Source organism: Columba livia, chromosome 5 (assembly GCF_036013475.1).
Source record: "Columba livia isolate bColLiv1 breed racing homer chromosome 5, bColLiv1.pat.W.v2, whole genome shotgun sequence".
Taxonomy (NCBI): domain Eukaryota; kingdom Metazoa; phylum Chordata; class Aves; order Columbiformes; family Columbidae; genus Columba; species Columba livia.
Window position 1 is genome coordinate 44684634 of NC_088606.1, and position 66124 is coordinate 44750757.

General features: G+C 50.3%; 1 protein-coding gene across 5 annotated transcripts; it reads left to right on the forward strand.

Annotated features, from left to right (window-relative positions):
• Positions 1–12713: 12713 nt before the first annotated feature.
• On the forward strand, positions 12714–60132 carry ALX4 (ALX homeobox 4). Of its 5 annotated transcripts, none has more exons than XM_065064768.1 (5): positions 12714–12979; positions 14287–14622; positions 44311–44621; positions 52338–52466; positions 54588–60132. In XM_065064768.1, exons 2-5 carry the CDS (start codon positions 14529–14531, stop codon positions 54909–54911), a joined length of 858 nt encoding a protein of 285 aa, XP_064920840.1. In that variant the 5' UTR covers positions 12714–12979; positions 14287–14528; the 3' UTR covers positions 54912–60132. The 5 variants fall into 5 exon arrangements, with proteins under 5 accessions (XP_064920840.1, XP_064920838.1, XP_064920839.1 ...); XM_065064766.1 differs by having other exon boundaries at positions 12772–12979; positions 14221–14622; XM_065064770.1 differs by lacking the exon at positions 12714–12979 and adding an exon at positions 19525–19684 and having other exon boundaries at positions 14445–14622.
• The last annotated feature ends 5992 nt before the right edge of the window (positions 60133–66124 follow it).

The window sequence follows — 66124 nt, forward strand, 5'->3', positions numbered from 1 at the left end:
GATTTTTTTATAAGAGCATCTGTCTGTCAAAGGTTTGGGGAGCTGGGCTGCACTGAGGCTCCAGCCCAGTACCAGCCATGAGGATTTCCTGCTTGAGAGGGAGGGAGGACTGGGAGCCAGGGGTGACCCACAGGCACTTGGTGTTCCTTTCTCTGCTGTGCAGGGCAAGGGGTAACTCAGATGTCCCCGCCATGGCACGAGGCCCTCACAGTGACTGCTGGAGCAGAAACCCCACTCCCACGATTGCCATTCCCAATCTGCTTTTCCAGCTGCTGCCTCCCAGCGTGGCACAGAAAGGATGTTCATGTACCAGCTGGGCAGCAGCACCGAGAGGACAGTGTCACTGTCTGTTTGCAAATGCTCCCTGCACCAAGGATACACTCCCAGTCAAAAATAGACTCTGGGTTCACATGTGTTGGCTAAACAAATCATAAAGCTTTTAACCCCACTTGAAACCTGAATCTCCTGAGGATTTCCAGTCAGAGAGAGAAAGGTACCCTTATGTGTTTGGGAAAGACATTATTTGTTTCTTAGCTGTGTAACTAAGCTTTTTGTTTTCACTTCATTTTCTTTTTCATCAATTACGGTTAAACGAGCTCAAATTTTAATATCTGCGTGTTTATGCTACTAGCCACTGCTCCTGCTGCTTCTGGAGAATAGAAGATATAGGTTTATGGCCTATATGAGGCACAGAGAGAGAGGAAAGAAAGTTAACTTTAACCTTAGAATTTCTGTACCCAGTTTTTGAAGAACAGCTCATGGGCCTATTCTTGCTCTTGGCTATTAAATTATTTGTATAGTACTCAAAGGACTCGAGTTGTAAAAGTATCTTTAAGAGCTATTGTGAAAAGCTGAAGTACAGACTAACTTTGCAGAGTTATTCTAGTCTGGAAGAGTATGCATTTGTGTATAGAATGGGAAATTTTGTACATAACTGGTAAGATGCCTAAATGCTCAATATATAGTATTTCAAGTAAAAAAAATTGTCTCTCCCTCTCTTCTCACCTTCCCTATCATGTGTTAACATCAGTGGTTAAAGGCCTTGGCAGAAAAACTAAATCACAGACAAAAAAGTAATACAAACAGAAAGCCAAATCCTGCTGCCAAGAAGCTGAACAGCAAAACTTTTATTGACTTTAGAGTAGGCCAGATTGGACCCAGGCACACGGAAACTGGGACAAGTCACTATCTAGATTGTATAGCCAAAATAAAGCAGTCTCAGGAGGCTAGGGAGAAGATTTCCCTTTGGAAACATGTCCTTCTGAATGCTGGAGTTTCAGTACGACTAAGGGAAGGATACAGTTCCCAAAACTCAACTTCCCTCCCAGACCTGGATGTATGCTTCTTGGTCAGCTCTAAAAACACATATATTTCTCTTTTTAGCAGGTATAAAAGCAAATTTCAAAGACCACGTGCCTGTACTGGTGTGTACTATGTGCATGTGTACTTTTGTTGGAAAGATGGAATGGAGAAACGAGTTTTTTGAACACTGTCAGAACTGTTGCATGTTCTTACACCCTTCAGCTCAGATACCTCTTTACAGGTCACTGGTTTAATACCATGAGCACCCACTGCTGTAAGGAGGTCACGCTGCTGTATGTGGTCCTTCATACTCTTACCAGAGAAATCTCGCAAGAGTTTTAAAAAACAGTCCAAAGGCCTCTAGCTCTATAAGGAGACAACGCAAGAGGCATATCCTCAGCAGACTTAAATAGCAACATCATTGCATTTAGCTTTAGTAGAGTTTTTTTTTTTCTCCAGTGGATTAATTTAATTTCCACATAAATTCAGTTCTTCATGAGCATATTTACAATGCAAAGAACAGGGATGTGGTCTTGTAGCCCCAGCCAAAACCACACCATTTTCCTTTTGCTGCCATAGCTATTCAGGGATTTCAAAGAAGGACGGGGCCTGAAAGAGTCAGCTTAGCAACCTCAGGCTAGCTTCTGATAACAAACCAAGACAGCGCCTCACAGCCTGTTATGTGCAACTATGAAACAGAGGTCATGGCCAAGCATCCAAGAAGACACCACCAAATCATCCTTGCTGCCTCTTGCAGCAGGTTTGCTGGGCAGTGGCCAAAGCCAGAGCAGCATCTCAGCCTGCCAGGCTTGCACCCAGGGTAACACAGAAATGGTGTCCCTGGGGAAGGGGAGCTGGACACAAGGCTACGGATAGAGTTTCATTTCGTCCTCGACCATGGAAATAACCAGAGTCTTGTTTCCACGGCATCTGTGAGGTCTCTGATCATCAGCGCAGTTCAGTGATCTCATCCTTGCTGCTTGTCCCAAGGTAAAATAAATTTATGGATTTAAGCCGACTGAAGGTTTTTAAAACAAATCTCTTCTTGTCCCTCAAGAAATCTAAAAAAGTCATATTTCAACTTTCTTGGTTTTTTAAATGGTATCACACCACTCCATTGCCCTCAAGAATTGCCTCAAATATGAGTTGGAAGAGTGCTGATGCATTTGAAGTAAATCACAGTGGTCATCCAGGGTGAACTGTTATTCCCATTGTCCTTATAAAAAGAATATTAACCTAGTAAAAAAAATAATAATAATACAGAATAAAATGTTGAGTTTCTCGGAACTAGCTATCAGTCCACTGGGTCAATTTAAGGTTTTTAGTGAATATATTTCCTTTGTGCTGACTGAGGCCTTGAAGAGGAACTACTATACCTCTTCCAACATTTTGCAGTGTCATGTTGTATAAAAAAAAAAAAAAAATCAGATGGACACCTCCCCAAACCCTTTGCTTTTGTCCGGCCTGACTGGGACCCTTGCTGATTCTGATGGTTAGAATGGAATCAAGCCAGACCTAGGCAGCCCTCCTTCTGAACAGCATTATCCATTTTAAGCATCATTATTCTCCTTTTCTGAATTGAGACAAATACCTAGGAGTCAAATGCCTTGTGTAAATCACAATGATGTCATCAGAACCACACCAATTTCTATGAGGTAAAAAAAAAACAGACTGGGTATTCAGTGTAGTAAGCCTGCTGTAGAAAATTCTGCTGGGAAGGAAGGTGGGAAAATACAGAACAGGTAAAAAGATCTATCTTAACTCCTCTTATAACAGCAAGTTCATATTTCAGACCCACAGGTCACAGACTGATGCATTTCTTAAGATGAGTCAAAAGTCCCGAATACTATTCACCAAACAGATATTCTCCAGTTAATAGCAAAGACATGTTTGATTAATACTGTTATGCTGGCATATTTAACAGCCTCACCCTACAGAGTTGTGGGTCACTTAACTAAATTTCTGTTGGAGAGAAGAGTGAAAAAAAAATAAAATCAAAAGACCAGCTTGTAAGTGTAAAACTAGCGTTAACACTATTGAAACCACTCATTAGCACTGAAGTCAATAGAGCAAACGATTTGAAGTAAGGAAAATTCCAAAGTTTTCTAGCCCTCTTTCGGTTGCAAATACAGTTTTGATAATCATTGGCAAGCAGCTAAGAGCTGTTTCCATTCCTGCAAGCAGAGAGCTTGCTGGTGGGCGGCTCACCATCACCGTGAGTCTATTGCTTCCAGCAAAGTAAGCATGAGTTCACATGCACCTTACGCATATCTTGTATGATGTGTGACTAGGATTAATTCAAATGGAAATAATCGCATCACCTTCAAAAAGACATATGAGAAATCATCATTGGCCCTTATGGGCAGGGACACTTTCACTCTTGTCAGCGTGTTCAGGACCAAGTCTTGATGTTTGTTTCATGAGATACCACGGACATGAGTAATGTATTTTTGGCCATCTGCAATTTGGGGGTTTTTGCCTATGATTGTTTGATATTACAAGATTCAATGCACAAGTCCACTTAGATGGCATGGAAATTTTGGAGTCATGGACAGAACAAAGTCCCTTTTAGTAAAAGCAAGCCTTATTCCTAGCAAGGTGCTGTGAATACTTATTCAAAAATGATAATTTATGTCAAAATATAAGAATTAATATGAGATGATAGATCCCTCCACTTCTGGAAGTCATGACCATAATACCTAATTTATTAGATAACACTCAATGGACCTAATTTCATAAGCCAAGCATCACAGCAGAAGATAATTTTGCCTATGGAGACAGTGTTGGGCATGAACTCAAGGGCAAGGCTGGCCTAGCCACAAGAAGGGATTGAAATCACCCCTGTGCCACTGTAGCAGAACTGATTGGTGACGATTCAGTGGCCTTGACCCAGGGCAGTGAATCTTTCTGGTTTGCCTCCTGAAAAGTGGGGAGAAGTGAATACCATACACACATATTCAGAGGCCAGAGAAACCAGGTAGAAAGGAGAGCACTGGTTGAGCTGGTGAGCTTTAAGTGACCAGTGGAGTCTGGCCTAAGTGAGGATGTGCAGGCATTGATGGTTCAGGAAAACACCACAGGAGCAATATGGTCAGTCTCTGAATCTACTTGGAGACTAGACTGATCTGGGAAGAAGAGGAAACCTGGAAAATCCAGATCTAGCCCCAACTGGATTAATACACACAAAGGCAGAGACACAATCATACCAGTATGTTCCCAGGCTACTGGACGGGAACACAACGCGAAGCGTGCCTTGCAGAAAGGGCAACCCAAAAGTTTCTACAACATTTAAATCTCATTACTCCTTAAGCCCATTGGCTTCTTCTGGTCTGATGCACAAGGATGAGTTTCACACATTCTCTAGGCTTAGCTCACTGCAAGCCTGGGACACATCTCTCATTAGTTCGCAACCTGGTTACGTGGTGCTGCTGCTCTCAGCACATTTTTGTTAACCACATCTGAATCAAGTCAAATTCAAGGATTGCTACTTCTGGGTAAGCAATCAGAAGTTTAAATCGCATCTGGGCAAATATTCACCATTGCATGAGGGTTTAAGCTATTCTTACTGGAGCTGAAAGTCATCTCTTGGCACATGGACACAGGTTAGGAAATGTCTGTGGCTTTTCTGGGTGTACCAACATTTGTTCACATGGTTTTGGCTTTTTTGGGTGGCAAGTGTGGGCTTAGTGCAAGTGTAAGTGAAGGACTGGTGGCTTTGCAGAGAAGCAGGTGCTCTGAAAGCTTTAAGTAGCTCTGCCACATACTTCAGACCTGATTGGCAGCACCCCTAGTATTCTGCCCTACATTATATGACCAACAAGCCTCAGTCTTTAACTTCCAAACTTGGCTATTTCAGTCTCAAGCCTCCATGTGTCTCAGTCCTTCAGAGCATCCCAGCACTAACCATTGTTTAACACAGGTACAGCTCCCTGGAGTGCTGTTCAAATATGCCAAGGGAGGAAGACATAATGAGAACTCATGGCAGGACATCTGTAATTTAAGCCAGGATTTGAACCCAGGCCTTGGCAGATGTCTAGATTTTGCCCAAGTGTGCTTGTTTTCTTCCTTTCTTTTTCCAAGTGTTTGTTTCCCAATTTGCTCTAAATTTTATTGAAAACATCAGGCTAATAGCAATGGGGAGAGTAGTTGAGTAGATTTTGCCTCTTTTTCCCTTTTCTTTCTGGAATGCAGCCATCAAAATAAACATTAAATACAAAATGCTGGGGTTTGAGTTATTACTTGTGAGGGTGCTGGGAGGGAAATTTATAGCAACATTACTGTGTTTTGCTAGAAATCTCTTAATGCACCAAAGTGGAGAGGTGTGTGTGTTTTTTATTAAAATGTTACACTCTATAAATCTGAGCAGCAGGGAGGACACAGGTGGCTCTGGGGCTCAGCTGAGTGGACTGTCATTTCTAACTTGGGGAAGGTCTGTCTGTCTGTCCCCTCACCCTGTCCCAGCATCAGCACAGGCACTGGCTGTTGACATCGCAGACTGCAATGGCTGTGGAGGCTCTGCATTTGTTTCGCTGCTGTTATTGTTGTTGCTGTTGGTTTTACCCTCTTTTTTGTCCTTCTGAACTTTAAGCCATCAATGATAACAATGAACCATTGCTCCTGCCTTTATAGTGGGTTTCCTAACTACATCGTTCGGACTCCTCTCCTCCTTGGGCTTTCTTGGGACTTTCTCTCACATCCTGGCTGCAGTAGTGTCCTGATGGGAACGCTTCATGGGTGGATGACCCCTAAAAGCTGAGAATGGCTGCTGGGCAGAGGTCTCTTCCTGTGGCCGAGCAAGATTGTTGGCCATGCAATTTGGAGACTGAGTACCCACCACCATGGTTTCTGACTCAGTAGTCTAACTCACAGCGGCCTGGTTTCTGTCTCAGTTGCTGCAGCCTTTGCTGGCTCCAGGGCAAGCTGAAGATGATCAGAACCTGGGAAAATCCCAGATGCTTGTGTCCCTGTGTCTTTCAGTAGACATGGTACTTCTGCCTGAAACTCGGGGGCTGGCTGAGCTGCTTACCTGGGAGGATGGCTGGTGCTGCTGAGCTGCTCATTGATGAGAGTGACAGAGACCTGCAGAGTTCCTGGGCTCTTTCCCAGTTCCCAGTAGACAGCAGATTTTGTGGATTCGTGTGAGTTCAGGCAATCACTTGTTTGAGACTCAGTTTCTCTGCCTTGAAACAAAGAGGCTTCTCTCAGAGTGAGGCTTTACAATAATTAAGTGGCATCCTCAACCCTTCAGCCTCCACCACAGCTTGCAAAACTTCTTGGAGCAACCCTGGACCATCCTGTAGAGGGAATCTTTGAGCCCTATGAACCGATTCCCCCTTAATGCCTTAATGAGGCATGGCACTGACACAATCGGCCTTGATCAAATTTTTTGTGGGAGCTCACAAGAAAAAAAAAAAAAAGAAAAAAAAAGGAAAAGCAGTGTTCCTGGAAGGCTTTAAAAAATAAACAAGCAAACGAGTAACAGAAAACAAAAGGTCACAGCTATGGTCTCGGAGACTCAAAGAGCGGCATATTAAGCCCCTACTAAGAATCTCATCTGCTCGGAGATCCCGCCGCAGTGGCTGCGAGACCCGACAATGCTGGAAAGCCCGTCGGAGCTCCGGGCAGCCCAAAAGCCGGGAGGAGTGTCCCGAGAGGAAAAGCCGTACGAAAAAGCCAATCACACTGTCTGCAAATCGTCCTTGTCACGCTGCGCTCCCTTTTCAGGTCATTTCTGGAAAGGGCTTTTCCATGGCTTGCCTGAGCAAAAAAAGGAAATGAAAGAAAAAAAGAAAAAAAAAAAAAAAAACACAAAAACCAACCACGTTCCCCTTCCTGTACCCCTCCCCGAATGCCGAATGAACCTGCTGAAGAAAGCGGGGGTTTTGTCCCGCGTCACTACCCTGGAAAGCCGTGCTCTGAGCGGCGGGACGGGGGCAAAGCCACTGCCGCCGCACCGGGATGCGCACGGGAGCCAGGAGCTCCGAGCAACGCTGTAACCTTGGCCCCGAGCGCCTTATCCATGGTGGGTCAGTAGCTTTCGGCACAAACCACACTTAAAATAAATTTGTGCGTGGTGCACTGACCGCCTAATATGCTGCTGTGAATTCTGTAATTGGGAAGTGATTATAATCAGGAAAAAAAAAATCATAACGGTTATTATTCTTAGTAGCGGGTCAGGGGTTGCTCTGTTTGGGGAGATCTGTTCTTGTTTGGTTTAGGGATGATTTTGGAGCTGATCGGAGATTACAACGAGAAAGGTGGACTTTTCACAAACAACCCTGGGTGAAAAAATCTCTCAGAATATAAGGCAAGGAGAGGAACAAACTAAATTCAGCGGCCGGGCTGTAATGGGGATGGGGCTGAGACGGCCTCTCCATGCCGGCGCCCGAGGGCTCGCCTTGCCCGGAGTGCCTCGTATTTGCAATTAAAATACCCACGCTTCCCCGAGAGCGTTTTTCATGCGCGCTCGGCAGCAGGCGCCAGCTGCTCTTCACTGAGGGATGCTGGAGGTGGGTCGCCGGGCTGGGGCACAGGCGTCCCCGGGGCCCGGGCGGCGGGGCCGGCTCTCAGCATCAGGCACGGGCGCTGGGGCGAGCTCCCTTACAGCCCCCATTCTCTCGGCCTCCCCGCCTACCCCAGCGCGTCCCCCCGCCGCCACCGCCGCGGGCTGTCCAGGCTCTGCCCTGCTCGAAAAGGTCAGGGGGAGCCGCTCTCGCCGCGCTGACAGGTGCACCAAATGCCACTGGATGCCTTCGGCTCGGAGCTTCCTCCTCCCCGGCCTCTTTGTTTCGAGCACAGGGCAAAGAGGACATTCCCAGGACGGAGCACCCCACGGGGAACTGCCTCCCCCGTGGCGCATCGCGTCCTCAGCCCCAAAAGGTCACCAGCGCCGAGGGCTGCCTTTGTCCTTTCCCCGGGAGCAGAGCCCGGAGCTCGGCCCTTGGGGCGGTGGGTTCCCCCCCGGTCCAGTAGCACATCCTCCGGAACAGCCGGGAGAGTACCCAGAGCGCTGCCCCGCTGCCGTCGAGACGCCCGGTCAGCCGCCTCCTTCGGCTCCCCCAGGCTCCGCCGTGCACCCCCCGGGGAGGAAGCCCCCGGTAGGAGCGGCGGGGCAAACCCGGCCGCTAGCCCGCCATGCTTTTCCGGAAAGCCTGTGGGCCGCTCCGCGTTCCCTGTGCCGGGGGCTTCTGATTAAAGCAAAAAATAGCCCCTGACTTCAGAGCGAGGTCTGGCAAGGTCACACGCAAACGGAAAGTATCGAGAGAATTAATAGCAAGTGGATTTTTCCGCGCAAGAAGGAATTTACAGATAACCACTGAAAATTTCAGTCCTGGCATGGCATATTAAGTATAGGCAGCTCCTCTAGATCCCGTTCGGGAGTACTTGGAAGCGGGACGAAGTCTAAGTGGATTTTTCCCCCGCAAGAAGGAATTTACAGATAACCACTAAAAATTTCAGTCCTGGCATGACATATTAAATATAGGCAGCTCCCCTAGATCACGTTCGGGGGTACTTGGAAGCGGGACAAAGTGTGCGGCAGGGCTTCACCCAGCCCAGAGCGACCGCCTGACCCCAGGCCAGGGTCCGCAGGAAGCTGCCGGCCCGAGTTCCCCCCGCCTGGGCCAGCCCGTGCCGAGCCGCCCGGCACGGCTGGGTGCGCTCCGCCGAGACTGGGCGCGGAGCGGGGCGCGGGGGGCGCCTCAGCTGCCCCTTCTCCGCCTTCCCATTGGCTCTCACGTAGTGGCGTCATCGGGGGGCCCCGCGAGCGCTGTGCTAAAAGCAGTGATTTTTGGTTCCGTGTTTTTCTGGGGACTGTTGGGGAAGGGCGGGATCGAGAGGTTCGGGCTGCCCCAGGGATCTCGGGCTCCCCCAGGGATCTCGGGCTCCGCTGCCTCCCCGAGCAGCAGCGGCCTCGGAGTCTGAGTGCAGAAGCGGGTGAATAAATGGCCTCCTCCGCCTGCAGCTCAAAGCGAGGGCGAGCGCGCCGCTTCCTGGGAAAGGAAACAAAAACTAAAATCAAAATTAATTAAAAAAAATGAAACAAAATACCTTGTCTATAAAGCCCGAGCGGAGCCCATGCGGGCCTGGAGCGGTCCACTGAGCCGACCAGCGTCGGGAGACTGGAGCCGGCCCGGGCCCGTGCGAGGGAAGCAGGCCGTGGCAGATCCGTTCCCCTCCGGCCGCCACCGCCGGTGCCCCACAGGACACCCAGGGACCCTCACCTCGCCCGCTCCTTCTCGAGAGGGGAGGAGCATCTCGGAGCCGGCTAGTCCCGCAACCGGCGCCCGAGGGACCAAGCAGGTGCCGGGTTTTGGTGAAAACATATAGATACACAGACACACATAGCTCTGCCACCTGTGAATCCACAAGGAGCAAACCGTCCCCAAAGCGGCAGGTCTGGCCGGGTCGCACAACGGGGCAGAGAGAAGCCGTGGGCAGGTATATATACACGTTCATCCCCTAGGCAAGGCGCCAAGAGCAGGAGACTAGAGCCCCCGCCTCGGCTCAGCTCATGCCCCAGCCCGGTGCCCGGAGGGAACCAGAGCTCAAGGCGACACGTACCAGCGGGACTGTCACTAGGCAAGCACCCGTCCCGCTGGCGGAAAAAAAAAAAAAAAAAAAAAAAAGAAAAAAGAGAGAAAAAATGTGGGGAGATTAGCACGAATACCTTTTTGCCCTCTCTCCCCATAAGCAGTGATGTTATACATAGGTCACCTTCAGATCCTGGTCCGGTACGAAAGGAGCCCGCAGCTCTGAAGTGACCACATAAACCAACCCAATGAGGAAACAAACTCGAGGCAGTTCCCAAGAAAAGAGCTCTGCCAAAGAGACGGTAGGGAACGGTGTGAAAGTCTCCCGTCTCTCTCCAGCCCACTCCCCAGCAAAATGAGCCCACACTGCCAACCGCGGCATTTATCCTCCCACCGCCCGGAGGGAGGAGGACCTGGGGTCCTGGGCCCGGCACCTCGGAGCCCCGCCGTAACTCGGTCCATCCACCCCGCCGCCGCGCCTCTTGCAGCCTCGGGCTCCAACTCCGGGCCGGCCCCGAGCGACCGAAGTCCCGGGAGGACTTGATGGCGACACGGCGGGTTTCTCTCGGCGGTGGCAGGGAAAGCAGAGAAAGCGCATTTCTGCCTCCTCCCCCCGGCCCACTGCGAGAGCGGGGCTTGTCCCCGCCGCCTCCCCACCGCCCGCTCCCCGCAGCCCCGCGCTGCCGCGCCCGGGGCGCAGGGACCAGCGGGCTGCTTGCATTTTCCCTGGACATGGCACAAGTCTCAGTGTTCAAATCGCACGGGAATACTTCTTTTCTCTTGTAGAGATGGACATGTATAATCCTTCCGCTATCGCTTGCCTGTCGCACCGGGTCCTCACCCGGGAGCGATGCCCGCTCCTCTCGCAGTGGAAAGGAAGCGGCTTCTCGAAAACAAGCCAGGCAGGGCTGCCCTGGGCTGCTCCTTTCTCCCGCGGGCGTCGCCGGGAAGGGACACCTGAATCACCCGATGGAGACCCAGAGAATTCCCCCAGCAGTGACTTGCTCGGTGGGTGCTGCCGCCCCCAAACGCGGGACCAGTTAGCTCTCACCTGGGCTCGCCAGCCCCACAGCCTGCTGTGGGAAGGGAGCCTCGGGAGGTACTTCTTCCAAAACCAGCAGTGACTGTACCTGAATATAAAGCACATAGACATATGGAATTTGCAACCGGTTGCTGCGGAGCGCAAACCTTTCGGCCGCTCTTTCGCCCTTCCCTTTCGGACTCATTTGGGGCAGAGACGGGGCAGTTTTGGGGTCACTCGGAGGAAAAACAGGGGGTGACATCGGGTTTCAAGTGGTGCGTGTCCCTTTTCTGCCCCTGCTGTGCCGCTCCTCACTCCCTCAGGCGCGGAAGCTCCCGTCACCCCGACAGCCGTCCCGGGGAGGTGCGGCGGGAGCGGGAGACCAGAGCCGCATCGCCGGACCAACCGGACGGACACGGCCGCCCGGGCAGCGCCACGACATGCAGCCCCAGCACCTTGTTTAAGCGGGAAAGCTTCTGCAGTCTCCCTGTTTGCTTTTATGTTCATAAGGTTCCGCTCCCAGCTAACGGGAGCTGGGGGAATCCCCCGTCAAACTGGCTGAGAGGACTCCACACAAAAACCAACCCAGTCAAACGAAAACTGTCCAGAAAAGCGATTACTGGTTATTCCCCCTCTCTCCCGCCAGATCGCCAGGTATTTGCAAGCATCCTTTCCCCCGGTAACGATTCCCGAATTAACCTCCCGCTTCCAGGGACACAAATTGGCCATTAGAGAGAGGGGTTTATTGCGGTCCTTTCCGCGGGGCTGCAGATCAGTCCTGATTGGGAACTAATGGACTTTTCGTTACAGTTTAGTGTAAGGAGGGGCTGGCGGAGCGCTCCGACCGAGGCAGACCACGGGCAGCGCTGCTTCGGCTCGGCCAAGCCGGAGTGCAACGTTTCTCTAAACAAAACAAAACCAAACAGATTTAAAAAAAAAAAAAATCATCTCCTGACCGATCCAAGAATGTCTTCCGTTAGTTTTTGTTGTGGTTGCTGTATTTAACCTTGCCGAACAGAAATCCCCAGGCCGAGTAGAGCGCCGCAGCAGAATCGAGGACTGCCTTCACATCATTTCGTTCAGGCTGCTTCTTCGTTCGCCAAAATAATTTATCGGGACGCAACTGGCTAGAGAACCCGTATTTAACACTCTCGCACACCCACATATTCTCCTTCATGAGCACATCTGTTAATCTGCTGCGGCGAAGCCGGGGATGTGGGATCCCGGGTACTGGCAACGCCCCGACTCCCCTGGTACCCCCGAAGTGGTTTTTGGAAATACTCTAATGTATTGAGTTGGCTTGCTTTTTATTCAATAGTGGAGAACGGAGAGAAAGGGGCCTGTGGTGGGGTGGGGGAGTTTGGGAGGGGAGAGAAAAACGACGAGGAAAGAATTAAGCAAGGTAATAAAGAGAATAAGGAAAGAAAATCCGCTGAAAGCTTTCTTGGACCAGAAAGCTGAGCGAGCCCAGCGCTGCTCTGAGGCAGATTCGCAAAATGGTTTAAAAATCTAGTAAGTGAATCCATCTCTACTGTTTTTAACGACGACCTCGCTAGAAATCCCCTCTGCATCGGGGGGTCGAGGGGTTGGGGGGTTGCTCTTGTCAGATCGAAGCTAATGAAAACGGCGGTGCTGGTTTTGTGCCTGGAGCAAGAAAGGTCCTGGGGGCGGCGGCAGCCACGGCCCCCCCGAACAGTCGACCAGGGGGCCGCACAGTCCTGCCGCCCCCCCAAGCCGCATCCCGCTCTCCCCTCGCACCCAGATACACATACACAGATGAAAGCCACGAGTCTCCCCCCTCTTTGCACGAAGGGAAGAAGCAGGGAAGAGAAGGGAGGACACATGGGCCGGGACGTGGGGGGAGCCCACTAGGAGCCCAGAGCGGCCGCCGGTGCCCCCGCTCCCCGTCTGCAGCCCGCTCCGCAGAGACCCGCGCTCCCGAAGGGGTTAAGGGCCTTATTTTCTTCCTCCTCCTTTCCTTTCCTTTCCTTTCCTTTCCTTTCCTTTCCTTTCCTTTCCTTTCCTTTCCTTTCCTTTCCTTTCCTTTCCTTTCCTTTTCTCTTCTTTTTGACTGAAGGACTGTGGATGTAGCTTGCGTAATATCTTTATTACTGAAAACTTCAAGGTAAGCAAGCAATAGAAACCAGATGTGGGGATGGGAGGAAGGCAGGGTAAGAGTAAGTGTAAGGGGTAGCAGGAGTTAACCGGGGGAGGAGGGGAATCAGCTTGAACGGCTGGAGGGGGGTACGACGGAAGGTGAGTATTGATTTATTTTTAAGCCCTTTTGGGGTTTCAATTGACCCTTCAAACCAAAAAGGGCTCCTGCCAGCTTCTGTCCCTTTGCAAGTTCACCTCTGGCAGTCCCAGAAGCCGGGGCCAATTTTGTGTGCTTGGCGACCCTGTTAAAATCCCCCCCCTGCTACCTTTCCGCTTTTGATCCAGTCGTTTTACACCTGGAGAGAGAACGTTTTTAGAGGTAAATAAGTAATGACGATCATAAACGTGCGGCTAGACGCCACGGAGAGCTCGCCTGGCGATGTGCGGGGCGGGCGCTGCACCGCCGTGCCCGGAGAGGCCAGCGGCTCACAGCAGCGCTGGGGAGCTGCCGGCCCTGAAGGGGTTAACGGGGGGGGAAGCTTAAAGGCATATAGCTGCGGGGGAAATCTGTATTGCCTTTAATACAGAGGAGGGGGCCGCGGAGGCAGCGGTCCCCGCAGCTGGGGGCAGTGAGGAGCGGAGAGGGCCGGGACCAACAGAGCGTGTCATGTCACGACCATTGAATCGTCCCTGGTGCTTCCGCCTGCGCGGATACCACATCCATCCCTTCGTGGCGTTCATGTCATGTATTTGATTTTCTATTTTTTAATCATAAAAACTTTTGGACTTTTTTTTTTTCTTTTTAACGCAAAAGATATGACCTCCACCCCCCTCCGCTTCCACACATCCCCTGCACGTACACACACCCCCCTTCCCGGGCCCCCTCCCCTCCACTGTCATCATCTACATATTAATTGGGGGAGAGGTCTCTCTCTCTTTTTTTTTTTTTTTTTTCCCTCCTATGTGTGGGGGGGAAAGCGCAGAGAAGAGCCTCTTTAGTGTCTAGATAGTTTGGAGGGAGAGACGGAGGGCAAGTGTCTGTGAGTGTGTGTGTGTGTGTGAGAAAGAGAGAGAGGGAGGGAAAGAAAAAGACCCCTTTTACTGTGCGAGATCTTAAGGGGGCTTGGAGATCTGGTCAGCTTTCAAGAACATCTGAATCCTCTTAGAGCTCCCCGGCCCAGCTGTGTGTGTGTATGAGAGGGAGAGAGAAAAAGAGGTTCCTGGTGCCCCTCCAAGAGCATTAAGGACACTCGGGCCTTTTAATTTTAGGAATGAATGCTGATACTTGTGTTTCTTATTGTGATCCGGCTGCCATGGATTCCTACTACAACGCAGCCTCCCAGGGCACAGAAGGCTCCTCGCCTTTTAGGGCATTTCAAGCAAGTGACAAGTTCAGCCCTACTTTCCTGGCCAGCAAAGGACAAGGCTTTGGTGACAGCAGCACTAAGTGCCGGAGCCGCTACAGCCAGCAGGAATGTCAGTCCCTGGATGGCAGCGTGCAGGCTCCCGGCTCCGCCGGGGCTCCGGCCGCCTTTAACAAATACCCTCCGCAGCAGCAGCAGCCGCCGCACCTCTACATGCAGCGAGGTCGGTGCAAAACCCCCCCGGAGAGCAACCTCAAGCTGCAGGAGAGCAGCGGCCACAACGGAGCTCTGCAGGTCTCCTGTTACGGTGAGTCCTTGACGTGCGGCGGGGGAAGCACCGGGGCCGAAACCGGAGAGAGACGTCCGGGGCTGGAAAGGGCGCCCCGGGGGCGGGAGGGGGTGACGGCTGCCCGACAGGACAAGTCCTCCCGGGGTCAAGGAGACCTTACCCGGCTTCGGCGCGCCGAGCGGCGCGTTGGCCGTGGCGGCGGAGCGCAGCTCGCCCGCGGGCAGCCCCATCCCGCTGCGGTGGGCACAGCCGCCCGCCCCGAGCAGCTCTATTCCTAGCTGGGTCTGGAGCCCGCAATGTTCGAGGGAAGCCGCTTTTCCCCCTTGTCCTCCTTTGCCGTGATTTTAATCGTCATTTCTGAGCGGACCCCATGCGCTCCCGGAGAGCACTAGCTCTTTGGCAGTGTAGGGAAATCCGCCGTAAACTGGGACAGAAACAGAAAGAAAAGAGCAGACCGCAGGGCTGCGCAAAACACTCTCTGCGGGGACCGTCTTCCAAAGGGAGAATTTCTGGAAAATTTCACCGAAATCTTCTGTAACGGTCTCCCCCACTTTCCTGTCTCTCACTTTCTCCTCTAATTGCCACTCCCCTAATTGATTTCTGCTGGGCTGCAGATAACCCGCTCACATTCTCTCCGCCGATCATTAGCGTCAATTAAGATACTCCCTTGCTCTGGCGCTAGTCAAGACAGCCTTGAATAGGGTCGTTTCTCATCTCTCGTCAGACCGTGGGTTTAAAAGGTTTCTTCGAGAGGTTTGCGCTGTATCGAGGTGATTAGGAAACAAACTAACTAACTAAAAAAGACAGAAAAAAACCCCAAAAATATAAATAATAAAAAACCAATCAAACAAACAAAAAACAACAACACATCAACAAGAAGCCCTTTTTTTGTTTCCCACGGAGAAGTTAAGTGGGAATGAAATCTCTTCCTTTCCTACCCGGTGTTCTCTATGAGGGCACAAAAATGTTGCCCCGATCTGGATTCAGCGCCTCGCTGCTGAAGGGTGGTGGCCGTGTCCCCATCTTCGGTGCACCGATCCACCATGACCCCGCCGGGCAGGGACAAGGACAAGGCGGGGTCGGGGTCTCCGAGGTGTCCCTAAGACGGGAAATGACTGCGGGGAGCAGGGAGAAGGCCAGGTCGGGCCGGTGATCCCAGTTCCCGCAACGCAGGCTCCCGCTGTAGTTTTGGGTACTCTTTGCCCTCTTCGCTTTCTCTTTCTCCCCACACACCTTCCTTTTCCCCGTTTCTAGACTTAAAAGGAGGCAGAGGCGCCTTCTCCCTGCCCGTCTCCCAAACCTCGGCGTGCCAGGCCGCGCTCAGGCGCCGTCCATCACCTGCTGCGTACAGCCAAGGGGACCTCGCACCCCTTCCCGGATCCAGGTCCGTGGGCTATGCTCCCCCCAGCACCCGTGAAGTCCTCGCCTGGCAGCCGTGCCCGGGAGCGCAGGCAAAGCCCGTCCGCCTTGCGCCCGTCCACGCTGCTCCCTGTCTGCCGGGCCGGGCAGGGATCGGGCCCGTACCCGCACCTTGGGCCGCGCTCTGCTGCTGCCGCGGCCGCACGGCTCCTACCCGCACCCGAGAGGCGCGGCCACTCTCCCGCCTCTGGCCCCGCGGGGCTGAGGAGCTTTCGCATTTGTTCTGGCCGCGGCCTACGCTGGGGTTTTCTCCTCTTGCGCGCTCTCTCTCTTCCCCAGCCCCGTGGGTGGACAACCCCACGCCGGCGCCAAGGCTCCATCCACATCCGCGGAGGCCTTCGGGGTCAAACCGGGGCCTACGGGGAAAAAGGGCACGGTGAGGCCGGGGAGCTCCGCGACGACGCGCGGCCCCGGCCGGGAGGGATCCGCTCCCGTCGGCCGTGGGACGAAGTGGCAGCACGGGGCAGCCCCTGGTGCCCGCCGCCCTGCCACCTCCTCCGTGCTAACCGGATCTCTTGCTTTTGTAAGTGGCAGAGGCCAGGGCACCGGCTTAGCCTGAGATGACACATTACAACCCCCGGTAGAGCCACACAAATTTGTAACCCTGCTTAAAGCCGCTGGGGTCCCCCCGGATTTACTTTTAAGCAGAGCTCTGGGCTTGACTTCAGTGGGAACCCCGCGGCGGGTGGCCCGACCCAGCCCAGACCCGCGCTCGTTCCGAGACCCGTGTGATGTGGCTTGGGACGATGGGCCGTAATAAGAGACACATGGGTCTGCGAGGATAATTAACAGTAATAGTAATAATAATAATAATGGTTAATGATTGAAGAGACTCCTTGATGATAGCTAGATCGGGGTTTCACAGAGCGACTGCAGCACCCGTAGGCGCCTCTCTGCCTTCTCCCGGCCGGCTAAAACCTTGGGCAGAGGCCTTATGCCCCAGGAATGCCCGCGCCCGCCAAAAGGTACCGGAATCGGGAAATCACCGTGCCTGGGTAAATACCCTCGGCGATGGTGAGAGTGAGGGAAGAGAGAGCCGTCCTCCTTCGCTGCGGGCACAAGCGCGGCAGCTAACGCGCAGGCTTCTGCCCGAGGAGCCAGGGTGCAGGCAGCTGCCCCGCTGCTTTGCGCCGCCCGCCGAGCCCCCGCGGCCGCTTCGGTGCTGGTGCTGCCGTGCGCGTTGTGCGGACGGGGAAGAAGCGCGGCGGCGGCGGCGGACACTTGTGGCTCCCCAGGCTCCTGATTGCCGGGGCTGAGGGGTATGCTGGAGCTCAATTTAAAAAACAACACAACCCCACACACACCCCCCCTCCCCAGAAAAAAAAAAGAAAAGAAAGAGAGAGAAAAAAAAGAGAGCGAGACGGAAAAGAAAACCCGAGGCGGACAAAACGGGCAGTGCCCAGGCAGCCGGCTTCCCATCGCGCCCGAAGGTGAGCCCGGAGATGCTGTGGGCCTATCCCCCGGGCCGGTCTCCGCACTACCCAGGAGACCCCCTCCGCGCACCCGGCTCTCGCCTCCACTTTTCTCCTCCTCGCTTGTAGAGCACCCAGAGGAGGACAGCACGGAGTGGCCGGGCAGCGTGGGGGGCCGGGCCGGGAGGAGGCACGGCGTGCACAGCAGGCACCCCGCGAGGCGGCGGGAGCCGGTGTCTCCCCCTGTTTGTTTAATTTTATTATAATTCTTTAATAAACAAGTCGTTGCGAGTTATAAAAAGCCCGTGCCTGCCATCTATTGCTCTCGGCTTCTATTTCTAGATCTAAGCCCTTCCATTGCATTGTACGGATAAATATAGGCCAGGGAGAGCTGCGGCTGTAAATACACGGAGGACATGGGCGGCAGTCGCTGAAGAGCTTCCAGAGCGGCTGCTGGCAGGGCCGACGGCACTGTGCGGCCCTGGCTCCCGGCCGGGCTCACCGCGGTCCTCTCGGAGCGGCGGCTGCCTGCATGGCCCTGGGACTGTGTCCGGCGGGGCTCCCCTCTGCCCCGCCGCTCACATCCCTGCCTGGGCTCCCGACGGGCCGGCGGCTTCGCACGGCTTCCCTCGCTTTCCCTGCCCTCAAAAGGGGGGTACGAATTATCCCGCAGACCGGCACCGGCAATTATAGACGAAATCTTAAATAAAAGCCCTCAGAACAGGTTATATATCTTGGCTTAGGAGGGTAAAAAGCTTTCGAGTGATTTATGTGCTGTAGTAATCTGACTTGCTATTTCTACTGCGTGAAGCTGAAGTAAGTTATATGTCTTGAAACATATGTGTACGTATATCTACATACACGCACAAATATATATGTATATTGCTGTCTAGAAATACGGACTGGAAAAAAGCATCGTTTAGGGAGTGAAGGCGAATGTGATAGGGATGTTTGCCCAAAGGAGACGGGAGAAAGGAAACGGGCTTTCTCTAACAGAGGAAATTCTTGAAGTGCCGAGTTATGCAAATAACGGTCATTTCTTTTATTTAGTGAGCAAATAAAAAGTACCGCCTAAAGTGTGTTATTAATAGAAGTGCAGAAAGCAACTGCCGTAGGAATCAGAGACTCGCTGCGTGGTTTTTTAAATTGACACTTTTAATGCACTTCTCCTCCTCCTCCTCCCCCTAATGAAATGTAAACTGCAGGCATGGCAGGAACGAGCTCGCTGGCGGTCCCCCCTCCACCTCCCGTAAGAGACCGCTCGCTGCCAAGCGCTCGGGGCTCCCCGCCGCTCCGCTCCGAGTCCCCGCCGATGCGGAGCTCGCTGTGCGCCGGGGAGGACCGGCGACATCCCCCCAACTCCCCCTGGCTCCAGACGCAGCGGGAGGGGGCACCTGAGGCCGTGTGTTCTCCCTGATACTCTTGCAGGGCTCTTCCACATCGGGCGATGCCGTGCCTCCCCACCTGGGTCTGGGAATGTCATGCCCCCCCCAAACCTCCGCCCGCCCCTCTGCGAATCTCCGCGGGAGACGCTCCGCCACCGGCCCGGGGAGGAGACCGCTGCCCCTCGCTCGGCCGCCGGGTGCAGAGTGCTTTGGGGGGGGATCCCGGGCTGCGGCGGACGCTCAGGCCCTGCCCTACGCTTTCTTCCCCCCTCAGCTTTGATCCGGGCTCTCGGCTTCTGCCGGGGCTCCTTCCCCGCGGATGAAAGCGCCGGTGGGGAGGCAGGCGGGGTGTGCGTGGGTTCATCCCGCACCCCGGTGGGGCGAGGTGCAGGGGGGCAGGGAGTGGGGAGATGCTGCTGCCCTGATCCCCGCGGGGGACAACAAGGAACGTATAAAGGGGAGAAGGATGCGGGAGGGAGGCGCGAGGGAGAAACGGGGGACGGGTCCCGGTCCCTGCCCGGCATCAGGGCGAAGCGGCAGCGAGCGGAGCCAGTGAGGGCGGGGAGGCGAGCTGGAGGGGAGCGGGCGGCGGGGCCGGCCCCTTCCCGGGTGCTGCAGGGCCGGTTGCCCTGCGAGGCTCGGCCGGCGGCTCCCGGCGTGCTGCTGACGCCGCCCTGGCAATCGCCCTCTCTTTTTCACAATAGGGCCACCAGATCTGCCATTCAAGGGCTCCGGCACCCTCCCAGGGAGGGGAGGGAGCTCTCACCAGGAGTTTGGTTAAGCCTCTGTTTGAACAGACTCTCGGAGGTGCGGGATCTCCTCCGCGGAAACCTGCGGGATTTCCTCAGGGAGCAGGACGAGAAGGTAGGGCTCACGTTCCTTACCCCGGCTGCTCAGGAAGATTTATTCACGGCTTTTTCCAAAGATGTTTTGCGCTTCTCTTGACTTGGACGGTAGATCTGGCTGGAGACTTTTACAGGATTCCTGACCCGAGCTGTTTATAACGCTCATGTGTCAAAGGACTGGGAGCCTCCCTCTCTCTTCCTGCCTCTCCCTTCTTGCAGGCAAATTTCTTTTCTCACTAGAGCTGTCTATTTTCGATTTGTCCGCTGCTGACTGAGATTAACTCCGCTTTAGCCCTACACTTCTGCAGCGCAAGCTTGTAACCTCGACAGGACGTTACTAGGGTGCGGAAAGAGAGAGTCTTAAAACTTTTACTAGTCTTAATTGTTTTGAAAGCAACGCAGTGCGAAGCAGACGAGAAAAATACTGATGGGGCGAGAGATTTGGAGATGCTTATTGAGTGCATCTTTTCCTAAGGGTTTGGTGTAGGAGTCCTATTAACAATATATGCTGATGCCAGATAGCGCAAATGAGCTGTGTGTGTGTTATCTGGAGCTGCAGGCTGTTTATTTTGTGCTGCCTTTTGAGTGTACATTCAGTGTGGTTGCATGACTAACTGGCTGGAGTGATTCACTGGCTGCTTTATGGGTGACTGCTCAAAACAAGTTGTGAATCAAAAGAGATTTCTTTGGCTGTGGTTTCTAACCTCCCAAGTTAAATGCTCTCAGGGTTTAAGGGGGGCTAATGTGCAGACTTCAATCCCTCAGATCTTGAAGATATATTTCTTTTCCAAGCCCTGCGTTCAAAGCCATGATGAGTTTCCCTTGTAAGAGGGAGGTGGTGTCTGGGAGGCTCGGAGCCAGGGTCTGCTGCTAAAGGACATCTCCAGCCACAACACTATCCATTCGATCGCGCTAGTTCCCAGCTCTTTAGACACTGCCGCTCCTTGGTGTCCTTAAGCCACTTTATTATCCTGTTCCGGGCATTTGGGTAGCTGCAGTAATGCTCAGGTTAAAAGTGTGATGCATCCTGTGGTAGTAGGAGACTTTTCTTCCCATTTTGCAGTCGGAAAAACAGACTCAATACCTGCTAGCGGTTTGTGAAAGGTGGAGCTGTCGCCACTCAGTGGCATCAGTGTGACCTTCCCAGGGCCGTGGCTCCTGCAGAAGGAGGGTCTCGCGGGGCTGGAGAAAGCAGCCCACGGCCAGAGATGGGTAGCTCACAGCTATTGTCTTTGATTTTGGAGGGGACTGAACACAGGTTTCCTGACGGCCAGGTCCTTATTGGGTGCAAGAAGCTGTAGCAACTGGTGTGTTATCATATGCTCAGGTCCCTCAGTGCATTAAATAGGCTTAACCTGCCAATCCACATTAATGGTCTGATCTTTAAAAAGCAACTCATTAGCGTGGGCAACCTATATTGTCCAAAACAAGATATGGGTTGGTCATTGCTTTTCAGAAAATGCTGAGAAATCTCTGTCTCAAAATTCATGTGTGTCTGAGGTATTCCTCCCAGACATTTGGGGGAAAAAAAATCCCATCTCAATTGTTAATCAGCTTGTAAAGCAAATATCTTAATATCTTCATGTAGATATATTTTCAAGAGAAAAAGATAAATAATTCTGGATTAGAAGCCTGAGCAGTAATGCAGCTAATATAGGACTCTTGTGACTTGAGAATAATTTACTAAAGAGATGGATGAGAACATTTCATATTAATAAAGCATTACAGTAATTTACTATAGTTACATGTCTCTCAGCTGCCTCAACTTGTAAATGAAAGTTCATAAGTAAAGGAGGAAAGCTACCTACATATATTACACAAATGCACTTTATTTTCTGCGTAAGTTTAGATCAATCAATGCTATTATATACATTGGTGATTCTGTCTGGCTGTGTTTTCATTCATACTTGCACATCATCTTCATATTTTGACTATTACATAAGTAGACATGATGTGAAAGAGCAATTGTGATCACCATGATATTTCTAGGGCCATTTCTTTATCAAAGAGAGACAGGTCAGCGAGGAATCGTGGAGAGGGATGGGGGGAGAAAGGAAGAGAGATGTATAAGATGAGTCGCGGGGCGGGAAGGAGATATCTTAGAAGGGTGATGAGCAGTGGCAGACCCAGCACTATTATGGAGGATGGTCTGCAACTGATTTTATGGCCTACATCAAATTCTTTATCTCCCCGTTGAGAATAGCTGTGATTCAACATTTAGTAGCTGCTGTCTTCAGGTCTCAGCAGGATTTAGCCATGACAAGCTGTTATGTCATGAGCTATGGTCTCTCCTTATCTGCACTGGTCAAAGACCATTGTATCGCCTAACTCAGCAGCCTGTTTACATCTGGGGTTTTTTTTCTTTTTTTTTTTTTTTGGTAAAGATGCAGTTTAAGGGTTTATCCTGTTGCAGTTAACCTGCTTGCTGGAAACAGGTGGTTGAATCAGTATTGTTTCTAAATATATTCTTTATTAGCAACAACTGTGTTCATTAGTTGTAAGGTACATGAGTTTTTAGCTGGTGATGGAGCCTGAAGGTAAACTGGTTTAGTCATTGGTAGACATGCTGTGTATTAAGGCTGGGTGAAAATGCTGTGAAGCTGATGAAGGCGGCAACTGCCTTTATTCAGTAACAGTCTGAAAATGCTATGAAACTAAAGGAGGGGAGTTAACAGAAAGTCGAGACCCATCAGAGAACTACCTTCTATGGGAAATGAGGAACCCGAAGAAGAGACAGAACAAAAATTTCAGGTGGGCTTCTGTCTGAAGGAAATAAAATAATCTTGTCTTGAAATAACTCCTATCTGATTGCTGTTTTGTTTAGGGAGATAGGACTTCGTGAGCAAATGCTGCTGCATAAAAGAAATACCTCAGGTCTCATCAGTTCCTCCCTGTAGTGGAAGCTGCTTCCTCAGGACTTGGGATTTTGGCTGACTGCTTCAGTCAGGAGCAGTGATGCTGGTGTCCCTGGGTAGGATGCAGTTTCCAAAGGGGGAAATGGGAAACCATGTTCATTCATTTGATGCAAGAGGGATCAGATAACAAGGGTGCTTGAAGACATCTAACCTATTCAGGAGCAGTGGAAAGTGAAAGGAATTCACACTAGAATGAAATCAAACCAAAACAAGCCGAAGTTGTAAACTGTGCACAGGGAGTGAGGGCTATATCGGGAATTTTCCAGTAAAGCGTCAAAAACAATCAGAGAATGACTCTGTGCTGGGACAGTGTCCAGAGAGATCTAAAAGGTCAGCTGCAAGACCCTGACTCAGTGAGGTGCTGGGGAGCACACATGCCACAAGCCAGAAGACATTTCACAAAACAGGTGAAATGAGAAAATTGTATTAAGCCTGAAACTTAACGGTAGCCTGAGCCACAGCAAGGTTTCTGAAAGAACAGAAAACCATTTAAAAAAGGGAGCCAAAGGCTCACCAGGGTACCAGCCTGCTGGGCATGGAGTTGGTATCAGGCTGTTGGGTCTGCCAGGCAGGGCTTGGGTCACCCGTGGGACTGGCCATTTCCAGTGTGTGTGCTCTGGAAGCACAGAGAGCCCCACAGCATCAGGTTTTCCAGCCCCAGTGATGCCACATGAGAAAGGACTCGATGGGAGGCTAACGCATAGCCATTCCCACCACACGGTCAGCTGGAAAGATGAGCTGGATGGAGCCTGACTCTGCAGTGCTTGTTCACAGAAAAGAGCCTGAGGCCAAATGCTGAGGCAAGGGTACACTCTGTAGCCTGGACCACAGTGCTGGTCTCTGGTTCAGGACGCTGTGAGACCCTCTGGAGCACTGTATGGTTCTTTTCCAGCTTTTTCCAGGATGGAGCATGCCCAGACCTCATCCTGGAGTGGAGTCGGGAGCACAGCTGTGGCAAAGACCCATACCTGAGAGCTGAGAAGTACTGTGTTATAGACATAACCTGGCTTATCAAGATTTGGTCTGAACCTTTGTAAGCAGATTGGAGCCAGATATCCATCTGAGCTAGATAGGACACAGCCAAATGCTAGAAGGCAAGAGGAAGAAGAGACTCACCTAAATTGGCAGAGAACCTGCAGACATTTTGTGTTCCGCATGCCTCCAGACGGCAGTGAGGATTTCCAAGATAAATAGCTGATGGACCAATTGCTAGACACTTAGGCAGACTGTGCAGGAGGCCAGAAATGCTCCATGAAGGTGTGGGATTTATGGTAGAGCTTAAATATTGCATTTCAGCCCTTGAACTGAAGTTGGAAAGCCGCTACTGGAAGAAAGGGAAGCTGGTTGCTTTATAGAGGTATAAGGTCCTGTGCTAGAGAGAAGATATTTCCATCCAGTTCATACCACTTCAAACTATTTGAAAAAGGGACTTAGGCAGCATAGAAAGCAATGAGGGATTTGCTACAACACCAAACACAAGTACAGCAGCTCAGTTAAATGCAGCTCTGATGGGGAGGGGAAACATCCACTGAGAGGCTTTTAATGACTATATGGCTAGTCAGGACAGAGAGTCATAAAAATGTACTGAAAGGCCCAGTCTCGACTCAGGGGGACCTGAAGCTGCATATTCTAAGCTGAGTGATGCTGGTTTTAAGTTAGAATTGAGGTTGTAGCAAGGCTTTGTGGTACTCAGGGCTGGATATTATAATAAGTTGGTGTTCAGAGAACCCTGCTCTTCCCTTGTAGCCTTTAATTAGTTTGCCTTTGGGAAGGATACTTTTGTGGCTGTAGTAGAAATCCCCTTTTCCTTGGCCTTAGTGGCAAAAATTGGAGTTCTTGTTTGAACAACCTATTTGCCTACATTTGGCAGTGGTCCACTTCAGAGGAAGGGCTATGGGGGAGGCCAAGCAGCAAGAGAGTGGTTATCACTTGTGTAATTTATAGGCATTGCAGATACTCATTCAGGTACTGTAGCTGCTAACTGAAACTAGACAGAGAGGGAGATGATGGAACAATCCAGTATAGAGACACCCCACTGGTACGAGGGAAGGCAGGGATGGGGGGAAGCATCCTTCCTGGGGAGAAATGCCTGTGGAAGACTGGACCACTGGAATCCAAGAAAATGCTCAGCATAGCCAAGGTGGGAGATGAACTAACTCTCAGCATGTACCTCACTGTGTTTGGGACCTGGCCAGTAAGCACCAGGGCTTTCAACCTGTTGTGTTTTCCTTTAAAGACACAGCTCATATGAAATAAAGAGGTTTGGGCAATCTGTCCATGGCGCCTACCTCCACGGGCAGGCCTCTGAGCTGTCTCTTTGAGCTTATAGCCACTTCTTAGATCTCATCTTTTGTTCTGGTTAGAAAAAAAATGGCCAGCAAGAGCTTTGCTGTGCAATATGTTAATCAAATGATGCTTACACCTTACCATTAATGAATAATATCTGTCATGTGCCTTACATGTTCGTTTTGGTTTCCACAGTGGATATCTGGAGGTGAAAATGGCTTTTGTGTTAACAGAAGTCCATAGCGGAGTGGAGCGTGAGTCTCCCATCACCTGTGTAAGGCAGCCCTAACCTGAGAGACCAATAAAGCAGGAATTGCATGGCCAGACACCCAGTCCCTGCACTGTAGCTGGGGCTATCTGGTGTATGGTAAACCCTTTAACAAGAACAGGAAACCCTTTAACTCTTTACAAACAGGCTGCCAAAAGCTCAAGGCTGCTGATCTGAAATTGAACCCAGAGCAAGCTGAACTGTTGAAAAGAGGTGTACCATGCACCCTGGGCAAACACTCAGTCAGGGGCCATGGGGCAGCACTTCTCCCATGCAAGGGAAGGGAGCACAGCACTGACAGCCTGCCTGGCCTGTGGGACACTGGTTCTGCTGCTGGAGGCTCAGCTGCAGACTTGCCAGGATAACAAAAGCTCCACATGCTCCTTGTGAGAAGAGAAACCTACCTTGATGGTTGGAGCAGAACAGCTGGGTATTTTCAGAGTTGAAACAGTTTCTGTTGAACACAGCTGGGGGTGTCTGTGGAGTGGGGACAGCACTGGCATGAGACCATAGTCACCAAAGACTAGTTTTGCCAATCCCTTGTTCAAATGCCTTTTTTTTTTTTTTTTTTAGGGGGGGGGGAAGACACCTCCCTCAGCAGGACATCAAGAAAAGACTGAGACTGCATCCTTTTTTTTCCTCCTTTCTTTCATAGTCTGCAGGAATGAAAACACTCCTGCTCCATTCAGTAGATGCAGGTTTGCAAAAGCAGACTTCAGGGAGCTAAAAGTGCCCCTCAAAAAGCCCCCTGGTATCAGAACAAGGTGTGATTGAAAAAAAACAACTCCTTTAGCAACGCTGTCTTCTTTAGAGTGTAGACAGTCTACAGAGTAGCAAGGCAAAAGGTCTCTGGTCATAGTGGGAAAGCTTGGGATTTGAAGAAGAAATGTTGTATAGGAGGAGATGGAGAAATAAAACATCGGGTGATGAGCATTCATGAGAGCTCATCCTACTCGAAACACTCAGAAAGGATGTTCTGAGGTTTCATTACGAAGTCAAAACCATTGGATATCTAGAGGTTGCAAAATCCTTAGTCAAGCCAAGACAGAACTGGTTTTGAGGAAAATGCAGACAGATGATGGAAAATTACTACAGGGAATGCAATGCATTTCCTGCATGAGTTGTAGTTCAAAAGTAGGTCCCCAAAGATGGGGAGAAACCCTAGTGAGCAGTGTCTCCTGGGGACCTTACTGCGATTCATTGCTCTTGATGTTGTTGGGCCTTTGCCTGAGATAGAATCTGCCAGACAATATTTGTTGGTAGCTATGGATTTCTTTAGAAAATGACCTGAAGTTTACCCAAAAAGGAACCAAGAGGCTGTAATTGCAACCAAGCTTCTAAGGGATAAATTTTTCACCATATTTGGGGACCTAGACACAAAGAGCATACAAAAAGGCAGAGAGGCTTTGATGCCAAAGTATTTTGGTAGGTTTGTCAAATGCTAGTAAATGTAATAGGAGGTACCTGGCATCCTACAGGCAGTTGAGCGGGGAAGCTTGGCTGGTGGTGGAAGGAGGCATTGAGCCAGCTGCATGACACCTGGCCTAGATGCCCCCATTTTCACTGCCTGGTCTCCCAGTGATGCCCCTCAGTGCCTTGGTACCTGCTTGCCCCATGTCAGCATCTAAGAGACCTTAGTGTGTCTTGCACAGCACCAGAAACTTGAATGGACAACTGAATCACCAGTCAGACAATTTACAAGAGAGCAACAAAAGAACCAGGACTAATCCAGCCCTTTGTCTGTTCTGTTGATTTTAATGACTTTCAGAGAAGTAGAAAGGGAAAGTGCAGCATGACCTCAGGTCTCTTCTTCAGATGTTATCCAGGAAACATAACACACTCACAAGAAGTTCCTAAATTTGAGCCATTTGGTGGCACCAGCCTGGCCTATCTGGACTCTGCAAAAATCTTAAAGTGGAATGGCTCAGGTTTTTCTAGAGACAAATGTGAGTATTGCTTCAGGTAACATACACGTTCTCTGATGAAGTCTCACGTATGGAAACCTGGCTGATTCCACATCTCGTGGAGATGGACAGATTAGGAGCCCCAAGCAGATAAACCATGGTGCGTATCAGTGACCACATACACATGTTAACATGTAAGAGGCCAGTGGATCCTCTCCCTGGAGGAGTTATGAGGGGAACTGAGTGGGCCGCAAAAGCCAAGAATGTAAATGTGGATGTTCAGTCTGACAGAAACTATTCCCCTAGCAGGCAAAAACAGGGAACGGCATGGTTTAGCCCACAGGTTTCATTAAAACAAAAGCTATGGTGGGAAGTCCTTCTCAGGGCGGCAGCAGCTGAAAACCTGCAGTGGCATCCCAGTGGAAGTAGTCAGTCTGAGCTGGCCCTATGAAAATGCAATATAAATATGTAAATAGTTAAATTTGTTGCTCTGACACTTCTCCACACTCTGAGATGAAGTGGGTCCATGGGTCTGGGCTGTGTTGGCAGGAGGCCGAGCGGGGGCTAGTTTTGCAGGGGTGATTGGCTGTGGCGAATGGAGTGGTTCCCTGTCACTCAGCCCTGTGCCAGAAGTACTGACGTGGTGGTGTGAGCATGGGAAAGCCACTGGAATCACCAGATGAAGGCACCAAAACACTGAGGATGGCTGGAAGCACACTCAGAGCAGGCTTGGTACGCCTAGAATGGGGGGACAGGGTAAGCAGGGGACCCTCTGGTGCAGCAGCAAGAGCAGCGTAGCACCATGGGTTAGCCCAGCAGGGCTGTCTCTGCCCGCTCCTCGCCCTGTCCTGCACGAAGAGAGACATCAGGACAGACCACCCCTTCCTCAGGCAGTCAGCTCTGTTCTACAGCCCCCCCAATGGCAGAGCTTTCTCCTGGGGACAAGACCCATTAAATAAAGAGACAACACGTTGGTTTCCTAACCACCCCCAGCTGGTTGTCATCTGTAGACCCTCTTACTGTCGCATCTGAACATCACAGCCCATCTACTGACAGAAGATGGAGCACTTAGGTTTTCTCTTCCATTTACATCAAATAATGTTCTTGATAAAGTTACACAAACACATCCCTCATCTCTCTTAGCTTATTTTACAAAGGATTTAGCTACTGGGGAGGATTATTTAGTCCAGTAGGTACTGCAGTTTGAAGGAAATTGGACTGTATAGCAGTCGTGCTATGCCTGCTTATAAGCCTCAGCTTCATCAGCTGTAGGAGGTGTCAATGGGGAAGGACAGTGTGATTTAAGCTGATTTGGGAAGCTGCATCTTTGGTCTGGAAAACAAGAAATATGAGCTGCAAATACTCAGAGAGTCCCTGATTCCAGGCAAGCCTCTCAGTACCAACAGGCACAGCATAGTGGCTCTTTGACCCATTCTTCAGGATGGAGATTTTCCACAGTTTCCTCTAGTGCTAAAACCCTAGCTCTAAAACCATGGTTTGTTGGAAGATACAGCCTCGTAACTGTTCACTGAGGGAGTTTTGTAGTTTGGAACCCCATTATTTATGTCTGACTGTATATCTTCTCCTGAGAGCCTTACGAACAAAATGAATTGCAGCAGAAATCACACATTCCTGTATAGGCATGTTTGACTCTTGTGAAGACTGCAAAATCATGACTCAAATGTAAATCTGAGAACATAGCATAGGGGAAGCCCAGTCCGAGATGAGAAGGAAGGAGAAACCAACTAGCTGCAGCTCCCAGCAGCTCTCCTTGCAAGCGCTCTGAGCCCAGGAGCTGGGAGGCTTTGGGAAGCAGAGGCCAGCTCCTGGGACGCCTAGTGGCCCCGCTAGTGCCAGGGGTTCTCAGACATTGGAAACTGAAGCGTGAATCTGTTCTCCATAATTTTCATTCTTTCCAGACCCTTGCAGATAGGCTTATTTCTAGAGAGTAGAGGAAGACAGCATTGAGTGAAAAGGTATCTTGCTTACTCTCAGCTAGGAAACTCTGAAACAGTACATACCTTTCAGACCTGTGCTTCCGACATGAATTGGTTACAGCCCATGTTTTATGGTTCTTTATTTTATTCTCCTCTCTCGGACATCTTGCCTGAAGGCACTCTTTCCTCAGACTGTTAAGGCCTTCCATTGCTTCCTGCCTTTGACAGAAAATGTAATTTTTAAACAACAAAGCTCTGGTTGTGGCACTGGTGTGGGGATGGCACCTTCTCCAGGCAGAGTCATTCTGAGCTGGGGCCTGTGTCAGCACATGGGTGCCCATGTGTAGATGAGAAACCTTCCCAAACAAGGGCTGCCCTAATGAGTATTTTGGGAGACAGGGGGCAGGAGGAACGAATGCCCCTTGTGTTTTGTTTGCATATCGTCTGTGAGCAAGGTATGATTTTTTTGAGGTTTGTCTGGGTTCCAGGACTGTCGTTGGGATGATGTTTGTGAGTAATCTTTGGTCAGCAGACTGTGTGTGTGTGTCAATCAGTGCAAGAAGTAGGCAGCAGAAAGGTGATCTGTGCTGGTGAGTGGAAGGTTGGTACATGGCAGACACATAAGATAAGAGTTATTTCTGTTACCTGGTTGGACCAAGCATCACTGGCAGAAGTAGGTTTCTGGGGCAAATAATCCTTTTCACAAGTTCCTAAAGATGATTTCTGTAAGTATTTGCTAATGCTTACTTGACATTTGCAGTCCCTCATGTCTATATGATCCCATCCTGGAATGTTAAGTGGAAATAAACACAGAAGTGGGCATGAGCTCAGCTGATGTAGATACAGTTTTTAATTTAGGCGGATTTTCATGGTCATCATCTTTCATGTAATCATCCAGTTCTGCTGAGAATTAGTGGTGCTCCAGGAGCTTCACTCTTTTTGAGATTCATGATTTTTTTGTTCTCTGTTAGGAAGTGTGTTAACAGAGTCACTGTTGTTTGTGTCTACTGTCTGACACTCTCTACCAAAATTCTGCCTCCAGTTGCTCCTAACTAAATCAAAACTTAACAATTTGGCCTAAATGCTCCCACAGCAGTTGTTTGCCTCTGGCTGTTTATAATACTATTTTTTTTTAAAGTTCATCTGAATCAACTAAGCTGTTTCCAACAACGTAGCTAAAACTAACCATTTGGTTTTCTCCTTGTCAGGAAAACCTGACAATATCTTTTTTTTCAAAAGTTCTGGTGCAGTGTGCAGTGGAGCAAGAACCTCAGACTTGCAGTGGAGCTGGGCTTTGGGTAGGAAATGTGCTTCGTGTCTTTCTTCTGAAATGGTGTCCAAGAACAAGGCTTAGGGAGCTGTGGTTCTCACTCACTCAGTAGCGACAGCTTTGATTTTCACACCTAAATACACTGCAGTTTTCCCATGTTCTGGGTATGCTTCCAGCCAGGCTCAACTCTCTCTTCTTGCAGTGGCCATTTACTCCAGTAGATGGTCCAGGCTTCCTTGGACCCAGGCAAAGTGTGGGAGTACATTATTTGATTTAACTACAGACACAAGAAAAGCTGTATCTAGGGAAGCAGCAGAAGGCTTGGGTAAGAAATCTAGAAGTGGCAGAATGGTCTGAAGACTGGGGAGTGTGCCATGTGTTGGAATGAACAGGGGCTTATGACAGGATGGTAAAGATACAAAGGAATTAGGGCAACTGACAAGTGTACTCAACCAACAGGACCTTTGTCTCAAAGGTATAAAAATATTAAACCTCGATGAGTACTTTTTAAAACTCAGGCTTAGGTGTCTCAGAGCAGTTGTTCTGTGCTTGTTGGCTCTCTGTCTTGGTTTGCCATCCATACAACATGAGCAATAGGGGTGCTTTGTCTCACCGGGCTTCCTGTGGCTCAGGCATCTCTGTGTGACCCTCCACCATGGCTCGGCAAATGCTGTGGGAAACCCAGACGACACTGCTGGGCAGGGTGAGGATGAGATGCAGTAAGGATTGCCTTCACACTCTGGATGAGGAGAAGAAAACGGAGGACTGTTCACTGGCAGTAGAGATGCAATATATATGACCCAAAGACCCATGAAGCAAGAAAGATTTTAGAAAATAAATAAGAGGGAGGACACAAAAGCCATTTGCACGGTGCTTTCCCTGCTCATCCTCCTGTGTCCTATAGACGTGTTTGGTTCCTGCATCAAGTGTAATTGTGATGCAGAGCAGCCAGGGGCCACCCCAGCTAGCAGAGGCAGCTGCAGTCTGTCAGCACCGGTGGAGCCACACAGCTCCTGGCACAATCCGCAGCTGTGACACCATGTGGGGCAAATGTCCTCTCTGGTCCAGTCTGTCCCCAGAAAAATTTGGTCCTAGAGTGGCTTAATAAAGGGATTCAGTGCTGCAGCTGGTCAGTGGTCAGGGTGGAGAGGCTGGAGAGCACCTGCAGGGTGGGCACTGCGGGAGTGCGGCTCACCAGGCATGGGCAGTCTGGGGGACAAGTGAATTGAAGGGGTGGAGAAGAAAGTAAGCCAAATTCTCTTTACTCAAGCAAACGTGATTCTTTCTTTTTTTCCCCTGGTGACAATTAAACGTGTCACAAGGCAAAGTAGTCCTCAAGTGAAATGAAATCCCCCTTCTCAGGCTTCAGAGTGCTTAGTGGAATGAATTACTTGACAAGCACAGTTTACCCTTTGAGCAATTCATGATTCACCTTTCACAAGTAAGAGTACAATTCTGTGGATGTTTTTCTTGTTCAGTACTACCTAATGGGTATTTTTTTTTCTTAATAACTGTCATTTGCCCTGCATCTTGCTATTCACAGCTCAAAATGAAAAACGCAAGCTGCTGGCTGTGAATACTATTCATTACTCATTTACTAGAGGAATATTAGGTACATTCATCCCATTTCCTCTTGGTGCCTTATTATCAATAAACCTAAGCCTTGCTGCTTCTGTAAATAATATTCATCCTTTTCCTTTGTGAACCATGTGCTTGAGCTCTTGCACAAATGTCGCATGAGAGTAATTGGCTAAGTCATGTAGTATCATTTTTACTCCTTGACAAACTGGCAAAAACTTCATTAAAAGGAGGTTATTGAACTGCACATACGTATTTTTTTAGATGAAGAAAGTATTGCACTTAAACCATGAAGGAAGTAGGGGTTGCCAGTGTTTTCCTGAGCACAGCAGCTTGCATCAGTGGTTGATATAATTCAAAGGACAGAGATTACCCCGGCTCCCACGGGCAACGTGCACCTTCTTTCTGCTGTGATATGAAGTATGTGGAGCCAACCCTCCAGAGATTAAAGTGCACTAGGCTGGGTGTTAGATTTTGGGGCCGAGGAGAAAGTGGGGAGAGTTTTGAACATCATTTTCCTCCTCCCCATGGTCCCAACAGAAAGAAAAGCAGGGCACAACAGTGTAGCGCCTGACTGATGGTGGGCTCCCTTCGGAGGCTGGAGCAGTGCTGATGGTTCAGCACTTTGGCAGCTGCTCTTCATGGCAAATGCCAGCAGTGAACATAGACCCAGAGCCAGGCGGGGACAAGGGAGGACTGACTGCTGCAGAAGCTGGAGGGCTCATAGGGAGGCCAAGAGTTTATTAACCTTCAGTTTAACTGGAGCTGAAACATGTTCCTCTAATGCAGGGCAGCAGAGGTTAACTGAGTCCTTTCTGTAGATGCTTTATGACACTCTTTGGGGATACATATAAGACTGGGGTATTCTGACTAATTAGAAAAAAATATTTGTTTAGACTGTCTAAGGGCCAGTTGGAGTTTCCAGACAGGTCAGTCTTAGATGGATTGTTCTTTCTTTGCCCTTTCTCCCCAGCTACAGTGTAGACACACTGTGGTTCATGGCCAGGCCGCACAGCTACGCACTTCAATACCTCGAAATAGCTTTTCTGGTCAGTGAGACGTTGAGGCCACCATGTCCCCCCTATACTGCATGAGAACTCATGGGGATCAAGGGCAACAGCCTCTGGCTAGTAGGGGTGGCCAGTGCCCTCAGATCCTACTGAGACTCCAGGCTTTCACCTCTCCCTGGCCACCAGTGTCTCCTCAGCAGGAAAACCCCACAGGACTGCAGCACTGTTCTCAGCCCATGACACAAAGATTTTTTTTGCAGCAGGTGACCTGAGCAACTGAGTGAAAAGGGGTGTAGATTTTGGGAGAAACAACCTGCCATTGTCAGGTTTGCTGTCAGTTATTTTGTCTTCATTCTTGGTTGGCAAGTTCCCAGTTTGGTTGTGCCGCTTCTTGCTTCAGTTTGTGATTTTGCTGCCGTCTTTCTCTCTGCCAGTAAAAGCTGCCAGCCTGTCACCCAGCCCCAATGACTGTGAATTGATGGGCTTGGTAGCCAGAAACCTGATTTATTTCCAGAATACTTCTAAAAGACTCGTGCTCGTAGGAACACTAGCAATTTGCAGACTTGGCTGGCCTTGAGCTTTGCAATGTGCAGTCAGAATGGAAATAAGTTTAACCTGTGGTTCTAAGAATGAGCAGGTTTAGGGATGGCTAAATGTTTTTCTTCCCTCATCTGAGTCTGTCTTTATTAATCAGCTGTATAAAACTGAAGAACAGTAGAATTATTTTCTTAAAGAACCTGGCCCAAACTTTGGCCCGAGTTTTAAAATCAACCTTTTCTGTGGTACAGTGAGGTTCAGCCAACTTTGTTTGTTTTCTGGTTTTACTTTCCTATCTTTCCTAGCCTTCCTATCCCCTACTGTTTTCCAATTTCCAATCACAAATGGTAGCACCCAAGTTGCCCTGAAATGCACTGTACTTGCTTATCAATGGGGCTGCTGCAGCATCTCATCCAGACTTGAAGTCCACAGCTTTTATCCATGGGGTTACCTGGGGGTCCAAATCAGGAAGCACAAGAAGCAGCACAGGAGCTGCACTGGGCAGATTTATTTGGGCTTGTCTGATCACCCATCTGAAGTACAAAACACTTCATATTAAGCATAAGGGTAGTCCAGGGACATACGTATGCTGCAGTGCTTTGCTGGATTAGGCTGGCTGCTTCAGCTAGGCAGAGCCTGCTCAAACGCCTCCCCAGCCGGTGCCTACGAGCCTTTTGAAGCTCATCTGTCACTAATTTGAAACAGGACTCCATAATGCAGAGGCAGCTGAGCTCTTGCTCAGCTCATGACAAAATGACTCGAATCTCTCTCTTCCTGCCCCTCTATCCTGCCAGTTATTTCAGGTTGCAGCTCCAGCCCTGTTACCAGCAGCACAAAACAGGCGAAGTCACCTCTGGGAGGCAGCTGAACTTCAGCAATGCATTGCTGCCTCTGCAGTGAAGAGGTTGCTTTTGCAAAGCAGACAGACAGAAGAATGCAGAGAGAGACAGACTGACAGACAGACTGACCGATCAACAGCATGAACACTGTCCAGGCAGGCCCAGACACATAGGATGGGATGAATCACTCTCCAATCTGGCAGCAGGGAAACTGTGCCATAGCCAGACATTAGAGCAAGGCTCACCTCCCTTCAGGTGGTTTTGTTTCTCTGTCATGCCCACCAGCTGGAAGCAGTATCCCCTGTTCTCCTCTAACTCAGTGGCTGATTTTTATCTGCTGTCATATGTGACAGCTGGTGGGGGGGTTAACGTGGAAGACAACACACGTTGAGGCTGTAGAAGGTTGCAACAATGCTTTGTGCCTCCCTCCCTCTCACCCCAACAGAGCGGGTGTCCTGCTCACCCAGTGCTCAGCCTTGGACCGGAATTGCAGGGAAAATGTCTGAGGCATGTTGTGGGGAAGAGAGAGGTGCTGACTGGCTGCAGGGCAAAGCTCTGGAGGAGATGACAACTTGCAGTGAAGAGTCCCCTTTTATCTTGCAGTGCTCAGGCAAGGGATCTTTTCAGATCTTTGTGGTGGCCAAAGGGCATGGGTGAGGTTAAGATGAATACATAAATCTGCATCTGAAAGCGACACTTATGCTCTTCATTTCAGAGTGAGAGTTTAGCCCTAAGCTCTGCATCACCCTTATCTGGCACTCACATCTGAACAACCCTCAGTGTTTCCACTGGCACTGCCTGACATCAGCCTCAGAGCTCCCCAGCGCTTACCTTTCCCTGCTGCAGGTACAGGGCTTTATAAGGCCTCAGAGCAGGGGGCGGTTGAATCTTGGCTACCTTAAACACTATCCTCATGTAACTCTGCTGGACATAATTTCCAATCAGAGAGGGAACAACCTTGCTATATCTAGACTTTCTAAAAGAAACACAATCCTGAGAGAACTGGATAACCCTAAAATAAGGCAGACAGGCAGATGGGGCAGATGCTGCCCCAGATGCTGAGGGCCAGTTAGTGACACTCAGCTCAGATGGGAGCAGGATAGAGGCCCTATGTTTGGTCAGTGCATCAGGGCATGTAAAACCGCACAATGCCTGTAGCGCTTGTCTGTGGAGAATGAAAGTCTTCAGTAACAGCCGCGTATTCTGCCTTTCATTTACCCAAGGGTCTGTGGACACTTTTGGACTTAACTCTCAATAAACAGCTCCTGGCCTGTGAGCACGTATGAATCTATGACTGAGATGATCCCATTAAATACTTTGTCCTATATTAGTAATGCTGATTATTTTCTTTATGAGTTCCCATATTTTGTCCTGTTTAGTATTAAGCCAGGTTTTCAGAGCAGTTAGGTGCTCACATTTAACTCTCAGGGATTTGAGAAAAGCCAAGACACTCAGGTGACCATGGGCATGGCAGGGAAATGCAAGATTGCCTTGGAAGAAGTAGAGTACTTACCCAAAAGGTATCAAATTCAGAACTAAAGGGAAACTGAAAGCCCTTTCTGATCTTTGCCTGCCTCGTCCATCTTCCTTGGCAGACAAGCACTGGTCATGTATAAGTTCAGAGGTACTAGGTAGCTTTTGGTTCATATGCATTGTTTTAGGTGGAGACACAAGTAGGACAGAGCAGAAACTCCAAATTATTTCCCAGCTGTTTGTGACATGCCTACAGCAGGAAATTTAAAAACGCAGTAGCTGATCAATCTTGACTGTCGTACTTTCAAGCAGGACTTTTCACGTAGCCTGGCATGGTGAAAATCCTTAGCTGACCAACCTCAACCCTAAGCCTGAGGCTGCCTCTGTGGGATCTACTGAGGGTCTGTCTGTCACTGAGCTGCACAGAGACGACTGTCACATCCCTCTGCTGTCACTTAAAAAGCCATCTTGTGGCTGATCCTGGCACAGCAGAGCACTTTGCCAAGGCACCAAAGACCTTCAGGTGTCAGAGAGAAGAGAGCCAGGTCACTAAGAAATTCATGGGTTCCTCAGAGAGAGCCAAGATCCCCAGGCTCAGAGTATTTGACGTAAACAATAATCTCCTTTCATGTTCAGTAGTGAGGAAGCCAACAGAGCATTTTGTCCCAGTGGAGGCAATAGCAATACATTTTCTTGCTCTCTCTTTTTTCCTATATCACATTCTGGGAGCCAGAAAGTGAGCTGTAATTACAGCAGGTTGCTAGAAGTATTGTGTGCCTTCAACATTTGCTAGTCAGCTCTTTCCTGCTGTTCAAATGAACATGCCACATGAAGAAGGACTTGGGGCATAAACTGTGCCTTTTTGCTCTAGCCACAGCTTCTATGCGTAGTTTTCAGAATTGATTTGTTTATATAAAAGTCAGTTTTGTTAGCATCCTTTAAATAACATGAAAGAGGAGAAAGCAGTGCACATTGTAGTTATGCAGATGGTGCTGAGCTCTCCTCAAGTACCCACAGGGTGTGTGAATTTGGCTAATCAGACAACAAAGCAATAAGTGCCCTCGAAAGCAGATGTTTGTATGGGGGAAAAAAAGCTAGTGCAGAAAAAAAAGCAAGAGGAACAGCAACTTCCATAAACAAATAACACACATGTGGATACACACATGTTCCCAAGGCTTGCTGTGACATTAGCTTCTCAGGAGCACTGGAGTTAATGTTTATCAAACCATCTGTTCCTAAATGCACATGGTGATTTACTAGAGGGGAATATAACCAACCAGGCACAATAAGGTCTAAGTGCAACCAGGGCTGAGGTGGTTTCAACTCCCAGGGAAGCATCTCCGAGGCATGCAGAGTGGAGACAGAGCCAGTGATTTATGATACACACTGCCTGCAGGGCCACCAAAAGCCTGTGGAGCCACCAGAGCTGTGTGGCACCTTTGGCATTGTCCCCAGGCCACCTTTCAGGAACAGAAAGAGTTTTTGAGATTTTTCTGCCTTCTTGAAGAGGGGGGCCTTAGGTGTGGTCAGGAGGAGCACAGTAGAGAGAAACACTCCTCTCCCCCTTTTATCCTTCTATGAACAGGCTTTTCTGTAGGAATTTGCTTTGTCTGTAATTAGCTCCCCAAGGTGGCCAGGTATCTCACGGCTATTTTTAGCCTGTGGATTTCACTATGTCCCTCCTTTGCTGCAGAGCCTCAGGAGCCTGCAGGCAGCAGAGCAGCAGCACCAGCAGCTTTGGTCAGGCTCAGCAGAGACAGACGGTGTCCGTGCAGGTAAGCACATTCACGCAGTGGTCTCAGCACCCTGGGAAGTCAGAGTGTGCAATGCTGTGAGCAGAGGAGATGCCTGGAGCATATTCCAGCTTTCTTTCAGGTTCTGCAGGATGAACCAAATGAGCACCCTGGCTGGATAAAAGGACAGACTTGCTTTCATACAGGAACCGGCTCCGTTTTATGCAAACTCAAGGGAACTGCTGGCAGGCTGGACACAAGGACATGTGTTTATCCTTATCCAGAGTTGAAATGGAGATGCCCCAATCAGTTTCTGATTGGCAGCAAGGGTAACTGCAGCTTCCAGAATGATGCCAACAGCTTATGTCTTGTGTAGAATTCTACCACCCGCAATTGAGTTGAATGTTGCCCAGTTTTATACTTTGGTTGGGCCCAAGAGTGAAGGTATGATTAAGTATCTGATCATTGCTAATAAAGTCAGTGATGCCAGATTCAATCACAAAATTCTGTATCTTCTCTCCATCTTTAAACTCTTCTTTACATCTGTAGACTGCAAGAGAGCCCACTCCCTGAGCAAGAGTAAACCAAAAGATTCGGGCCTTTGTATGTCTAAAAATCCAGACTCTCTGTTTTAATCCTATATAACCCAAAATGTGGAGATTTTTTAAGTGATAGCCCTGTGCTGACTTTTAGGCTGCAATGACAGACAGGAGGCAGAAGGCTCAACAGACAACTTGGAAACAAGTATAATGGCTTCAGCATGTGTTAAGGCAAGATCACAAGGACTGGATAAGCTTACTACAGCCGGCCAAGTCCTGGAGATGTCCTGGCTGGGCTGTGGTGCAAATCTTCCCTGGTAAGAAGTATAGCATACACTGCCTAAACCTTATCTAGGCAAAATTTCAGGACTGGTATTTAAGCAAGAGTTGAGAGAATGACATTAAGAGCCAGAACTGGATTTTAAAAGCTTTCTTAACCATCTACATTAGAGGTTTTTGCTTAAAAAAAAAAATAGTTGCTATGCAAAGCAGAAGTCAGACCATGGCTGTGCAGGCAGGGAGAGGCACCCTGAAATGGCCAGTGCAGGCAGCCACGAGGATCTGCAGATGGGCATGGGAGAAAATCCCTGTGCCCACGCCTGGGTGGGAAGTCAGAAGGCCCCTATGACACTTGGTGTGGGAGCAGAGAGGCTGCCTGGTGCAGTCACATACAGCCTGTGAAATGCACTTCGGACATGGATTGGCTGACAGCGGGCATCTCTGTGAGCTGCTGTGTGTGGGTGGTTGTCCAGGGGTCCCGGGCTACTCTCAGAGCCCCTCGGACAGGGATAGTGTGGGGGTCCTCACTGAGACCACAACGGCTCAGAATAGATGCTGTACATCAGCAACGCCCAGACACCGCAGCATTTTTTGCCTGGAGCCTGGGGGTAGCAGCCCTATGCTGGCTGTGACCCTGGGTTTTGCTGGCTACAGAGAGAGCCTGTGCTTGGCTCTGTCTTCCAGTCCCTCAGGCTGTGGGCTGCAATCACAGGATCTACCCTGCTTCCCTGAAAATAAGAGAGGATCTTACACTAATTTTTGCTCCAAATGTTATTACTTTTTTACATGTATAGCTGCCAGGACACTATTTAAATGGACTTTTTAAAATGAACTGTAACTGAGTCTTATTTTCGGAGTAGGGTTTATAGTTTCAACATACTCAAAAATCCTGAAAAATCAAGGTAGGTCTTGTTTTCAGGCTGGGCTTATTTTCAGGGAAACAGGGTGTGTGAAGGAGTCTATCACAAAGGAGTTGTGGGTTGTCATGTATGTGCTCTGCAAAGAAAACCTATAATTTCAAGCGGAGCCCAAAGCTGGGTGTTTTTCGAAACATCCTGCTCTCCCTTGCTGTGTGAATGCACCGAGCTGACATTGCACTGAATTAAATTTCCTGGTTAAGACTGTGCACAGAGAAAATTTTACTTCACACTCTCCCAAAATAGTACACTTCAAGAACAAAATGTATACGAGCTGTGAATCCAAATGTGACAGTGTGGTGAAAATGCCCGTTCCCTCTAGCAAGGCAGAGCAGTGTGCTGCCTGGACATCTCAGGGGCTTGCCACATGGCCATGCATGCAGCATGGTCTGTGTTTCCTACACCCCTTTCCTTCTGCAAGGGGTTCCCAGGACAGATGCAGTGAGATGGGAAAGGTGTTTCCTCTCAAGGTGAACAAGGGTACAGGCACCTCTCCTTCCTGAAAAAGAGCAGTGTGATGGTGGGGCCCATGTGCCCAGCTGTCCTAGCCTGTCACTGCCCATTGGCAGCTGATACAGTCTCTGGGACAGTCTCAGAAGTGCCATTGGCCTAGAAGGCAACCATGGCACTGGGAGAGCAGGGTATCAGTGTCAGAAACCAGAAAATACCCTCCTTCTACTGCTATGAGGGCAAGGATGGAGCTGTAAGTGGTGAAAGAGGCATCAAGCGGTTCTGTTGGGCTTGTAAGAGTGCAGTGATACTCACATTACCTCCTTGTCATGGAGATCTTCACAACATGTAACTCAAGGTCTCTCTAGGTTTGATTAGAAACAGACACCCCAAACTTTGCATTGAAACTTTGAGGCCATCTCCAGTTACAGGAAGTCTGGGCATATCCATATGCAGATGTATGCAATTTGTTTCACTTCAGCAGTTAGCATGACTGCTTTGAGGTCAGGGAGCCTGTTCCTAGGGAATGACAGTTACTCCTCCGGACGCTCAGCCAAGGTTGGATGCAAGCCACCCCCTCCCCACGCCGTGGTACGTGCTCCCTGACTCCTGCCCTCCACCCCACTCTCGCTGCCCTTCTCGCCGACACAGCTCATCCCCCCCCGTGCTGCCGGGGCTGGAGGTAAAGGAACCTGTGTCTGCTGCAGCGTGGGAGCATGAGAGCAGCGTGGCTGAGCTGGCAAGGAGGGCTCTGGGCTAGTGGCAGGCAGCCATGGGGACACCCGCCATGTGCGCAGCAGGGACAGTTGCTTGGTCCTCATGGCTGATAGCCTGTGGTGGAGATCACTATCACTGCTGAAAGCCCTGGGCCCAGCTCCCAGCTGCAGTTTGAGCTATGCAGTCAACGAAATTACATCAGACCCAGAACTTTTCTCTGCATTGTGTATGTGTGTGTGTTCATGCAGACCCTTCCCCAGCTAGCTGAGTCACTTAAGCAGATAAGAAACAGCAGAGGAGTTCCCGAGGGGAGGTGTCATTTGCTGCCACTGGAGTCACAGGGGACCTGGGAGTTAGGGAGGCAGGCAGCACAAAGGCACAGGGGAAAATGTACTGAGCTTCCTGACATCATAAATAATAAACAGAAAGAAAGGAATAAAAATTCCTGGAATATTTATCTTTATTTAGTACTCTATTTCTACTGACTCTCATAGGTGGTAGTCAGTTGCTGCAGACTTTCTGGAACTGTTGTATTATCATTAGTTTTGAAAATAGTAAATATTATAGCCATAGCATACAATTTATCCCAGCTGTAGGGAAGAGCTTTGTCCAAGCTCATTTTGGACAGGCCTGTATACCTGCTGAGGACATCAGAGCAGCTCAGCCCGTTGCAGAGTGCAGGTGCAAAGAGCAGGCAGGACAGCAGCCACCGGACAGTGGCCCCAGCACCCAGGAACTACAGATCTTGACAAAATGTTCCTAAGGATCAAAGCAAAGAAAGCTGAGATCTACACCGTTAGGCTTTGCTGAGCTTTACATGGAGCTCCTCAAAAGCCTGAGGGAACAATATTAAAGAAGGCAATAAATCTGGAAATACAGCACGGTGGCAATGGCAGATGTCTCCTTTGTATCTAGTGCCTTCTTCCCAGTCCTGCCCTCAACTCCTCTGTACTAGCTGGGTAATTTTTTTCAAACCCCTTTCATAGGGATCCTCCCAGGTGTAAGCCTGGGCCCTTCTTGCCCTTGTGCTCGAGAGTGACAGTGACATTTCATCCTCCTGTTTTCATCCCAGTCACCTTAACACAGTCTACAGCTGGGAGACTGAGAAAAGAGCAAAGATGTATACCTTCTCACAAGCTGGCTTGAAGGCTTTTCGCTGTGAAAATGTGATAGAGTTGTTCACAGAAGAGCTAAACTGTAAATATAGAGTGAGTTAGGTGGCAGGATGTTGTAATGAAGGATGAATGCTGGAGAAAATGGTGATTTCCAAAGGCACAGGCTAAGATGCCTGAGCTGACATTAATAAACCTGGATATAACATTGCTGAGGGAAATCTCATAGTGGGGACATAGATGGTGGACCTGTTTCCCAGAAAGACTGATGCAGGACTGAGAACATCTAAAAGCAGTCTAATGTGAAATTTAAATGAAAATATTAGCCAGTTGGCATGATCTTGGTTTGGTAAGGAGAGCACAGGTAGGAAGTACAGCTCCACCCTTTCCTTTCTGGACCTTTAGGAGCCAAGTGTAGCAGCTCAAGGTTAAACCATGCAGTAGGGCTACCATGTTTTCTTGTCCAAAGATCCCAGCCAGAAATGTGTGCAGGTGTGACACTGGGCTGTGCAGCGCATGTCAAGTGGGCCAGGCACTCACACAAATCCCTCTTTTTCTGACCGGGAGACAGCCCACTGTGCAGAGCAGTAGTAGTAGGCAAAGGAGACCCACAGCCACTTGTCATCACAGGTGTTACATGCCACTGAGTCCCCAGCAGGATCCTGCTGGCATGGCAGTGGTCTTGATAACGAAGGGAACACCGCTGTTGATGGAAGCAGAAGGTGGTCAGGAAAGGACACCCCACCACAGCATCATTTGCACATGTCTAAGGGCACATATACCTGGTTTCACTCATAGCTGCTAAGCCTTAGAGAGGAATCAGCTCACTGCAGTGGTTAAATTGTCTACCTCCTGCTTCACCATACTGCTCTTGTATATCATGGCCCATTAATTATTAATTACTCAGGGCATTCAGACAGAAAGAGCCTCCCAGGCTGCTGTCAGACTCTCACGCTCCACTCTGCATTCACAGAATCACAGAATGTTAGGGATTGGAAGGGACCTCAAAAGATCATCTAATCTAGTCCCCCTGCCAGAGCAGGAACACCTAGATGAGGTTACACAGGAATGTGTCCAGGCGGGTTTTGAATGTCTCCAGAGAAGGAGACTCCACAACCTCCCTGGGCAGCCTGTTCCAGTGTTCTGTTACCCTCACTGAGAAGAAGTTTCTTCTCATATTTAAGTGGAAACTCCTGTGTTCCAGTCTTCACCCATTGCCCCTTGTCCTATCATTGGTTGTCACCGAGAAGAGCCTGGCTCCATCCTCATGACACTCACCCTTTACATATTTATAAACATTAATAAGGTCACCCCTCAGTCTCCTCCAAGCTAAAGAACCCCAGCTCCCTCAGCCTTTCCTCATAAGGGAGATGCTCCACTCTCTTAATCATCTTTGTGGCTCTGCACTAGACTCTCTCCAGCAGTTCCCTGTCCTTCTTGAACTGAGGGGCCCAGAACTGGACACAATATTCCAGGTGTGGTCTCACTAGGGCAGAGTAGATGGGGAGGTGCAGCCTCACCTGGAGCACTGTGTGCAGTTCTGGGAGCCACAGTATAAAAAAGATATTAAGCTACCGGAGAGTGTCCATAAGGGCTACAAAGTTGGTGAAGGGTTTGGAGGGCAAGTTGTATGAGGACCGGCTAAAGTCACTTGGTTTGTTCAGTGTGAAGAAGAGGAGACTAAGGGGAGACCTCATCACTGTCCACAGCTTCCTCACAAGGGGAGGAGGAGGGGCAGGCACTGATCTCTTCTCTTTAGTGACCAACGACGGAACCTGAGGGAATGGCAGGAAGATGTGCCAGGGGAGGTTGGACATTAGGAAAAGGTTCTTCACCCAGAGGGTGGTGGAGCACTGGAACAGGCTCCCCAGGGAGGTGTCATGGCCCCAAACCTGACAGTGTTCGAGAAGAGACTGGACAACACCCTCAGACACATGGTGTGATCTGTGGGGTTGTCATCTGCAGGGACAGGAGTTGGACTCGATTATCTTTGTGGGTCCCTTCCAACTCAGGACATTCTATGATTCTATGAGACTCTTCTCATGTCTCTGTGCCCTGCACACAGGCTGGGGCACAGGTGTCTCACACCAGCCTTTTCCATGGCACTAAGGACCATTCATAGCCTCTTTGCTGAAAGCAGTGCAAGTCCTCACAGAAGGCTGTTGGGGCGACCATGGGATGTCAGTCAGGAACACCTCTGCTGATACACCACCATTGCCTCGGGATGCACGACCAGAAAACAGACCCCACCGTGAGCCATGTGTGGCTGCTGTGTGCCTCTGGTTTCCTGCCATGTGATATTCAGCACAGACGGGCTGATGACTGGGGACCATTCTGAGTCCTGGGTTTGGGTCCCTTCATCCTCAGGGACCTCTCCTGTCACCAGGACTGAGGAACGTAGTGCTCCATGGGGTTCAGTCCCACTGTGGGTGGTGGGAGGGTAAAGGATGGTCTTGCTGGGCTCATGGAAGGAGACCAGAAGGAGCTGGCAGAGTTCATCCCAACCTCCCCCTCCCCAGCTGTGTTTGCATCCATGGACTGTGATGAGTCCCCCTGGCATAAAAGCCACCTCCTCCCTTGCATACAGACTGGCCAGGCACCCATGCCACCCCAAGCTGGGCTCCTGCATCCACTGAGGCCAAGGCCGGCAGCTTTTCTGTGCCCAGCCAGGGCAGTCCTCTCCTCCCAGCTCTGCCCAGGGTGTTGACAACCCCTCTGCCTGCATTTAGAGGCTGCTGCCCAACTGCCATGGCTAGCTTTAATTGGTTGAACCAATTAACTGGTCGAAAGATTTACATGTTTTCTTCTCTCTCTCTTTCCCCCTCCCCACCCTGCTCAAACCCTGCCCTTCTCTCTCCTCCCTGCCCTCCCACCCAAACAGGTAAGGAGAGCAGTTTGGGAGAGGCTGACTTGCAGTCAAGCTCCGACCCTCCGGGAATGGACAGCAGCTACCTCAGCGTGAAGGAAGCCGGGGTCAAAGTGCCTCAGGACAGGGCCAGCACGGACCTCCCCAGCCCCATGGACAAGGCTGACTCGGACAGCAACAAGGGCAAAAAGCGGAGGAACCGCACCACCTTCACAAGTTACCAGCTGGAGGAGTTGGAGAAGGTCTTCCAGAAGACCCACTACCCAGATGTATACGCCAGGGAGCAGCTAGCCATGAGGACAGACCTCACCGAGGCTCGCGTACAGGTAACAGGGGATGGCCTGGGGCTGGGCAAGTGGTGGGTGAGCTGCAACAAGCCTCTGTTCTCTGGGGAATGAAAACGTGGGCCAAACATGGGCAAATTTGTTGTCCCTTGCTGTGCCTGAGGTCACTTGCAGCTCCATCAGCACATGAAGGCACCCGAGCCTGACCAAGAGCCTACGCCACAGGCTGGCCAGCTGGCCAGCACACTGAGGGGCAGGACAAGATGGGGAGGTATGTCCATGTCTGACACTAGTGTCAAGCCCTTTATTTGGGCTGGTGTCCTGAGCTGCAGTGTTCACAGAGAGGCCTCTTGTTCTTTAGCTAGCAGGGCAGCAGGCAGGGAAGCCTCACTGTTACCCTAAACAAAGTTAATATAAAAACTACTTCAGGAGGCTCAGGAGGGAATAGGTTCGTTATTCTGAGTGGGAGCAACCTGTTCCACAGTATGGGTCCTTTCTGGCAAGAAGAGGATACAGAGGTGACCAGGACATTCAGTACTAGAGAGGATGAGATGATACAGGAGAGGCAGGTCTTGCTGCCTGCTTGGCTAAGCAGGTGCTGAGACTATATGAACACTGGTGATCTGGAGGAAAAAGGTGCTCCCACCATCTTGAGAGGAGCAGGAGAGTCAAACAGTCACACTGCCTCCACCCACACAGGTGCCAGCTCCCATTAACTAGCTCCCCTGAACTAACCTGGAGGTTCAGCAAAGCCAAACTCCAAGTTGAAGGAGTGAACAATTCTCTGAATTCTGCTCTTTCCTCTGAGTCAGGGTTAAATTAAAGGCCTGGCAGAGCTCAGAAGCATTTGCAAAGAGGAGCACCATCACTTGGAGCAGACATCTGCAGCTCACACCTTGATGGCCATCACAGGTCCTGCTGAGGCTTAGGCTCTCATGCTAATCCTGTGACTTTTGCTGCAGGCATTTATCAGCTCACCACCCCAGAATCTGCATTAGCATTGAGAATTGCTGGCATGTGGAGGCATCTGATTATCCTCTTGTACCAGGAAGACTTCCAGGTCCCAGGCAGTCCAGCTTTCCCTCCACTCTAACCTTTACAAGCAGTTGATGCAAACAGTTGAAGCAGTCAGGCCAGCATCCCTGCATAAGATAATTTTTCTTTCTACATTTACTTCCAGTTTTAACTAGCTGTCGGATTTTTCTGGTCTGCTTGGCTAACTTGGTTTGCAGGGCTGGTGTGCTCTTCTTCCCCACAGCTGTTTCTTTTCAGTCCAGACACGGCTGCTTTTCAGTAGAAAGCAGCGTGATTCCCGTTGGTCCTGCACGTAGCATGCTCAGCACTGCGGGATGGGCAAAAGAAGGCAGCACTACAAACGTCATCTCTTTACTTCTGCCGCTGGATGCAACCTTTGATTTCCCAGGGACACATCACAAGTGCTGATGGGGTCTCCTGGGAGGCCAGCCACAGCATCGTGTTACCGACCCACACAGTGCATGAAATTCCTCATGCTCAGGAATGAGAATGAGGTGCTGGAGAGTGGCAAGCTCCTCCTGCCCGCCTCTGAGCCAGGCTGTGCAGCTAGCACAACCCAGCTAGCCTCAGAGCTGGCGAGCAGAGCCAGGGCAGGCAAGGCAGATGCAATCCACGAGTTTATTACATATGACCCACAAACTCAAGGGTTTTTTCCCCACTTTACCACTGGATAACACTGCGGTCGAGGGCAGAAGTACCTCCCCAGACAGTCAGGAGGAAATCTGGTGGAGGAAGGGGGCATTTCACCGTGCCTTGAGACAGGTGCCCCAGCAGCCCACCGCCACGGGAAGAGAGAACAGCCTCTCTCCTCTAGTGACTGCCAGCTCACACTTCTCACTTGGGATGGCGATGACAGGGCTCGTGTAATAGAGCAGCTGAAGGACTTGTCTAAGTGGCCTGACCACTTGAGTGCTTACCCTGGGCTGCAAGGGGTGAGCACCCGCATTTCACTCATTTCCACAGCCTCGATGGGAAGGACCCCGTCCCTTGGGCTGCGGGGCGGCACTCAGCCACCGCCTCATGATGAAGGGCTGTTGTACCATCGGTAGGAATGCAGACTCTGTCACTGGGGAGCCAGAACCTGCAGGCATGTGCTGAGTGCTGTGGGTGCTGGTTGAGCAGGCTCAGGAGTACCCCAGGTCCCAGGTATTTCATGTGGGTTATCAGGGTGCTGGGGCTGCTGGCTAGTGAGCTGCTCAGCCTTGTCACAGCAGTGGCAGTCCCCAGGTGACACAGGGACATAGCCTGGGGTGGCACAGGGCTCTTCTTCTGATGTGACATGGCTGTGCTTCCCACAAGGGAGGCTTTTGGGGCTGGGGCCTTAGTGAATCACCCTAGCAGTTGTCTCCAGCTCTGGGTTGTATCATATTTTGTTTAGGCTTTGATTTGTTCTCCTAACCCTCTTGGCAGCTCTGCTCTGCCGAGACATCCTCCTGGTAGCACTGCAGCACTGAGAGACATCAGCTTACAGCCGAAGAGGGGGCACAGGGCAGCAGACCAGGAGAAGCAAACACCCACTGCAAGGACCAAGGGCTCAACCAGGGCCAAGGCAAAGGGTGGAAATCACAAATAAGCCATGAGTCCCTTACTTCTTTCCTCCTGAAAGCCAAGTAGCTGCTATGTACTCAGATGCCCTCCACCAAGCTGGCAGGGGCTTTGGCTGCTGTGGGGTGTCTGGGCACACACCTACTGCAGTCCCGTGGGCTTTGAGGAGAGCTCAGCCGTCCCTCTCCCAAGGAAGGTAAGGTCTTCTAAGGAATAGCAAATGTCCTGATAACTTCATGGAGACCAGCTTCAGCTGCCTGCAAGGCTGAGCTAAGCAAAGCCAAGCGGCAGGAAGGCGAGGCACCCCACAGGTTTGAGGTGTGATGCTCAGTCCCACGGCTGAGCCAGCTTTTGGCTGGAGGTCATCCCCTCTGGCCAGGCTTGGCTCCTTGGGGAGCGCAGCCAGCCACCACGCTGCAGGCAGAAGCAGATGTGGAGCCCAGACAAGCACAGGGCAGCTCAGGTTTTTTCTATCCCTTTCCCAAGCTCACGCTTCATTAGTGAAATAGCTGCTGGAGGTCTCGGTGCCTGGAGAAGAGCTCATGCCAGCAGCAGTCTTGGGGTGGGCCATGCTGTTTGCAGAATGGTGGCATCCCGCAGCCTAGCCCCTCTCCTCACTGCCTTGGTTTCCAGCTGTCAGTGCTGGTGTCCAAAAATGTCAAAGCTAATTCCCCCTGCAATGCAATGCAATATTTTCCCTGCCTGCCCCTGACAACCTGGCCCCTTGCTGCCATGCGCTATTAAACTACCGCATGTCCCCGCTTTCCAAAGTGGGAGCCGTGTGTAAGCCCTGTGCAGAGGCAGAGCCGCCCCACCAGGAAGAGGCTGCTAGGGCTCAGAAACAAACCTGCAAGGGTGCACAGTGGGCACTGTTTTCATGCAAGTCCCACACAGCATGCACATCCCATTCCTTTCTCCTCCTCTTCCATGTTTGGGGCTGCAGAGCCCCAGAAGGAGCTCCTGCTCTGTACAAGCAACTGCCCGGGGTTCTTCTAGCCCATCCAGGACTGCAGCAGACGTCTGAGGCAGTGGCACTAGAGAAACATGGTAGACACACACACGTATTCACACATGGCTTCTTCCCCTTGCATGCAGACACACACATACACATCCCCAAGCCCATGCTAGCACAGCCCCAGCTGCTATTCTCTCTTGGGCTGTATCTCTGCCTCCTGGCCTGCCCTGTGGCACAGCAGAAAGAGATGGTGCTGGAAGGAGGCTTTGCAGCCAGGGAATATAACCCCTCAGCCAGCCCCCCTCAGAGCCAGCCTTATGATTGCTGGGACTGTTAATGAAATGTTTTTGGTGGTGACCCTCTGATGCAGCGGGGGCTTGAAAGTGAGAGGGAAATGTCAAACTCTGCTGTAGCAAAATCACCGCCTTGGAAAAAAAAAAGAAGATAAAAAAAGCAAGCAAAGCAAGAAGTAATATATCTTGATCCTTTTTCCCCCATAAAACCCTGGGAGGCTGGTGGAAGGAGCGGAAAGACTGAGCTAAGCCTGCAGGAAATTAAACATGAAATGAAAACAAGCTCAAGTTATTCAATTCTCTCATCCCAGGCTCCAATTTCCCATTCCAGGCCACTGATAAAATGGTGTCCAGTTTCAGTGCTCAAGGATGAAATCTGGCTCTGTTCATGCAGGCTGGAAAGCAAAAGGCTGGTGGCCATCTCTGGGAAGAGAGGAGACAGCCTGGCCTGAAAAAGAGGGATGGGGTCCTAGAGACAGATACACAGACAGGAGCTGAGGAGAGGCAGGAGGGCAGCGGGGCCAAGGGGACAGGGACTGGCAAAACAGATGCTGCCAGGTGAGAGCATGAGCATGTGAGGCTTGAATGTGGTGGGCAGCTCTTGCCTGCTGCTGGGCAGTGATGCAGAGAGGGGTGCTTGAGCACAGGGCAAGGGGTGCCGGGGTGGTCCCAGCCCCATGGCTGCCACCAGCCCACTGTCACACATGCAGAGGCCAGCCTCATCCTCATCGCTGTACTGTGGCAGGTAGGAGAGAGAGGAAAATGCCTTTTTCTTTAAGTTGGAGGAAGGACAAATGCCACAATGCAGTCTTCGGCCATCCAGCCATAGCCAGAGGGGCCTGGGTGAGGTCCTGGCTCAGCCCATCCACCCATGCTCTGTGCAGAGCATGTGGAACTTGGTAGCAGGGGCAGCACCAGCCGGGTGCCAGGGTGGTGACAGCAAGACAGCGACTGGGAACCTCCTGCTTTCTTCATCTAAGGCCATTCCCAGCCTCTTCATCCCTTGCAGCACATCAGCTGTGTATGCATATGGATTTAGGTACCAGCATATGGCTGAATGTTTATGAAGACATGAAACATTTTCTGTTCTGTAGATTTTTATAGGGCTGATTTGGTACATCAGGGCTTATCAAAGCATTGTCTGCAGGAGTCAGATGCATGACACTACCCTACACTCCCACTCTGATCGGTAACACTGAGATGCAGCCCATGATGACTGCTTATCCCTGCATGAAGTACCCACTCCTGACCCCAGAGGACACTCTGCACTGACTGCTGCAACCTCCCCTGCCACATCCCCATCCCATAGCAGCTCCTCTTGACTAAAGGTGACAGATAATGAAAAGAAAATGGACTTTGGTTTGGTTTTAGATTTGCTGTTTAAAAACAGATGTGTTCTCAGATTGAGGAAGCCAGGAAATACTTAGGTTGAGTTGCTTTTTCCTGACATTTTCACCTATACATTGCCCTGCCTGCCCTGTTCTCCCTGGAGCACTGTGGAGGCCTGGAGAAACCGTGCTGCAAGATACTAAGCAGCCTAAAAGCACTTGGACCAGAGGAGAAAGGAGAAATTTAAACAAGGTCCAAACCTTGTTGCAAGTGTTTTGGAGCAGTGGCTCACTGCCAGCCCTTGGAGCATCTCCAGTGCCCCCAGCACCAGAGCTTGGACAGAAGACACTCTTCAACCTCGTGCGATGGTTTGCCACAATTTCCAAGCCCACCAGTGGGGATTGCAATTTGGGAATTGCCAGCTTACACCTTTTTGCTCTGCCGGCACCAGTTCAACATGTAAATGAGGAACAGCAGAGGAAAAGCCCGTGCTGGAGACCCTGCTCCACCTCAGCTGGTCCCGGCAAACCTGCCGGTGGCTCCATCAGGTGGAGGGAAGCCGAGCGCACAAACCATGCACTGGCGGTTTCAGAGGTCACACCGCAGAGCCGGGCAGTGCCATGGGGGCCTCTGCTTGGCCACCCCACCACTGGGTGGGTGCCCTGGGAAGGATGCGCAGGAGGGCTCCCCCACATGACAGCGCAGGTGTGGGGTTGGCCTGGCCAGCCTGTGCCTTGGCCAGGCAAGGGAATGGCCGCATATGCCTGGCATATGTTTGTCCCAGCCTCATGCACAGCCAGTGCTCTGCTCCCTACCTGCTCTCCACCCCTCTGTGCACAGCAGGGCCTCCTCCGCCAAGGAGGAACTGGGTCACCACCGCTAACTTTGAATCTGCAGATCAAAGCAGCGTGATCTGGGCCAGCCTTAGGACTGGCCTGCAGCTGGGCTGGAGCGGCTGTGCCAAGAAGAGGTAGAAAAAAAAAAGCAGACAGATGCCTCGGGCATCAAACCTGCTCCAGTAGGATGTCCTTCATGTGCAGTGTGTGCTCAGCTGGGATAACATTAGGACCTTTTTGCTGGTGCTTTATGCACCCACTGAAAATCCTCACAGAGTTTTTGATTCGGGGTGGGGGTGTTAAATGAGGCTGCTACTTTGGATATGGTTAGTTTGGCTGGCTTGTGGATGGCTGATGTCAGGGTCACTGCCGTGACAGTGCTGTAGGGTATTGTACCCTACACCATCCACAGCTCACATGAGGAGGAAATGCCCAGGAGCTGCACCATCCACTTCTCGCACCACACAGACCCCAGTGCCTGGCCAGACCCTCAGCTGTCTGCTCGTACCGTGGGGACTATGGTGGAGAACTGTGAGAGACCAGCATGAGGCCGCCTGTGCAGTGGGGAGGGGAAACTGAGGCAGGAGAGCTTGAAACAAGTCTTTCAGCACAAGTAAGAAGGTCAGCTCAGACCAAAAACTACAGACTGTCAGGCTTGTCTCCCTGTGGCAGCTTCTAGGTGTACTGACACAGGCTGCAAATGCCACCACTCTCCTGCCCCCCCAAAAAGCCAGCCTACCGCCCTCCCCTCTGCCAAAAGCCCAGCTCGCTGAAGACGTGAGCTGGTGAAACTGAAACCAGTGTCTGTTTTCCTCAGCTGCCTGGGAAGCAGTGGAGGGGCCCCGCGGCTGGGCACAGGCAGTGCCAAGCTGCTCCCTAGCAGTGCCCCGGCCCCCCCACCCCCCCCGCCCACAAGTCACCGTGTAAAACTTGAAGCAGAACCGAGCAGCTCTTGGACTGCTGCTTTCATGCACTGGCGTGACCTGCACAACCCAGCCCCTGGTGATCGCCTGCATCTCTCAGTGCCTTCAAAGCGGCTCTTGATTGATGTGTTTCCCTGACTCACAAGTTTCATGAGGCTTTGAAGACACTGGGCCAGGCTCTGATCTCTCTTATGCTGATGCAAATCAGGAGCAATGGTGCTGACAACAGTGCAATAATCCACACTGATGTCAAGCCAGTAAAAATAAGGGCAGAAACAGTGTTTCGGTCTTTCCTTTGCCTTGAAGGGATCTCAGCAGCATTGTGAAGCAGAGATCTGCAAACCCTGCAAAGAAAACTTGGTAAAGCGAAGGACATGTAACTCTGTAAAGGGCACTTGCCCTTTCCTGCAGCTAAGAAAGGAAGGGGTGTTACACATTTTATTTTTTTAAACAGTTAAGAAAAATAAGACGGAGAGTTGAGTAAGAAGTGCCAGCTCCCAGCCAATGACATCATCACGGCCAGGATCAGGCCTGGGGAAAGCCCCAGCACCACTGGTTTCAGTCTGGCAGCAGCACACTCAGATGTATTTGCACTTTTCAGCTGAGACTGGAGAGCTGTGGCAGTGCCTGGGTAACACTGATCTATGGGGTTATCCCAGGGCAAACCAGGCTGCAGAAAGCAAGAGCGGTGACTGTCCCCAGACACCAGAATCTGGGCATCACCTTTTGCCCAGGGTGCTCCCAGTCTGGGAGTGCAGGCTGGCCCTGGTGGGCACCCAGCCCTGGTGGGCTCCCAGCCACCACCGCCTCCCCTATTCACAGCCCATCACCCTCTCCCCCAGGTGTGGTTTCAGAACCGGCGAGCAAAATGGCGCAAGCGGGAGCGGTTTGGCCAGATGCAGCAGGTCCGGACCCACTTCTCCACCGCCTACGAGCTGCCCCTGCTCACCCGTGCTGAGAACTATGCCCAGGTGAGTGCGTTCCCCCGCTCCGGTCTGTCCGTCCCTATGCCTGCTGGACACACCACCTCTGCTCCCAGCCCCCTCAAACTGATGCTTCACTTCTCAGGTTCATCCACCTGCCTTCAGGCAGGACTGTGAGAGTGCTGGGGCTGGTGTTATATTACCAAATCCTGAAGGACCAGGAATTACTTAGCTGGAGCCCAGCTCCCTCATGCCCTGGCCCAATGCAGCCATCTCTAAAGCAGGGACCAAGACCAGCCCTGTGGGACACAGTGCTGGACACACCTCTGGGCACAGGTCATCCTGCTCAGCACATCCTATTACAGTGTCCTTCTCCCATCACGTGTGCTGCTGCCCACTAACTTCCCACTGATTTGGAAAAGTTCCTGAAGACTATTTGAGGCCCTGAAAACAGCAGTTCCCAGGAAGCCTTCCTGTTGCCATGCCTAGGTTTCCATGCCCCTTCTTTAGGTAGCTGAACAAAAGCATTTTTCGCCTGGCTAAATCCCACAGCCATCTCCCAGTGATGGACTGTGGTACTCAGAGTGTACTCGGTGACGTACGGGATGCTTCCCAGGGGTCTCATGGGTTTGTGCTCCAAAGGAAGAATGGGAGAAGCCCTGGTAGGGTATCTAGGGCTCCTCCCAAGGACCGTCAAGATTGTTCCTGCCTTGGCCCCGGAGGCAGGTGACACAGCTCCCTCTCTCCTTAACCTCCTGCCCTAGGAAACCTGTCACCACAGTAGCCTCCTAAGCAGTGGGCCAGCCCCATTTTCACAACACTGCCTTCAGATGCTGCCAGGGTGGATGAGTATTCATTAGTTCAAGGGCTAGGCTGTGCTGCCACAAAGCTCTCCCTCTGTCCTGCTGATTCCTCTTCCTGCCACCCAGAATTTGCTCAAGGGTGCAGTTTTGAAGGCATGATGCTCTGAACCTGACTAGTCCTCACAGTTCTGCTGGGAGTTCTCCCCCCGCAGTGCCCCGGCTGTCAACTACCTCCCCAGCCAGGGCCGCACCAAAGCTCCCCGCAGCCAAGCCAAGAGTGTTTGACCTCTCTCCTGCTTGGCATCACCCCCGAAATGAACAAGAAGCCCTTATGAAACAGCTGAGAGATGCCAAAGCAGCTTTTCAAGCAGAGGACACTCTCAGCAGCCTTTTCAGCACTCTCTTCTCTTGTCTTTTGTAACTTAGACTGCTCCCTCCCTCCATACTGCCCTTTGCTCCCAGCCCCAGAGATTGAAAAAATCAAAAGCATTTACAGGAGGTAAGAGATCAGAGAGGCCCAAGGGTGAGTGGTGCAGCGAGCCGGCAGGATGAAGAGCCCTTTGCTCTTCCTGCTTTCATCCTGCATGCCTATCCCCCCACTGCAGCACACCTACTTTCACTGGCAAATACTGAGCCCTCCTCTCTCCTTCTGCGATATCATTTAATGATTGACACTGCAGGAGACCAGAGCCCAGCACGAGGTGGCTCTGCTCTGCAGCAGGGAGGGCGATGCTTCCTTGTTCCTCAACAGGCAATGGGCAACGAGCACTGCTGGGGAGAGGGGCAGGGAACCTGCCTGTGCTGGGAACCGTGGGCAGCTCAGCTCCAACAGGAACATTGCTCTGCTGCAAGAAGTCTCTTGCCGGGGCAAGCAACCATGAGCTGGAGCAGGAGGATGGAATGGTGGTCTCACAGCATCTCTTTCTGCCTGATCCTCCTCTAGTGTGTAGCCCACAGAAACACTGTGGATGACACCAGGTTTCCAGTGCTAAGAGCTCCAGAAAGTGCCAGAAGTACAAAAGGAAAAAAAAAAAGCAAGCTGAGAGAAGGGGAATGAATAAACAGAGAAACAACACGGCAGAACAGGGGCACAGTCCTGCTCCCCTGTTCGTCTCCAGCACTCCTTCCCCTATTAGGGCTGGCATACAGATTTTGAAGGGCACCCACTGGATCTGGGGGGCTGCTGATGCTGCTGCTGGTGGGGACCAGGATACTGCACCCCGCAGGGCACCAGCTGCCCCTGGCATGCAGGGCTGCCTTGCAGGGTGCTGGCAGGGGCTGGGGCCGGACACGCTCTCTCTGCTCCAGCCTGCCACTGGCTGCATCCCACACAGGGCAGCCCTGACACTTCTTTTCCCATCTCCAGATCCAGAACCCCTCCTGGATCGGCAACAATGGCGCTGCCTCCCCTGTGCCTGCCTGCGTTGTCCCCTGCGAGACAGTGCCCTCCTGCATGTCCCCCCATGGTCACCCCCACACAGCCGGTGGCGTCTCTGAGTTCCTTGGCGTCTCCGGCCCCGGCAGCCACGTGGGACAGACTCACATGGGTGGCCTCTTTGGCACAGCTGGGATGAGCTCTGGCCTCAATGGCTATGAGCTGAACAGCGAGCCGGACCGCAAGACCTCCAGCATCGCTGCCCTGAGGATGAAAGCAAAGGAGCACAGTGCCGCAATCTCTTGGGCGACATGACAGGGCTGCAGCCCAGCGCCCACAAGACATGAAGAGAGCACATGGGGACAGCCGAATAAATCCATCCGCTTGGACTCCAGACAGCAGTTGCCTCCTCGAGGATTTGAATGCAGCACTTTTAGCTACCCTAGGTATATAAAGTACATATGTTAATGTAAGTGAAGTGTTTCCAGCATGAAAACGGCAGCTCCTGGCTTCCTGGGATTCAGGTGGGGAGAGGGAGGCTGTGGAGCAGCACCTCTTTCAGTGAGATCTGGGTTGGGATGTGTCCCCTCTTACCACCACCTCCCTAGTAACCTGGGCATTTTTTCTCCCTGCTCCTTTCTCTGACACCAGATTTGCCTTTCCAAAGAGCAAGAGCCCACTGGCATTTCAGCAGCTTCCCCCATCCCATCACACCCCATACACACACACACAACTTCCCCCCCTATTTTGTCAACAGTGTTGCTCAGATCTGTTCTGCCCTGAGCAGGGGACTGGATGGGGACTCTGGCACCAGCAAAGAGGCACTTCTCAGGCTGCTCCTGTCCTCCTATCAGAAGCCACAACTTCCCACAGCTGAACAAGGAACAGGGCTGGGAAGATACCTGTGGGTAGAAAGAAGGCAACATTATCTCATCTCCTTCTACCCTGCTTTCTCTCCATCTTGCAGCCTAAGATGAAGCACAGAGCCGTAGAGGCCTGTGAAGGGGACACCTCTCTTCCCAACATGACTCGGTGACACCATGCTGGGAGTCTTTGCCAGCTCTTTGGTCACCTTGGCTGAAGGTACATCCCAGCAGATGATAGCTTCTCAGTATGGATGGCTGCCCCAGGAGCACCTGGCATTTGCTTTGCCATGGTTGTGGTCAATATTGAGGCCCACGTGCAAAGTGAGGCAGCAAAATGTTTCCTCTGGCTTTTACTGTGTCAGGAACTACTATCCTCAGTTTAGAGACAGCCAGCTATGGGAGGGGACTACAGCTGCTGTGTGAATCCACAGGTCCCCAAAGGGACTGCTCTGAGAAACAGGTCAAGTGGTAGCACACAGACATGGTTGTGTGAGGCCATTGAACTGCTCATACACCTCCTGGGGTCAGATACGTGCAATGACAGGCCCTCCCTGCAGCCCTTGACCAGAGCCCCACTGCACGAAGCTGCTGGGGGCATCTCTGTGCAGTGCAGGGAGCAGGCTGAGAAGGGACCCAAGGCTGGATGAGGTGATGCTTCCTCATCTTCAGCCGCCTCAGATCCTCTTCACCTTGCAGAGGAAGCAGGAGAACTTGCCTGGTTTATCTGAACTAATATGCATCCTCCAGTTTTCCCTTCCAGTGCTCTTACCTGCACAGTGCTGTTAGGTAAGAACTCCTTCAAAAGATTAAATATTTTCCAAGCTTTGGAACATCCTTTCACCCTACTGAATTATCAACAGGGAGAAGCCAAAGGTCAGCTGAGCACTATCAACCACATGTCAGGTTCCACTTGAGCCGGGGCAGCCATCTCTGAGTTTCACAAGGGAACTACAGGATTTTACTACCAGAAAAATTTGTATGTCACCCTGCAATCCCTCCTCATGCTCAGTGTTAGGGGAACTTGTAGTTCAAGGCCCAGGAATTTTTAATGGTCTTTGAAAAGGCTCCAAATAAGCTATAACCAAATGTCAGGTTTCAGGTTAACAAGGTATACAAGTATTTCCACAGTGCCTAGACTGCCATACACTACATAGATCAGCAGTGTCAAACTTATTTTCACTGGGGGCCACATCAGCCTCACGGTTGCCTTCAAAGGGCTGAATGTAATTTTAGGACTCCATAAACGTAACTACTCCTACACCCTGACACCCCTGACATATATGATACATCATTGCTAGATCATATGTAATATGTATTTACTGGAATAAGAAAAGACCAGCAGTACTGTCTGTTTTCTGTCCTCAGAAATGTGAAGAGATGCCTTCCTTGGTAGCCACAGGGAACCAGCTCACATCTAACCCCACCGTGGCTATGACCAGGGCCTCTACCATCATAAGCAGCCAGTACTTATGTCCCAGCCTAATCATTCAGCCGAGCAATCGGGTATGATGGCTTAGGTGCTGAAAGTGATGCTGATCACTGACCCAGATAGGATCACACTGGCCAGTTAGAGGTGTCCATCACCTGCACCGGGCACCCAGAAACCACTGGGGGTCTCGGGCCACCCAGGCACCAGTGGCAGGAGGCAGTTTCTCCAGCGGATTTTGTTCAGGCAGCTGAGTGCAGTGCCAAGAGCATCTTCCCAGGTACATCGGGGAGCATGACATGTCCCACAGTCAGCAGGCAATCCTGTGAAGGGCCACTGTCCGAACAGCCCAGTAACATTACTGACATGACAAATTATTATAGCACCAGGCAGAGCTGGGGAGCGAGCAGGCACGTGGGGATGGGTCCCGTGTGGCCTGCAGGTATCGAAGACAGGGAGGTCGTAGCCATTCAAGAGGTTAGCTGCATTCCCTACTAAAGTTAAAGGGTAGCTTTTCCTCATGGACTTACACGGGGCCAGGATTTCACCTGAGCTGTTTAACAGCCCAGAGAATTAAGTGCTGTATCCCTTGTCTTGTTAGAGAGAGGAGAGGCTCCTGGCAGCAGACTCGGCATTCACAGAGGCTTGGCGTCTGCTTTCTCTCACCCTAAAATCCATGTGCAAAGCACATGTTGGACTCACTCAACCTATTTTAAACACCACCATGTATGCCCGGCCCTGAGTCTGCCTGAAAGCATCACAAGGTGAGGGGGGATGTCGTTCTCTGGGGTCCCCGGCTGCTGGGCTTCCCTCCCGCTGCTCACCGGGCTCTGCCTTGCTTCACTGGGCACTGCCGCCACACCAGCACAGCCCCTGGCGCCCACACCTGCGGGTCACGCCGCAAGGCATTCCTCTCAAAAGCCTCCGAAGGCAGCCATTCAGGCAGTTTTTAGGACACGTGCATCTGTATTTACACATATTTTTAAATTAATTTAAAAGTTTTTTAAAACTAGCTGTTAAATTAACAAGAAAAGCTGTGTAAATATATATATACTTTTATATATATATGTATCTTAATCTAGCCAACCTGCGGCTACTGCATTTTTTAAGGGTCACAGGGTCAGTGTTGTTCTTGCAATCTCAAGTTACCACAACGATGCCTTTTTTAATCATTATTAATACCTTTCAACTCTATTTATGACTTTCTTCTCTATTTATTTTTTAATTAGTATGTTACCCTTGTCCATACATTGAGTTATGATTCTCTGGCTTGGACTTGCCTTCGAAGCTGCAAGCTTCATCCCCAGCTACTGCCAAAATGTCTCACCAGGCCTGGCTGCCCAGACACCTGCCATGTTAGTGCCCACGGTGGCATCTTCTGTGGGTGCAGCACCCAACCAGCTGGGCTCTCCCAGCCTCTCTCTGGCCTCACAAAGGCAGCAAAACACTCCTCCAGAGCAGTCCCGGCCCTGGCTGTGAAGCAGGTACCCCATGAGGGGGCTGCCTTGCATTGCCCATGGTTACAAACACCACAGAGATGTCCCAGAGCTTTGAGACTAGGAGGAGGCAAATGGTGAGAGCAGCACAGGTTCCTGGCGCTGGCTTGTGGGTGGTTGGGTGCCACTCACTGCTGAGTACTCAGAGGCACTTCTTGCTTACAAGCAGTAGTTAGTGCTTTGGTAGCTACTGCAAACCAGTGGTGAACAAGCCTCGGGGTTTGCTGGGCTCTGAGGTGTCCAAACTCTAAGGGCTGCTGTGCCTGAAGAAGCTCATGGAGAGAAGCAAGATGGGGTCCAGGTTACCACTCCAGGACGTTACCCACCACCAGCCCTGCCGCCCCCACACTCCTCACAGGTTTGCGAGCCAGAAGCAGGGCTCCAGCTGCCTCCTCATGAACATGCTACTCAGTTCAGGTCTCATGGCCGTAGCACCTACCTTGGTGGAGCCCAGGGAAAGATAAACAAGACAGCGAGGTGAAGGAGAACCAGCGTCCCTCTCATCTAGGGCTCACAGCAGCGTGTGAGCAAGCGTGACTCCCTGTCAGAGTGTGCATCCCTGCCAGAGCACACCTGGCCGGAGCCGTGAGCGTGGGCAGGGTGTAGGGGAAGGCCATGTGTAGGGACGGCGCGTCACACATGAGGTCGCAGAGCTGCAGCATGTGTGACTTCACCTGCCCCACCAGCCGCGGGGCTGCAGAGCCCACGCAGGCCGGGGATCCCGCCCTGCTGCCTGGTAGGTTTCTCTGTCAGAGTGGGTGTTTTGGGGTGGGGAGGTGCATTTCCAGGCTTCACAGAGTACACCCAGGCCAGGCAGCATGTTGTAAAACACTCTCCAAACAAAGACAAAAAGGTAGTTTCCTGGAAAAGGTTTAAAAAATAATCAAGCAGAGGCAGAGCCCTGTGTTTATTTTGCTGCTCTGACTGACACAGCAAAAAGCAAACAGACCAAAGGAGAAATTAAACCCAAATGGGAAGGGGACGGAATTGGATGGAAACTCATTCAGCCCTTTGCAGCTTCCTGGAGGGAGCTGGGAGCAGGCGATGGAGCAGCCTTGCACCCCTCAACTCTTTGCTGGTAACATGGACCCCACTCCCCCACATAGCTAGGTAGGTAGGTAGAGCTAGGACTTTTATACTACTGATTTTGAAGGACAGTTTTCAATGTATAATAATATATCGGTTTAGGTGTGCAGTGTTTGAAAGAGAGACTGGGAGAAAGACAGAAAACAAACCTCAATCAATATTATGATGTTTTTTGTTGTAAAATATTGTAACCTTGTATAAACGCAAACTTTTTTTTTTCTTTAGCTTAATGGCCTGGGGTAGAACATATTAAAAACAAGTTTTTTAAAGTTCAGGTAAAAATTTTAAAAATCATTTAAAATGTTGCCATATGAGGTTTGTGCCATGCAATGTTATTGCCTATGCAGCCATGTATTACCAGTTCATTACAGTGGAATATTAAAAAAGAGCAAAGAGTCTTGCAGCTTGGTTCTTTTTACCTTTTTTGTTTTGTTTTGTTTTAAAGTAAGTTATTGCACTTGCAGCTTTTTTTTGTTTTGGTTTGTTTTTTGGGGGGAGAGGTGCTAAGGACTGGCATTTCTGGGCACCAGTTTTTATGTTTGCAGTTTTCGACGGGCAGCATGGCTGGGAAGGACCCTGCTTCCCAGCTGAGGAGGCACAAGCACTGTTGTTGTTGGTTTGGTTTGCAATAAACTCTTTCTCTTCTCTCCTCTCAACTACAATCTGGCTGGTTTGTTCCTGACTCATGACAGATGAAATGCGATCAGAGGGGCCTCCAAAATCTCAGGTTAATTGAAGTTGGCAAAAAATACTAACAGTGCCCTTTTGAACTGCTGACACAGCGCAGGATGGATTAGCTGGGGGTATATTAACAACAGGTGGCAGCTCATGGACCCACTGCCTCTCCCCCTACAAAGAGATGGTTCACAGCCAGCAGTGGGACACGGAAAAGTCCTGCCAGCCAGCTCTGGGCTAACTGGGCCTCTCCACCTCGGAGAGCATCACTGCTCACTGGGCCACAGGGCACCACGGCCACAGGGAAGAGGAGGATGGTCTCAGGGCTCAGGAGATGCTGTTTCTGGCAGCGTTGCAGCCTTGCAGGGCTCCTGTGGGCCTCCCAACCCTTCCCAAGCAGTCCATAACACGGCAGCAGAAAAGCCATTATGGCTGACACAGGGAGAAGTGAGTTGGCAACAAGATGCTGAGGAGCTGTGGAGCCTCAGCCAGCTGGTTCCCCATGCTACAGCACGACGGCTTTGACACAGCACAGCCATGTTCCAGGCATTGCGGCACGAGGTCTCCCAAAGTCCAAAGAGAAGACACCCAGGGCTGGCGATGGGGGGACCTTCCCCTTGAAAGTGCTCCTTCTCCCATTTTCCACTGGTCCACTCACGCTCCCTCCCCTCCCAGCTCTGCTCTAGCAGAGGCCTTCAAGCCTCACACACCCTCCCAGGCTGCAAGGCAGACGAAGGCCTCAGGGAGAAGCAAGGGCTTGTCTCAGCCCCACACATTCCCAGAGCACATCTCTTGCCCCGATGTGGGGAAAACCGGCTTCTGGGAGGGCCCTTTCTGCTGCTTGTACCCCATCAATAACTCAGCTGAGATCTCAGACTCCACAGAACCACCAGCACCAGTAAAAGCCCAAGCCCCTGCACCCAGAGGCAGGGTGAACCAGAAAGTGGCTTTTGCGTTCAGGCAGAGCTGAGAAGGTGTCCAGCAGCTGTCAACAACCCATCGAGACCTGCAGAGCCCCTCTGGCCTTTCCATCAGTTGGCTGGGAGCATCAGCTCAGTTCAGATGGAGCATGGCTGTTTTCCATCTCACAAAGAAATGGATAATGCAGGTGCTGTTGCAAGCTTATCCATTCCTCTCACTTGTAGGAGAAAAATTCCTTCCCTCCCCAGGCACTCAAAGCCAGATTCTCCAGATGTTGGCAAAGCTCAGGCTGTTGAGAGCCTATAAGCCAGTTTCAGTAACATCCTACTTGTACAGGTTTACGTCAGAAATTGCTCCTGGCCTGAACATTGCCAAAGAGCTAAAACATTTCTCTATAAACTCTGGAGCGGGGCAGGACCCAGATTAGAAACGTGCATTCTTTTCTTGAAGCTGCACTTTCCTACTGGCATTACAGGAGTTGTTTAAAACACATGGAAAAATTTTGCTAGGAGGTGCGGGTATAGCACCTAGGTTAATGTGTTACTTCTCTGCTGGAGAATATGACTCTGAGGCAGGGCAAAGTTCGGGCAGTTTTAATGAAAAACAATTTTTTCTTCCTGTAAACTAAACAGATTTGCCTTTTTTCTTCCTCTTTTTAAAAGCAGGTTATTAATCTTTAAGCAGATGGATGTACAATAATCCTCTCATTGGCATGGAAGGTAACAGCCATGCAAGGTGCATCTATTTACAGCCAGATGGAGTCCACATGTAAAGGTGTTGCATTTAATCTGAGACAAACAAGTGTTTATTATTTGTGAAAGGATCTTCCACTTTCTCTTGCTTTTCAGTTCGTAACTTACAGGGCAAAGACAGATGCTCCGAGTTAGCAATCTGCTCCTTCGCTGAGTCCTTGCTGGATTCCTGGATCTCATTTTACGGTCCTTTCTGCTTCAAACCTTTTGCCCTGCCTGTTTGCATGAAGTGTGGCAAAGGGGCTATTGTTCCCGTCAGTCTTCGGCTGAAGGCATCCAGCACTAACCGCGCCCAGTGCACAGCTGAGACCTGGCCCTCCCTTCCAAACAAAAGGTTCACAGAAGAAGGACCTCTAAGTTTTCCAACAGCAAGATGAGAAATGGCGTTTTTCTTGAGTGTCTGGCTATACAGACACAGAGAATGGAAGACAGCGCCTTTGGCCTGAAAACCTCAGCTGTCTTTCCAAGGGACTGTGTGCTTATCTACTCTATGAGCATGAGGTGTTCACACTGGGCATGTGGATATCCGTAAGTGACACTTTTCAGTCAGTCCCAAGCTTTGGCTTTCAGTTTTATGGGTTCCCACTGCTGTACAGCATGGGGGTGGGGGGCAGAAGAGCTAAGCTTCATCTGTAAAAGCACAGGGTGCAACAGCAACCGCATCTCATAGTCACACATGGATAACCTCATGTGGGTCTGTATATCCTGAGTTCTTCACACCTTTGCTGGTCAAATGGTCCAGCTTTTACCTTTTTTCAGTCCCCCACCAAATAAAATTTAGGGGAAAAATCCAATAGATGTGACTTAGAAATTGAACAGATATTTCCTTTTTCTTATGACTCTGTAGAAATAGTCAAAACGTATTCTCTCTCTGTACAGACACTGTGTTCCCTCCTTGCCCAACTTAACTGTTGTCTCCTCCCCTGCATACAGTCTGGTACTGAGCACTGATTGAAGGTGATAGACCTAATGAAACCATGATCAAGTTGCCCTGATCTCAGTCCACAGTTACTGCAGAGCTGTCATGCTTGTCTGGAACAAGAGAACTTCCTACATATGCAAGTAAACATGCATTTAGAATGAGTAAAGGAAATTGGAAGTAGAATTACTGGATCCTTTTCCAGACAAATGAAGACAGCAAGCAGGCAACTTTGCAGGGAGAACTCTTGAGCTGCACTGTTTTCAGTCAGAAAACTCCCTGCATGTCGCTATCTCCATGCCACCCTACTTAATTACCTCAATTGATGCTGTTATCCTTTAATGGGAAACATAAGTCACTTTCAAACCAGCCACAAGAAGCTGCAGACAGGGGAATCTTGAAGATCAGCAGAGGTGGGACTGCCTTACAGCCATTTCCATCAGGCTGAAATTACACAGAGTGCACCAGGAATGTCTCTAAATGGCTTCAAGCCAGGGCAGGCTGAAGCATGCCAACACTGAAAGTCAAGGCTAACGGTCCCCTGCCTTGATACTCAGCCACCCAAAACTCCAAACAAACATCAGTTCAGATAAAGTGTGGCCATTCTGCAAAAACACAGGCTTGCAATACTTGTCTTCAGTCCTGTTTTTATCCACACAACTCCTAAGGCCTTGGGTATATCACAGCTTCTCTCCTTTTGCTAATCTGCAATAACAGGTAAGAGGTTGATCTTACTCAAGCAGGACTGTGAAGCTCCATTTATTGAGATCAGACGCAGCAGTGGCAAACATCACAGAAAGAACTTCCAGAGTCCTACATCCACTGCCAACAGCATCAGATACAACTGAAGGATCCATGATGTGACAGTAAAGCAAAAGTGCTCCAGGTGATTTCCCTGTTAGGCAAATGCTCTCTATGTATCATGATTGCCTGCTTGTGGGATAACTTTCACATCCCACAGAAAGATGCAAAGAATACTGTGTTCAGAGCTGTCTGGCAATTTTTGACATAAATTATCTCTTTCAGTCTAAAAATTGAAAGGACAATGTAGGTGGAACATTTGCCTAGTATTTGCTCTGCTCTTGCCAGGTCTTCAGGACCAGACCAAGGTTTGCAGTAGGTCCAGTTCACTTTCTGGCATATATTTAATCTAACACAACTTTGCACAATGTTTTTTTCTTACTTTAAGTACATGGAGGAGACTATCCATGATTGCAAGAACTACCTGCACTTTACATTTTAGTTTGTGGGAAAACATGCTTTGCAGCAGTCCTAGTAAAATTTAAACATGCAAGCCTAAGAAGAATGGTAAAAAAAATCATACTTACTCTATCTGATCGCTGGCTAGAGCTTTTAAAATCCACTTTCTCATCAGCACCATCAATTTCAGTTTTTCTTTCCTGTGTTGTGCCGCAGTCCTGTTATAACAGCAGCTTCCGTGCGAAAGGGTCGGACAGAAGATTTATGTAGTACTAATTAAGCACTTTGAGATACTTCCTGATTAAAAGGTGCTCTACCTCTGAGAATTACCCAGGGTACCAGACACCCATTATGGAGGGCATTCATGCCAAATCTTGAAGGTATTTTTAACATTAAAATTGCCCACCTAAATCCATTTTCATGTTTCTCAGTACAGCATTTTTCCACAGTGCTCAACATTCACCAATACAACCTAAAAGCAAAATGAGTCAGAAGTGCTGAGCATCTCTTAAATCCTACCTCACAATTATTTTGATATCTGTATCTCCAACACCCTTAAGCTTAAAAGGCCTGTGCACTGATAATTGACAGGGATAAACTAGTTGCTGCAGTAAAGCATACTTGAACCACACCAGCAGAAGGATGACAGGCAGAACGAAGTCCAGGAACAGGAGCTGGAGATGGCACGACAGGGCTTGAATTGGCACATCCTGTAATGAGACAGCGAAGCTGCGAGGAAGGAAAGAGTCAACACATTGTAGGGGGAGTTGGTGATGCTAAAAATCTGTGCGTAAGACTCACCGTGATTGTCAGGGCAAGCATTGTGGCACATCACAGCCCTGGCAATGCAGGAGGAGCGAGGTGGCCACGCACACGGGCTGCCCTTTGCAGCACGCTCTGCAGGGACTGCACTGCTGGGGTCACACAGCTGCCACCACACCCGAGGCCACCATCTATCCCCTATGACTCGGCCAAAGCTTTTCTCAAAAGCACAATTCTTCAACATTTGCTGGTGTTCTTCACAAAAGGAGAAAGGGTCTGTTCCCTATTTCTCCAAGATAAATGCTACTGTCAAATCTTGGCAGAAAATTAGAGCAACCACTGCTCTTTCCAAAACGGTGACTAGGATGAATTTGTGCAAAGCAAACTTCTACTTCAAAGACAACCATCCAACTCCAGTTATGGCAAAGACAAAATACCGACAGATCTTTCTGAAGTACACTGTACATATTCAAGTTTAACACAGATTTATGTAGCAAAACAGCCTGTCACTGCAATTATTCCTTCTAAATGCCTCCATGTTTCCTTGTGCCACTCCAGAGGTGAAATACAACACTCTTCAGATCTGCTTTTTAATATACCAATATTAACCTTTTTTCTTTTTAATAACATGTACACAATGAAAAGTTAACAATAATCTTAAAGATTGACAACAAACGCATTCCAAATCAGATGTACATGTACATCTTACCCTTACTGATTTTGCATCAAGAACATCATAATTATAAATGTAGAGGGTAAGCTGGAGATTTTACTTTTTTTTTTTCTTTTACAGTCAATTGCCCAATTTTTTCCATGGAACAAACCAGAGACAAATTACCATCTAAATGAGATGGCTCTATATAAGCAACTGTAAAATGCAAAAGGACCAAACACAACTGATATGGGTCACGGGACATTTGGTGGAAAGGGAATCCACTCTGATAGTCTGGGATGCAGGCACAAGGACCTGCTGCCTTTTATGGACCTGAAACTATAGATCAGTTTAGGAGGGATGGTTAGGCTGTTGTCACCTAAAAATATTCCACCCACTATTTAAAATCCTCCATGTCTTTTAAGACACTGTGCAAAAATCCTGGCTTACTGAGAAAGAACCACAAAATCACAGCAGCTTCACAAGTCCATGCAAGGAAGATGTTACAAACTCAATTATACTGCAAAGGCCTGCCGACTGGAGATCAGCCCCAAAAGAAAGTCCAAAACTGAAATTACTACTACACTGTCATAGCTACCCTTTTAAAGCAAGCTTTTCAAGGGAAATATGCTGGTATTTCCTGATGCTTAAGCACCAGGACATAAATCAACAGGAAGATTCAGAAAGAAAGTTCATGTGAATGAACCTAAAAGGCTGCAATGGAGAAGCAGCGAGTGACAAACCTTCCTCTTATCTTGTGACACCCACTGTGC

Coding starts and splice junctions, on each gene's coding strand:
- ALX4 (XM_065064766.1), top strand. CDS start 14,223: ATGAATGCTGATACTTGTGTTTCTTATTGTGATCCGGCTGCCATGGAT. Junction 44,622..52,337: donor TCACCGAGGCTCGCGTACAG/GTAACAGGGGAT, acceptor CCTCTCCCCCAG/GTGTGGTTTCAGAACCGGCG. Junction 52,467..54,587: donor GTGCTGAGAACTATGCCCAG/GTGAGTGCGTTC, acceptor TCCCATCTCCAG/ATCCAGAACCCCTCCTGGAT.